This window comes from Stegostoma tigrinum, chromosome 11 (assembly GCF_030684315.1).
Source record: "Stegostoma tigrinum isolate sSteTig4 chromosome 11, sSteTig4.hap1, whole genome shotgun sequence".
NCBI lineage: Eukaryota > Metazoa > Chordata > Chondrichthyes > Orectolobiformes > Stegostomatidae > Stegostoma > Stegostoma tigrinum.
This window is the reverse complement of record NC_081364.1, coordinates 9076440-9148528: the sequence shown is the minus strand read 5'-3', so window position 1 is coordinate 9148528 and position 72089 is coordinate 9076440. Positions and strand designations below refer to the sequence as shown.

Here is a 72089-nt window from a genome sequence, read left to right as displayed (position 1 = left end):
TATCAGGAGCAGAGGATGCTTCATAAATATCCCCTTTCTCTAAGGTTGGCGAGCCCAGCTCATCAGAGCAAATTACAAGGTTTGAGCATTTGCAGCAATCTTCATCCAGAAATACTGAGTGGATGAACCATCTCACCCTCCTCCTGAGGTCTGCAGCATTTTAAGCCAATTCGATTTCCCATACGACGAAACAGCTGAAGACACTGGATACCGCAAAGGCTAAGGGTCCTGAAAACATTCCAGCAATTGTATTGAAGCCAAGTGCTCTAGTTTTTGAACCCATATGCCACGCTCAGTCAAATACTATCTTGATGTCAACCCTCGCCTCACCCCTAGAGTTCAGCATATGTTTCCATTTTTTGACCAAGGCTGTATTGAGGTCAAAGTCAGTAGTCACATGACACCAGGTTGTAGTCCAACAGGTTTATTTGAAATCACAAGCTTTTAGAGAACTAACTCATCGTCGGTGAAGTGTGCAAGAAGGGTACACAGATATAGAATTTATCGGCTGAGAGATCAAGGACAGAGAGATCAAAAGATCGTACAATTGGTATCAGTGGAGTATCGAATGATAAGCCTCTGCAGGTGAACAAGAGTATTAGATAGTGTGAGTAAAGTGTCAACAGCCGGATAACAAGCAACGGGATAATCTATGATCCAAATAATTGAGGCAGAGAGATAATCACAAAAAAATTATAAAAGGGGTGTGCTGGAGACAAATGAAATGACTGGAATAACGTGATTCGACACTCTAGTCACACCAGTTGTATGATCTTTCGATCTCTCTGCCCATAATCTGTGACTGCATACTCTTCTCTCACATTTCACCTGATGAAGGGGCTCTGTCCCTAAAGCTTCTGATGTCAAATAAATTGTTGGACAATAACCTGGTGTAGTGTGACTCCTGACTTTGTCCACCCCTATCCAACATCGGCACATCATAATGAGGTCAGGCATTGAGCAATCCTTTTGGAAACAATACTCATCAAAATCAGCTGATTTCCGGTAAAATTCAACATAAAAGAAGTCTGTAGTTTGGGACATAATTCATTGGCATTGATAGACAGTTGTCAGCCCTTTGTTATCTTTGCAGTCACAGGCGATCACAGTTAAGTCTGTTTGAAGGAGGTCATAAGAGGTCAGACAGCACCCATGGAGAGACAGCAAGCTAATGTTTTGAGTCTAGATGACTCTCGAGCTCTGATGAAGTCATCTAGACTCGAAATGTTAGCTTGCTCTCTCTCCATGGATGCTGCCCAACCCGCTGTGATCTTCAGCATTTATTGTTTTCAGTACAGATTCTAGCATCTGCAGTAAATTTGCTCTTACATGTCTGTTTGAAGTTCCTTTGACATTTTAAGTGTTACATTCTATTTCACTCTCTCTCCCTCTCTCGACAGCCATTTAATTTACAACCACAGCAAGTTTTGGCCATATCAGCCCTCTTTTAAAAGTGTACATTTCAGAATTACATGTTAAAAATATGCACAGTACTTTGAGGTTCTGACCCCACATTATAAGAACAGCTAATAGACTTCATGTTGTAAGAATACGTACTATTTAAATATCCTGTTGGACTGCGCTTGCCGCAATAAATTGTTCCTGTAACTAGTCAATACTATACCCCTTGAGTTAGGAGATAATAGCAACTGAGCAAGGCCAAGAATTCAGGAATGTTTGAGTCAGTCATATCTGGTAGCACTTATGCGACACATTATGTACTGTCTATTTCTTCTTCCAATTTTATCCCCACTTTTCTTCAAAGCACTAATGAAATGCTGGTTCTGATAGGCTGAAACTAGTGTCTAGTACTTTACCAATTTCTCATTCTTCAGTATCCTCTTAATCTTAAAACAGTCATGTTTAATTACTGACCTGCTTACAGATGAGGCATGTGACATAGGCTCATACCAAAGGCCTTTTGAAAGTCACCATGGTGCAACAGCTGCCATTCTTTGCATTGTTTTGAAGTGAATCAGACAAACAGTCAATCCCTCACACATCAAGGAGTTCTCTTCCTTTTTCAATTTAACCACCCTCCCTTCCAAAGCCATTGAGTTTGTCTGGTAGTTGAGGTTCAACAGGTCTGACTCACTATTCAGTGCATGTCCTAAAACTGGAACCAGGCCATTGAAATCAGGAAGCACAGCACTTGGTTTCACACAAACAGATATGTCACTCTGGGCTTTCCTTCCCTCGACATCTGTGTGTGTGTGTGTGTGTGTGTGTGTGTGTGTGTGTTTGTGTGTGTGTGTGTAAAACAACTTTTTTAGTCAAGGGTAATGTTGCTCACCATAGAGTTATAGAGTCATACAGAAAAGGTACAGACCCTGCAGCCCAGCTTGTCCATGCCAACCAGGTTTCATAAACTGAATTAGTTCCATTTTTCTGCATTTAGCTCATATTCTTCCAAACTCTTCCTACCCATGTACCGTCCAAATGCCTTTTAAATGTTGTAATTGTACATGCCTCTGTCAGCTCGTTCCATATATGGAACTTGAGCTACGGACTCCACTAATCTGTGGAAAAGGCTTTAGCTATTTACCTTTTCTATAACCATCATGATATATAAACCTCTATGAATGCATGCCACAGCCTCCTATGCTCTGGGGAAAAAGTACCAGGCTATCTTGTCTCGCCTTACAACTGAAGCCTTCTCTCTCGGTAACATTCTTGTAAATCTTTTTTGCATTCTTTCCAGTTTAATAATACCCTTCATATAGGAGGGCGACCAGAATTGTACTCAGTGTGGACTTAGCAATGTTTCATGCAACCACAACACAACGTTCCAACTTCTGTACTCAATGCTCTGATCAATAAAGACAAGAGAGCCTTCTTCATCACCCTGTCTACCCGTAATGCCACTTTCAAGGAACTATGGTCTCTCTGTGTACCACTAACTGTGTAAGTCCTAACCAGTTTTGTCTTAACAAAATATAACACCGCACATTTATCTGCAACAAGCTCCCTTTGCCATTCCTTGGCCCTCTGATCCAGTTGATCTCATTGCACACTTATATAACACTGTTCACAATACAACCAATTTTTGAGTAATCCACAAAATTACTAACCATGCTTCCTATATTCTCATCCAAACTGTTTGTATAAATGATGAGTAACAGTGGACCCAGCACACTTCCTTGCAGCATACTACTGGTCATAGGCCTCCAGTTTGAACAACAACCTTGTACCACCACCCTCTCCAGTCTAGTATAACAGGTTAGACCCAGATTAAGTTCTCACCCGCTCGAATATAAAATATTCATCATATTCCATGAAAAGTACATTGACAGGGACTGAATTGTGCACCTTGTAATTTTTTATGACATCATGTCACAATTGCACCTCCTCCATGAAAACACCATACATCGGAGGCCCCCAAGGATTCTGCCCCCTACTCTACGCCCTGTACACCCACAACTGAGTTGCCAAATTCCGAACAAATGTCACCTTCAAGTTTGTTGATGACACTGTTGTGGTTCGACAGATATCAAACAATGATGAGTTAGAATACAGGAAGGAGATAGAGGGCTTGGTGACGTGGTGCAATGATAACAACCTCTCTCTCAATGTCAGCAAAACTAGAGAGCTGAACATTGACTTCAGAAAGAGAGGAGGAGAATATGCCCCAATCTACATCAACGGAGCAGGGGTGCGTGGGGCAGAGGTTGAGTGAGTCTAGACCATCATGTTCCTAGGAGTGACGATAACCAACAACTTGTCCTGGACTTCCTATGTAGGTGCAGTGGTTAAGTAGGCACATCAATGCCTCTTCTTCTTCATGCAGGCTTGGAAATTTGGCATGTTCATAAGGACCCACTCCAACTTTACAGATGCACCATAGAAAGTGTACTGTCCATGTGCACAGTGGCCTGGTATGTTAACTGCTCTGCCCAAGACCATAAGAAACTACAGAACGATATGTGCACAGCCCAGACTATCACAGAAGCCAACCTCCGATCCCTGGATTCCATTTACACATCTTGTTGCCACAGAGAGGCTACCAACATCATCAAAGAGCCATTTCACCCCAGTAATACTCTCCTATAACCTCTTCTATCAGGCAGAAGATAGAGAGGCTTGAATACATGCACCTGCAGGTCCAAGAGCAGCTTCTTCCCTGCCGTTATTCGATGAATGGGCTGTCTACCTTCAAACAATACTGCTGTTGTTAATGTGATCTCGGCTAGCACACGGTGTAACGTGTACCTTACTCTGTCCCAGCTTTTGTCATCCAATTATCTGTATGTCGTTGCTTACTATGATCTGCCCCACGAATCTCCAGATACAACGCATCATCCTCCGACACTTGCGCCATCTACAATCCGACCCCACCACCCAAGACATTTTTCCATCCCCACCCTTGTCTGCCTTCCGGAGAGATCACTCTCTCCGTGACTCCCTTGTCCGCTCCACACTCCCCTCCAACCCCACCACACCCGGCAACTTCCCCTGCAACCGCAGGAAATGCTACACTTACCCCCGCACCTCCTCCCTCACCCCATCCCAGGCCCCAAGATGACTTTCCATATTAAGCAGAGGTTCACCTGCACAATTGCCAATGTAGTATACTGTATCCACTGTACCCGGTGTGGCTTCCTCTACATTGGGGAAACCAAGCGGAGGCTTGGGGACCGCTTTGCAGAACACCTCCACTTGGTTCGCAATAAACAACAGCACCTCCCAATTGTGAACCATTTCAACTCCCCCTCCCATTCTTTAGATGACATGTTCATCATGGGACTCCTGCAGTGCCACAACGATGCCACCCGAAGGTGGCAGGAACAGCAACTCATATTCTGCTTGGGAACCCTGCAGCCCAACGGTATCAATGTGGACTTCACAAGCTTCAAAATCTCCTCCTCCCCCACTGCATCCCAAAACCAGCCCAGCTCGTCCCCGCCTCCCTAACCTGTTCTTCCTCTCACCTATCCCCTCCTCCCACCTCTAGCCGCACCTCCATTGCCCACCTACCAACCTCACCCTGCCCCCTTGACCTGTCCGTCCTCCCCAGGCTGACCTATCCCCTCCCTACCTCCCCACCCATACACTCCTCTCCACCTATCTTCTCCTTTATCCATCTTTAGTCCGCCTCCCCCTCTCTCCCTATTTATTTCAGAATCCTCTCCCCATCCCCCTCTCTGATGAAGGGTCTAGACCCAAAACATCAGCTTTTGTGCTCCTGAGATGCTGCTTGGCCTGCTGTGTTCATCCAGCTTCACACTGTGTTATCCATGATCTGCCTGTATTGCTTACAAACTAAGCTTTTCACAGTGCTTTGATACATGTGACAATAATTCAATTCAATCAATATAGTTCTGGTGAAACACATCCACATTTCCTTCATTGATTTTTAGAATGACTTTTGACTTAATATGTCATGTATGGAGAAGTTAGGAACAACATCAACTAAATCTGTTTAACCTGGGAGAACATTTGAAGGCTTCATTTCCCTGTATTAAACAAGGATGGTCTCAAAAGATGACACACAGGTGGTGAATTGAAGAGAACGTAGGAGATAACTGAAAACATGGATATCAATTCTCATTGTGAAGGTGCAAGAAGCAAGACTTCGAGAAAATTACAATATTCTCTGAGGCAGCGCAAACTGGAGCTAAAAAAAGCCCTCTTCACTGCTGTTACACATTCATGAGAACAGTGAATGTGCCACGGTAATTTTCTAGACGGGCTCCGGAAATAAGGGGATTTTGATGTGTGGACAGAATTTTGCAGAGTGTGTTTGCATCCCACGTTTAGTAGTAGAAGTGATCGAACTGAAACTAATAAAATTATTGTGTGGCTTGACCGGCCAGACGTTAAGAAAATATTTCCCCTGTAGGGAATTTACAACAGGATGGATAGGATTCTAAATCTTTCTCCCAAACAAAACAGAAATTTATTCTTATTTCTTTCATTCAAGCTTACTTTATGTGCTGCTCACAATTCAGTCTTCTCCACATTAGAGAAACCAAATGAAAAGATTTCATGACTGAATGCTATTATTTGGTTCACAACGTGGATACCAATCTTCCAGTAACTTGCCATTTTAATTTAACATCTCACTTGCATTTTGATCTCTAAAGGAAGGATGTAATGAAACTTGAAGGGCGCAAAAAAGATTTACAAGAATGTAGCCAGGGTTTGAGCTATAAGAAGATGCTGAGTAAGTTGGGACAACAAGGTGTGGAGCCAGATGAACACAGGAGACCAGGTGATATCAGAGTAGTAGGAAAGCTGATGTTTTAGGTAGGAACCTTCTTCAAAAGGGGTCTGTGAAATAAATAGAGAGCGGGGGAGGCGATGATAGAATGTGGATAGAGGAGCAGGTAGGTGGGAGGGAAGACAAACAGGTCAAGGAGGCGGGGATGAGGCGAGAAGGTGGGAAATGGGGTAGTGGTTGGTCAGTGAGGTGGGAGGAGTGGATAGTTGCAAGTTTAGATGAACAGTCAAGGAAGTCGGGATGAGATGGGCTGGACTTGGGATGAGGTTGGGGGTGGGGGGATTTTGAAGCTTGTAAAGTCCACATCAAGACCGCTGGCTGCAGGGTTTCTCCAGCCTTTGGGTGGCATTGTTGTGGCAGTGGAGGAGGCTTAGGATGGAAATATCATCCAGGGAGTGGGAGTGGGAGTTGATGTGGTTCTTTACAAGAGGTGTTTCGTTTCTCCAAAACCGAGTGTAGGCGCTCCACAAAGTGGTCTCCAAGCCTCCCCTTCGTTTCAGCGATGTACAGGTGGCCACATTGGGAACAGCCAATACAATATACCACATTAGCGGATTTGCAGGTGAACATCTGTTTAATGTGGAAGGTTTACTCAGGGTACCATTTATTGTTTCTTTCCTATTATCCTTTGGAAAGTGAGAATGCATCTTATTTTAACTTTGCTCCAGGCAATGTGCTGAAGAAGCTCCCAAAGTTATGTTAGGTAGGGGGCTCCAGAACTTTGACCCAGCCACAATGAAGGAATGACACAGTGTGGAGCTGGAGGAACACAGCAGGCCAGGCAACTTCAGAGGAGCAGGAAAGTTGGCATTTTGGGTCAGGAACCTTCTTCAGAAAAATTACCCTTCTTTTCTGAAAAAGACTCCCGACCCAAAACATCAACTTTCCTGCTCCTCTAATGCTGCCAACCTGCTGTGTTCCTCCAGCTCCACGCTGTGTTATCTCTGACTCCAGCATCAGCAGTTCTTACTATCTCACAATGAATGAATGATTTCTGAGGAAGGGTCACCAGACTTGAAACGTTAATTCTGATTTTTTTCTTCACAGATACTAACAGACCTGTTGAGCTTTTCCAACAACTTCTGTTTTTGTTCATGAAGGAATGGTGATTCATTTCCAAATGAGGACAGGATCATCAGACACCATTTCTGCTCCTCTAGCAAGATGCTACCATTAGACACATATTCCCCTCCCCTCCCTTGTCCGCGTTCTGCAGGGGCTGTTCCCTCCGGGACACCCTGGTCCACACTTTCTTTACCCCCAATACCTCCCCACAGCCCTACGACACCTTCCCCAGTAACCAGCAAAAGTGCAACACCTGCCCATTTACCTCCTCCCTCCCCATTATCCAAGGGCTCAAACATACCATCCAGGTGAAGCAACACTTCAGCTGCACTTCCCAGGATCTAGTCTACTGCATTCGCTGCTCACAATTTGGTCTCCCCTACACTGGGGAAACGAAGCATAGACTTGGCAATCACTTCACAGAACATCTAAGTTCTGCTCACACAAAAGACCCTGAACTGCCTGTTGCCTGCCACTTTAACACACCACCCTGTTCCCTGGCCAATATCGCTTTCTCTGGCTTGCTGCAGTGTTCCAGTGAAGCCCAACACAAGCTGGAGGAACAACACCTCTTTTTTAGCTTGGGGACCCTACAGCCCTCCAAACTCAATATTGAATTCAATAATTTTACGGCCAAAACTCTCCCATGTCCCAGTTCTCTACCCCACACACCAGGCCTTGTTACCACATAGCCTGCCATTACACACCCACTGTTGTTGGCCACTAACAGTCCCCATTAACAACTATTCACCCTCCCAGCCGGATTGTTAGCAACTCCTTTGTCCAAGAGTAAGTCTCTTAAATGAGATACAAATGCTAGAAGCCAAACCAAGTTAACAGCGCCGCCTCGTGCTCCCACGAGGAACTCGACCGGTTCATCCACTTCACCAACACCTTCCACCCCAACCTTAAGTTCACCTGAACCATCTCTGATACTTCTCTCTCCTTCCTGGGCCTCTCTCTTTCCATCTCTCCAGGGTATAGTGCTGGAAGATTGGAAAGAGGCAAACGTCATTCCCTTGTCCAAAAAAGGGAACAGGGATAACCCTGGAAATTACTGACCAGTTAGTTTTACATCACTGGTGGACAAATTATTGGGAAGGGCTCTGACAGATGGGATTTATGATCACTTGGAAAGGCACAGTTTAATTCGAGATAGTCAGCATGGATTTTTGAGGGGTAGCTCATGCCTCACAAACCTTATTGAATTCTTTGAAGAGGTGACCAAAGACCAAAGGCGTTTGATAAGGTTTCCCCTGGTAGGCTCATGCAGAAACCTGTCTGTCTCCTCTCCACCTGTCTTCTCCTCTATCCATCTTTGACCTGCCTCCCCCTCTCTCCCTATATTTCAGAACGCCCTTCCCCTCCCCAATTTCTGAAGAAGGGTCTAAGCCCAAAACATCAGCTTTCCTGCTCTTCTGATGCTGCTGTGTTCATCCAGCTCTACACCTTGTTATCTCCAATACCACAACATACTACTTGTCTCAAATTGCCAGTTCTACACTGAAAGGCTGCTATTTATTGGGTGTGTATTTAATAGAATCCCTACAGTATGGATTCAAGTCCATATCAACCACTCTGAAGCACAACCGATTAGAGCCACCTTGCTAACCTCACTGTAACTGTACATTTCCCACAGCTAATTCACCTAAACTGTACATCTTTGGACTGTGGGAGGAAACACACACAGACAAGGGAGAATGTGCAAACTCCACACACACAGTCGCCCAAGTTTGGAATCAAACCTGGGTCCCTGGTGCTGTGAGGCAGCCGTGCTAACCACTGAACCGCCATGCCACGCAGATAAGGCATGTTAAACTAAGGCCCCATCTGCAGGCTCTCATTGGATTTATACAAGGGCCTTGTGTTCACAATGCTGGATGCGGATTTAAATCCTTCTTTTTCAAGTTGCAAAACGGAATTTGATAGATGTGGCAATCTATAAGCTCAGTGCTTGATAGTTGTAAAACTCGCTAGTTGTAAAATCTCACACCCTGAAACAAGCAAGTGATTAAAAACCCACACCCTAATCCACTGATGTTTTCTTACTGATGTTAAACTGGAATTATTTTCAATTTATTCTCTCAAGGGTTGTGAGCATTGCTGGCTAGGCTAACATTTGTTGCCAAATTAATTGCCCTTAAGAATATCATGGCGAGCTGCTCCTGAACAATTGCAGGTCATGTGGCTAAGGTTCACCCACAGTGCTGTTGTATTCATACTACCATGAATGTGAGTTGGAACATTGTCGCAACAAAAAGAACACAGAGCAATTAGAAAGCACTTTTAATGTAGTAAAATGTTCAAAGGTGCTTCACAGGAGTGTTATCAAACAAGATCTGACAGTGCCATATAAAGCAAAATTAGGTCAGATACATTTTAAGGAGCATTTTAAAAGAAAAGAGAGATGAAGAGATTTGAGGAGGGACTTCTAGATCTTAGTTAGAACAGCCGAAGACATTGGCTGCCAGTGGTGAGCTAAGGAAATTGGAACGTGTGGGCTTAAAGAAAGAGGTCTTGAAAGGTATCAGGCTAGTGGAGGGGTTGAGGGTGGAGTAACACTAGACACAAATTTAAACGCACATATAAAAGTTTTACAATTGCATGTTGCCAAATCTACAGGCATGAACAGTGTACCGAGCCTGATATGGGTTAGCACAATTTTGGATGAACTAGGGTCTATGAGGGGTGGAGGTTGGGACCCAGCCATAGGAGCATATGCTAATCGAGACTGGAGGTAATAAAAGCATATGTAAGGATTTCAACATCAGATGGGTTGAAGCAAGGGTGAAAGCGTGAAAAATTATGGAGTTAGAAATGGGTAATTTTGATGAGAAAGGGGATATGGAGCTAGTAGCAACTTAGGAATTAAAAAGTGTTTGTGGTCAAACAGACACTACCTCAAAATGAGCCTCAAACATTTAAACTGGATTCCATGAGCAAATTGCTGGCCTTTACATTACTAAATCAATCCCTTTTTTCCCCAGGGCATACTGTAGATACTGTTTCACAGTGAACAATCTGCGGAATCCAACTTAAGTCAGTACCTATATATTTGGTGAGAGGCTGGTTTCACGTTACATAACACAGTTCATATTAAAACCAAAGACAACGTGCCCACATGAAAGCAGATCTTTTTGGCAACTGAGAACAAATAATAAATTTCCGCTTTTGGGACTAATCTTGGTACGAGGCTTCTGATACTCTGACATAGTTGCAGTGGATTACTTCCTTTGAGCATGGTTCAGTTCATGTAGATGTTGTGTAGTGGCAGAAAGCATTGTCAAAGCTCTTCTGTTTTCAATGAGAGTAAAAGTAATATTTGGGTATAATAGGATAAGGAAGGCTTTTGTGATGTAGTGATAGTATTCTTAGGTCTGAGTTGAAGCCCCACTTGGCTCAGAAGCTTTAAAAAAAAACTTTTGTTTAGATGATGGTCACTGGTGTATAATGTTGACATTTAACATAATGGTTTTAAACGTCAAACAAAAAAAAACATGAAGAACTGCACCTGCCGGAAATCAGAAATAAAAACAGAAATTGCTGAAGTACGACTCGATCCGAAACACTGTCTTTCTCTCCATAGATGGTACCAGACTTGCTGAGTTTCTCCAACAATTTCTGATCTTGTTTTGGCTTTAAACATCATCTTTGTATATCTGTAGGATTAGTCATGTAATTGCGGTGAGTTAACCAATTGTTAACTTCATAGCTATTCCACTGAGCATAAACATTAGATAGGAGTCCAAAATCATAGTCAAATAATTGTTCATAACTTTTTCATCATTTTCTTTATTTTTCTGAAATTTATCCCCATATTCTTTTCAGAAGCCCTCCTCAGCCCTACTACGTTTAAGTCAGGAGGTGACAATGCAATGATGGGACTGGTCATCATCAGGCAATATAATACAGCCATACTCCTTTATTTTCTTCACTACTATAGCAACAGAAAATGTACCAGGGAAAACTTAGTTCAACACCAGGTTCAATTAGCAGCACTCACACTTCAAGCTCCAATGTATCTATTGTAATTAAAGCTACTTCCACCGACACTAGTCAACTACAAGCAGGAGAGGTGATGGTCAAGCGGTTTTATCTGTAGATTACACATGTGTTATCATTAGGGGGCATAATTTTAAGGTCATTGGAGGAAGGTATAGGGGAGATGTCAGAGATAGGTTCTTTACACAGAGTGGTGGGTGTGTGGAATGCACTGCCAGCAATGGTAAAATGAAGGGCTTGCAGGTTAGTTTGATCTTAGAATAGGATAATATGTTGGCACAACATCATGGGCCAAAGGGCCTGTACTGTGATGTTCTGTTCTATGTTCTATGGCTAATCCAGAGAATCAAGTAATATTTTGGGTTTGACCTGTAATACAAAGCAGAAGTCGACACCTCTGATAATTAAAATCAAAACCCTCAGAGGAGCTCACCTCACCTTCATGATCTGTTAAAAGAAAATATGAAATAAAATGAACCTCTGACAGTTACTCTGATTAATAGGTACCAATTTATTTATCTAACTCTAACAGTTAACAAGTTAACAAAACTACTAACAAACCAAACAATTCCCCCTTAACTACTGACTATTCCCAAATAAAATCAAAATTCTAATGGTATGCTGTTCTAATACATAAAAGTTCCACTTATATAAACAAAATTAATAAAAAGAAAATTAAAATTTAATCTCTAGGAATTATAGTCAGATTAAGTCTTCCAGAATGCTCTTTGCCTTCTCCACTGTCTTCCAGTGAGGAACGGGTTCCTCTGTTGAATTCTTGTGTCAGGAATTATAGCTAAGAGTGCCATAGTACCATTATTTAGGCAGTGCTTAGTCTGAGAGCTTAGAGATTTCTGAGAGCCAGAGCGTTTCTCTTCAGATGTCAGTTCGGTCCCAGAAGGATTTTCAAATATCCCTTTCTTTTATACCCTTGATGACCTATCAATTTTTTAATAATAGGATTGGTTGTAGGTTGTCAAAACCATCAAATTTATATGTAATTGGTTTTAGTCTCAGTGCTTAGTTTAAATTAATTGGTTGATGTTCAAACCAATTGCCTTGTTAACAAAACAAGACTGCAACTTTTTTTTTCCCCCCCCTAACCATTCGGTCTTTGATACAAATGTTTCAATTTCGAGAAAACTCTGTGCATCTGCAAATTTTTTAAAAAATCTCCAAGCCTAGAAAAGTGCATCATCTTTTAAAGGGACCATGTACGCTTCCCCCCCTTTCATTTTACAAACAAATTCAATGTCCTGCCTTCTAGTCCAAAAGTACTGTGTTTGGCAACACCTGGATGCAAATCCTACTGGTGAAATTTGAAATCAGTATAAAATAATTAAGATCTAATGAAGGAGGAATTGTCAGAAAAACCCCAACTGGTTTTCTAATTCTCTTCACGGAAGGAAATTACCATCTTTACCTAATCTGGTCAACATGTGACTCCAGGCTCACAGCAATCCCTCTGGACAATAAATACCTGGCAAGACAGTGATGGCTACAATTCCATGAATGAATTAACAGCATGTCAGGTGCTGAAGGGCAGGAATATTTAAGTGCAAAACTAAATGGACATAAGCAAGAGTGAGTCCAATGGACCTGGTTATGTAAGGGGAAGAATGGAAAATTTGGCAAATCAAAGACAATGGCTATGGTGTAGGAATGTGGTTAAAAAATGTAGGTAGAACTTGGTGAAAGAATGAGCTTGTACATTTTAAAGACCATTTCAGGGCACCTCAGATGAGGTGCTTTTGAAATCAAATCCTACACTCCCGATGTCACTGCACATTAAAGAGCATCCTGTCTCAGGTGCCTAAAGGTTTCAGAGTTGAGAACTGGCCTGTTCAGTCACGTGAAGACCTCTGGCCATCTTTGAATCAAGGGTCAGCTGACAATAACTTCTGAAGCACAGTTGTTATTATAATCTCATGTTTCTAACTAGACCCCCATACTCCACCTTCTCAGGCTAGATCCAGATTCTGAAGGGCTGACCATACCTTCAGCTGCCAAGGTCCTAAGATCTTCTCAAATTTTCCTTAAACACCTCAGCCTGCCTTCTTTTTTTTAAAGCTCCTTCAAGATGCTCCCCAAACCATACCATTTCTCCCATGCTTTGCATCTGCTTATGTATCTGTGTCAGGTCTTGATGAATAACTCTCCTGTGAAGTGCCTTGGGAGGCTTTGCTCTGCAATAGATGCGGGTTGTTACAGTAAATAATTATACATTGTGTTGGTGTTCCATTTAATTTTAGGCTGCAGCTTGGTATGAGGGGTTTTTGGGAGCTGCAACACCTAGCACAGTAAAACCAAGGTGAGCACAAAGCAAAGGAACTGGAAAGGAGAATGATTGTCAGTTGATATCTTAACACACCTTGTGATATTGCCACAACTTCCTTCTGCAAGATAGCACTAGTTTATTTAGTGCTAGAAAAACGTTACGAGTGAGATTAACTATTACAAGGGTTGAGACAAATTGTAAACCTGTTCAAACACAGAACTGTGATTATATCTACAAGCGATATTTCAGTAGGTTTTATAACCTCAATGAGCAATATTGACACATCTGGTGCTATTTCTAAAGAATGAGGACAGAATTTTACAGTATGCAAAAAGACAATTTGGCCTAATGTATTTATGGTCCTGTTTCTGCTCCATGAATCCCCTCAATATTTCTCATTACTTCTTCATTAGATTTATTAATGACGATCTAATATTGATGTTTGGTTTGGACTCCACACAAATGGAAACATCTGTACATCTGTTCTGTAAACTCCATAACATAGCTTCATTAACCTGTCACTACATTTACTCATTTATATCCACGTACCTCTGGATCCCATTGTTGCTTTTAAGTTCATGGTTTCGAAAGAGTAAGTGGACACCTTAACCTGTTTAGCAAAATGTATAAATTTGTACTTAGTCTAACATGCCTGTACTCAACCTCTGCAACGGAGACAACAGAACCAGTGCTGAAAGAAGTTTAACAGTGACACATCCAATGACCCAGTAAAAATGCCTCATACAACCAGCTCCTCACCACAGGGCCATCAACCCTCAGCAACACCAAGGTGCAGGATTCCAACAGCCTCTGGTCCACCCTCAAAGCTTGCAAAAACTTGGTCAGTCACTTAACCAGGAAACAACAAGACTGGTTTGATGAGAATGATCAGGAGATGCAAGAAGTGACAAGCTGGAAGTGCATGGCATTTCTGAGTGTAAAACAACAACCACACTTGGAAGATAAAATCCAGACCTACAGGCAACTGAAGGTCCAATAACAAACCCAAGGACATAAAGAACAGGTGGTGGGTTGAGAAAGCACTGGAGGCTCAATAAATGGCCAACAACCATGGCGTGCAGGGTTTCTTCTATGTTGTCAAGACCACTTACAGACAAAACACCCAAGGCCCTACCCATCTGCTGACCAAGGGCAGACTGATTATTGTCAGACATCAAACAATGCTGGGGTCGTGGGCACTTCAGAGACCTCCTTATCTAAGGCTCTATCATCGATGATAGCATCCTTGACCACGTCCCACAGCAGGGTACATGTGACAAGCTCAGCAACACCCCATCACTGCACAAAATAGAGAAGGCCTCACACCAGCTTAAGAACAAGACGACTGCTGATGGTATCCCTGCTAATGTATTGAAATGTGGAGGCAAAGAGCTCCTGCTGCAGTTATATGCCTTTGTCTGCTTTACCTGGAGATGGACAGCATCACGGGAGAGCTCTGAGCTGCCACAGTCATGAATATTCTCAAAAAAAGGGAACAAGTCCAACCGCAGTAACTAAATGGAAATCTCCCTGCCGTCTACCACTGGAAAATTCACCGCCAAGGTCGTCCTCAACCATCTCCTCGCAGAATCACGGTATGTCTTCTGGCCAGAGGGCATAACGGACATGATTTTCACCATGCGACAGCTGCAGAAGAAATGTATATAAAAGAACCTACTCTTGTACATGGCCTTCATTGACCATACAAAAGCCTTTGACAGCATCAACTGGGAAGCATTACAAGGGCACCCTTTTCCACTTTAGCAGCACCACAAAGTTTGTCACCATCCTTCACCTACTCCACACTGACATGACAGCTGTGGCAATGACAAATAGTTCCATCACTGACCCATTACACATGTAGACTGGTGTCATGCAGGGCTATGTCATCACCCACTGTTCTAGATTTACTTTGCTAATGCTTCACCTAATCACCAACAACCTCCCTGCAGGGGAGGGTCTGACCCTGACCATCCACAAGACGAAGGCCTTCCACCAAACTGACCTGGCACTGTGGACTGAACCCACGATCATCAAGTCCACAGGGAGGTCTTCGAGAACGTTGGCCACTTCCAAAACCTTGGGAGTATCCTGTCAACCAAAGCAGTTATTAATGAAGACATCCAGTATTGCCTCCAGTGTGCTAGCACAGCCTTTGGCCGCCTGAGAAGGGTGTTCAAGGGCAACATCAACAGATCCAACACGGAGATCATAGTTTACAGAGCTGTGGTGGTTCTGGCCCTCCTATATGGCAGAGACATGGACTGTTTACAGCAGACACCTCAAGCTGCTGGAGCAGTACCACAAATGCTGCCTGCAAATCTGTTGGGAAGACAGACACACTATCACCAGTGTCCCTGGCTAGGCTAACATCGCCAGCATCAGGATCCTGACCACCAACAACCTGGGCACATCGTCTGCATGACTGACACTAGACCCACCAAGCAGGCACTCTACTCCAAGGTCTAAAACAGCTGGCAAACACCAGGTGGGTCTAGAAAATGTTTCAGGGATACCCTTAAGGCCTCCCTGGCGATGTGCAACATTCCCACCAACACCAGGGAATCACTGGTGCAAAACTGTACAAAGTGGGATCTCAAGACTTGCTATCGGGAAAAAGTGGAAGCCAGGCAAAATCAGTGGACAGAGTGTACTGCCACACCTATGCCTGACCCATCCATTCCCATGACCACCTACTGCCCTGAATGTGGCAGAGTCTGTGGAAGCCGCATTGGATTGTACAACCTCCAACAGGCTCACCTTGGAAATGGAAGAGTGGCATCCTCATGTGCAAGGAACTGCCAATGATGATCATGACACAATTGCTATGCATTGGTGTTTTAAAACATTATACTTTACACCAAAGAACATCTAAATAGAAATCCTTTTCACTATATGATGTGCTTATATCCTTAAAACTCTTTCCATGTCTGCAGTTTGAGATTTTAAAGTGCTTGCTAAATAACTCTCCTTCTCCAAAATCATCCCCGATTTATATTATAATTTGCATTCATTAGAAATGAGAAATTGTTCTTTTGAGCACTAAGTACAAATTGATGCTGAGGAGAGGTTAAGTTTGTATAAATTCAGATGTTGGAAATCCAAACATATTAGTGTTTCCTCTGTTAACATCATTATAAATGACACATTATATTTTTAAGCTTATATAAATGACAGTTATTGTCGAGCTAAGATTGATAGAGGGGCTTAAATTATATCAAATACAACGAATAAACAAAAGCAAAACACTGCCCATGTTGAAAAATCAGAACAGGTTGGTGTTTGTTCTGTTAATATCAAACACCATGTAAACGGATACTGTTTTGAGAAGTGGTTCAGATGATGCATTAAAACAATATGTAAACAAACATAAAAGCAAAATACTGCAGATATTGGTGTTAAATTAACATCACTATAAATTAAAAATAATCTGAAATGTTCTGAAGGGTCACCAAGCTTGAAACAATAACACTTTTTTCACCACAAATGTTAGCAGTCCTGCTCACTTTCTCCATCAATTTCTGATTTTGTTTGTTTCAGATCTGCAGCACCCATAGTTCTTTGTTTTAAATTAGAAATTATGTCCTGTAAAAGTGAAGATTAGAAAATTGAGACCTGAGATACATTCTGATAGCGTCTCCTCTTATCTCGAGTATGGGGGAGGGAAAGAAAAAAAAATCGGTCGATTTAAAGAAACGTTAACAACAATGATGTCGATGTTTTTCCGGATTAGCCAATGGTCATCGAGGTCGTTTCACAATCAACCAATCAGAATGCAGTTGCTCGGCTGGCGGGTTGTATTGGGAGGGACGCCCCGCCCCCTCGGTCGGTGGAAACCAATGGGAGAGGAGGGGTGGTGGAACTTTTCCCTTCCCCCACCAGCATAGGGCCTCTGCGGCTGTTGTTCGCGGGAAGACGGCCGCCATTTTTTAACGTCAGAGAACAAAGAAGGAGCTGTTGATACAGAGAGGAAGGAGAGAAAATAAAAAGCTCAATTCGGGTAAGCAAACGATCTTTATGAAAGCACCACATCGAACATATTTATAAATATCCCGGGTAAATACAAACCTTATCCTAAATAATCCAATTTTGTGTAACAAAATTGATTTATTATTTCCTCTAGTATCCTTGAGCTGAAGTTGCTTAGCGATTTGGGGAAAAAAGGGAGAGAATGTCTCTGTCTCTATGTCCATTTGGATGTTATGTTTCTTCATTCACTTTCCTAGTTAAAATGTTGAGACTGGTTCACGTTTGTTTGTTCAGTTCATAATTCATTCGAGCCTCATTTCCTGCTTGTGTGACCGTGCCATTGTCTTAATTGGCCAGAGGTTTCCCCTTTGATGTGTTTTTGTCTGTTGAATTTTTAAAATAAAAAAACCTAAATTTTTGTACTTTAAAAATTTACAAAATTATGAATATCTAGTTTGAGATTGTGCAGATCCAGTAAATTTGGATTTGACTAGATTTTCTTGCCAGTTTATATTTGCTGGAAATATCATCTCCGATGAGTCTGATGTTGTCCATTAGGAAGGTAAAGCTGTTGACAATTTCCTTTGAAAGCTATCTTGAAGGATCGATGATAAACTAATATATTGTTAAATATGTTGTGGTTTTGAAGCAGGCTCTGCATTTGCTCATCAGAATAGGAAAACATGTATTTAATTAAGATCTTTATTGTGATAGAATGTATTTAAATCTACAGTAACTAATACTGGGTTGATTTTAGACCTAACTTACTCATTTTCATATTATCTTAAGGTATGATTAGATATGATAATCCTAGCTGTCCCAGCCAGTTTGGACAGAACTTGTTTTTGTCACAATTTAGATTTAGTGTTTCATTGCTAATGAATAATGCAACTCTCTTACAGAACTTAGTGTTTGTGACAGAAACTCCATTGCAGGAACAGGGCCCTATTATTCACCCAGTCTTGGAATTGCTTGCTGAGCAAGTTTCTTTATTCATTGCCTGTTGCATATTTGCTTGGGAACTTGCGTGGTTCCACGGTTAGCAATCAAATTATTTTATGCTAGTCCTTTAAAGATTTGCTAAATGCTCATTTTTACCAGTGGTTATTAAAGCATACCAGAGTTGTTTCTGCATTATGTAGTTTTAATTTAGACCAATCTTGTCTTGACATCTTCCTAATGATGTGTAAAAAAAATTCATGTGATCATTGAGGTTTGTACACAATGTTCAAATGAATAACCAAGGTAATTTAGTGACACGCAAACATGGTGGTCATGAACTGACATTGTAGATTGTAAGATCATAGTCAGGATTTCAGCAAGGTCAGAAGTTTTCTGCCTGAGTGGGAGTCACAACCTATTGTGAACGTTCTTGCTTTTCTTTTTTTTTAGAAAAGAAATAATTTTGTCATTTTTTTCTATTAATAAATCTCTCTCATAATTCATCTGATTTGAGAGAATCTAGTTCCTGGTAGCTTAGGCCCAGTTTATCTATGCTTCTAAACTGTTGAATGATTCTGCAAAAAATTGTGGGTTATAAGACCCACAGTATATGTCATGTTAATGCAGCAAGTAGAAACCCTATTTAAAATTCCGAAGCAGTCTTGTGCAGAGCACTGTTCCTTCACCTGCCAAAAGCAATAAAAAGGGTCACAGAGATAGTAGGAACTGCCGATGCTGGAGAATCTGAGATAAGTGTGAAGTTGGAGGAACACAGCGGGCCAAGCAGCATCAGAGGAGCAGGCAAGCTTGACGTTTCGGGTCCCTGCCTTCTCAAAGGCAGTTAGGAAATGTGAGCACCCAGCAATGGTTAAATTCCATGAAAGAATTAAATAGTTCCTGTTTGTCAAGGCAGTAGCTGATTAGAGTAATTCATTGTCTGTGTGCACACTTTGAAGACCAAAATGCAAATATAAAAGCAAATGGTTTATAGGTAAGCATCTATCTCTGTTAGAAAGCCTGCCAATGTTATTGGCATCTCAAATGTCTTTCCAGCCTAGTGGCAGCTATGGTGATATTTGAGTGCATTGATGAATTTAAAAAAAATTGTATGGAAATCTTCATAAGTACAGTAAATTTTTTTTTAATCCTGCGGTGCCTTGGTTAATTACATTTCCAAGACTGGTCTAGTATGGGAACAAAGATATATTTTGTTCTTAAGACTTGTAGGTCTGATCTCCCAGCTTTTCAGTTGTATGGTTAATGTGTTCTTTTAGTCCTTAGTGTTTAAGCCAACTTGAGATGTTCTCCTGTATGAAATCTGACATACTAACTGCGGCTGAATAGCTATGGAGCAGAAAATCTATCTCACCTTTGTTGCAGTAGGTATGATCTATCTACTGTGGAATTACATTGGAAGTTACTGCGGAAGATTTAAAGACATCTTTTGCAGGGGAGGGATTTAGGTAAATTGACAGGTGAAGGGGTAATATTTAACCTCTAGCATGTTATGCTGTATCATATTTTAGGGAACCTGAATTGTTAAATAATCGGTTGATTTGATGAATTTTCGAAAAAAGAACTTGTATGCTGGACATTGCAGAGCATTTCACATCCAATTTCTAAGTTGTAGCAGAAAGCAGTTGACTTGGAAGCTTTTACATCACCCTGAGCTGGTGAAGTTGGATGGCTGCTCAAGTTAATATCTCATCAAAAATACAACATCTCTGACAACACAGTAATTGCTTTCAATGACCTCCAGTTAATGAATCTGAAAGACTAAAGCTAATGCCTTTGTTGCCACCGCAAAATCCCGGTCCTCATCACTGTTTCAATTTGTGCGCATCCATTTTGTTTTAGAATCATTGGTAAGGCCAGAATTTACTGCTCATCTCATTGCCAGTTGCGAGTCAACCATATAGGTCTTCGACAGACTTCCTTTTCTGCAGGGAAATTGAGTCAGTGAATTAATGGATTTTTGTAACAATCAACATTAACATTGTTGCCTTTAGCCCAGCACTATATTCCAGTTTTGCTCATTCAAAATTCTGCTACTCATATTTTATCCTGTTTTACTTATGATTGAGTCCTTAACATTTTATGAAGTTGCTCCTGACTAACTCTTAGTTCAGATCATAGGGAATGGGAACAGAAGTAGTCCGTTAGGCCCCTTGAGCTTCTTCTGTCATTCATTATAATTATGGCTAATCTGACATTACTCACACCCCTTTTTCTGCCCTTTCCCCATAACCTTTGATTTCCTGACTGATCAGGAATCTCCCTATCATACTCCATACAAATTTCCTTGACCCAGAATCAGTTCTGTTTTAAAAAGTCCCTTTATTGAAAGCAATATTGGGACTCTACCCATGGCAACTCTGTGGCAAGGAGTTCCAAAGCTCCTTCTGAGACTGTGCCTTCTGATCCCAGACATTCCCAAGAGGGGAAACATCCTCTTACCATTTTCCCTGTCAGGCCCCTTTAGAATCCTATGTTTGTGAGATCATGTCTCATTCATCTAATTTCCAGTGAGTAGAGTTCTAACCTATTTGCTTTTGCTTATAAGGCAGGCCTTCCATGCTAATGCTGGTAAACCATCCCTGAACTACCTCCAATACAATGATGTTTACCCTTAAATAAGGGGCCCAAAACTGCCCTAAGTAGTCGAGAAGTGATGTCATCAGCACCTATTTATATTTGCAGTAAGATTTCCCTACCATTATACGTGAACCCCTTGAAATAAGGGCCAACATTCCATTAGCCTTCCTGATTATCTACTGTTTCTGTGTTCTAGCTTTCTATTTTGTGCACAGATACATCCAAGTCTTTGTCTTGCAGCTTTCTAGTTTTTCTTTCTCCATTTAAATATTATTCTGCTGTTTTGCTCTTTGTGTCCCTTCCAAGGTGAACAACTTTGCATTTACAACATTGAGCTCCCATTTGCCACTTTTTTAAACCTCTTATCTAACCTATTAGTATCTCTTCAGTGCATTCACTTCCTTTCTCCAAGGCATTTATATATATTGAAAATGGTTGTAATGCCAGTGCTGATCCCTTTGAAACCCTACTGGTTACTATCTGCCAATTTGTTCAAACAAACCCTTTTTCCCCGTCACTCACGTTTTCCTACTCGTGAGCCTTATCCGTGCCTATATGTTACCCTCAACTCCTGAATTTTGAAGTCCTCATTCTTTGGTTGAAATATTTTTGAATTCCTTCACCATTCTATCTCTTCAATTTCCTCCTTGAGAACCTAGCATACCCCTGCTGTCTTTTTCCTCACTCCTCCCCGGCCTCCCCAAAAAGCTTACCATTTCTTTTACTTAGTTCATGGGCAGTCATATTTTAATTTGTCTGGTCTCTTATCAACTGTAATTCCATAAGCACCGCCATCTCTCCTCCACCAGGTCTTCTCTAAAGTGATCTCTTAACAAGCTTTCAACCATCCTTAACATCTCTCTGTTGGTTTGGAATGCGTCTGTATTTGATTGTGTCTGTAGGGTCTATGGCTTTTTTTTTTGCCTAAAATTATTTGTTAAATTTCTTAGCCATGTATTTTAAACCCCAAACTTCGTTCATGTCTCTCGTAAAATATTAGGATGGTTTTGTTCAAAATGCACTTGTGGGCATTATACAGCAATAGAAACAAGAGATCTTTTGGGATCAATACTGGGGTCACAGTTCTTTATGATGTATGTTTTGCAGATGGTGCAATAATAGATAGTAAGGCAAGTAGTTAAGATAATGCACAGAGTTTGCAGAGTTACATTGAGTGGGCAAAAGCTTAGCAGATGGAATATAATGTGGGAAAACAAGAGGTTATGCACTTTGTCAGGAGGAATAGAGGAGCTGAATATTATTAAAATACAGAAAAAATGTTTTCCCTTGAGTGGCTGGTATAGGAAGTTATAATCTCAATAAAATAAGAAGTTTCTTGTTTCGACAGAGGAGGAACTTTTTCGAGGGTAATAAGTCTGTAGAATTCTTTATTGTTGAGGCTGGTTTATTAAGCATATTTAGAGCTGAGCTGGTTTTAATCAGTAAGGGGAACTTTTAACCAGTCAGTCGGGGAAAGGTAGAAGATTGGAGTTCAGGATTTTTCAGATCAGCCATGATTTCATTTAATGGCAGAGTAGACTCAATATGCTGACTGGCCCATTCTTGCTCAAATGTTTTCTGGTATAATGATGGTGATTTCAATGATCTGTCTGCTCCAGTTTATAATTGTCATCTGTTTCAGGTACTCGCATGGAAATTTTTGAATTTCCCTTTGTGGCTGATTGTAATTCTAGCAATATTTTAGCCAGTAATCTGCATGTTAAAATATCTTAACCATTTTTTCTAATTTTATTAGATTCTTGTCCTTTTTGATGACGAGATTCCATCAAAATTGAGATGCAGCTGAATGTAAATTAAGTTTTAAGTTTGTCTCTTCCTTTCCCCCAGCCTGCTTGAAAAATGAGTTGTTTATTAGTATTATTCTGAGCAATGAACATGTTAGTAACTAGTTAACATGGGGCTTTGGATTTCGAGAGCAGTGAAGGAAAGTTTGGCTTTTCTCTGCATTTTTAAATTAACTCAGTCTACATTGAATCCTGTGTGCCAGAGTTCCACAAAATTGCACGTGCTCCTCAGATGCTGCTTGGCCTGCTGTGTTCATCCAGCTCCACATGTTATCTCGGATTCTCCACCATCTGCAGTTCCCATTATCTCCATGTTTTATTGGTTGCTTTTGATTTATCTTTAAACTGGAGGCTCTTGCATATGGATGCCCAAACCTCATGTTGGAGATGATGTGGAAATAATAAAAGTTCTTTGGTGTGAACATGAGATCTTTGAAATCAGTGGTCTTATTTTTCCAACTTGTGTGGTTCAATTTAGTACAGTGAAATTGTGCTTAGCTCAAACATGTGCATTTCCATTGTTAACAGTAAATGTATTGGGACTGAGACAACTACACAGCCTGAAATGCCAGAATTTAAACTTGGCAGCCAGACTGATGGTCTTGCCTTTTTGAAAGAAAACTTGAACAAAATAATCCAGTGGTGTCCTTCGTGAACTTGATTGTCTGAAGGTTACCCATTCAAATTAAGTTAGACAGTACCTTGATCTGACTACATACATGAATGTTGAGTACATTAATTCATACACAATGTAAACTTTCAATGAAATGCATAGTCATGTTGACCAAATTGCAACTGATCTGGATCCCATTATTTAGCATATATCAGTTGTCCAGAAAATTTCTGTATATGATTCTCATTTGTTTTGGTTTATCAGCTGGCATCTGTAAAATGAGATTTTAAGTAGTTTCTGGTGCTTCTCTTAATAACTTCAGTTGTTTATGAAGAAGCCAATAACTTGTTGGGACAAGTTCATTATTATTCATTATTAAAACTATTAAAATTATTATTACCTATGATATTAATTTACAATTGAACCTTTTTTTTCTAATCAACCTGGTCAGGAATGTTTTTACACGCCTCTGGAGCAGGTGAGACTTGAACTTGTGCATCTTGGTTCATGAGTAGTGACACTACCACCGAGTCTCAAGTGGGCCCCTTCCAAATGTACTCCTGATGTTGCAAAATTTGGGAGCATCTTAAAAACAACTTCCATGCCTACTTCAAATCTAGCTTTTAGAAACTAAGGTATTTTGCAGCAAGAAGATCGACATTTGCCTGAAACAAAAGTGCAATTTGCATATTTCATCTGCAGTGGATTTTATTTAGCCTGAGCTGCTGTGTGAGATTTTTGGTTGTGCTTTTATGCTGTGCTGGAATTGATGCAGAAAACAATGCCTTCTTTCAAATTTTAATTTTTTTCAAGCTAATTTGATAAATTGAGGCCAAACTTTCTTTTTGGATACACTTTTGGTAACTTGGTTGAAATCTCGAAGCCAGTTTGAGAGTGGCTTTTCTTAAGGTATTTTGTTATCTTTCACTGATATTCAAAGTAACAAAATTCTTTAGTTGCAACATAAAGGGACAAGTTATTGCATTTTACACACAAGAGGTGAGATATATTCGTGAATCCACTTTTAAACTCTTCAGAGAATTAATGATTAGTGACCTCATTTTTATGTTGAGATAGTTAGACCTGTGTTGCTGGAGTCTGAGATAACAAGGTATGGGGCTGGAGGAACACAGCAGACCAGGCAGCATCGGAGGAGCAGAAAAGCTACACCTCACCACCTCTCGCTCACCTTCCTGCAAGAGTGCAATCCCCTATTCCCAATTCCTCTGCCACATCTGCTCCCAAGATGAGGCGTTCCACTCCTGGACATCCCAGATGTTTTCGTTTTTGAAGGACCGCAATTTCCCTTCCACAGTGGTCAAAGTCGCCCTCGACCACATCCTTTGCATTTCCTGCACCTCAGCCCTCACATCCCCTCCCTGCAATAACAGCAAAGATAGAATTCCCCTTGTCCTCGCACATCACCCCTTCAACCTCCGGATTCAACACCTCATTCTCCTCCCCTTGCAATCTGACCCTGCTATGAAAGATATATTTCCCTCCCCACCTTTATCTGCCTTCCGGAGGGACCGCTGTCTCCACAACGCCCTTGTCCACTCCCTACTAGCCCCACCACCCCGGCACCTTTCCTTGCAACTGCAGGAGGTGCTACACCTCCCCCCTTACTTCCATCCCAGGCCCCCCAAAAAAATCCTTCCACACTAGCGGATGTGCAGGTGAACATCTGTTTAATGTGGTATATTGTATCTTCTGTTCCCGATGTGGTCACCTCTACGTCAGGGAGACCAAGTCGTGGCGCGGAGGCTGCTTTGTGGAGCTCCTATGCTCGATTCGCAACAAACGACAACATCTCCCAGTTGCGAACCACTTCACCTCCCCCTCCCATTCCCTGGATGATGTTTCGTCCTGGGCTGCCTCCAGTGTCACAACAATGCCACCTGGAAACTGGAGGAACAGCACCTCATTCTTCTGCCTTGGAAGCCTTCAACCCAACAGTCCCAATGTGGACTTACTAGCTTCAAAGTCTCCTCACCCCAAGACCAGCACCCCCCTCATCCCTGTCTGTCTTCTCTCCCACCTATCCACTCCTCCCACCTCACTGACCAACCCCCACCCCCACCGCACTTCCTACCTATGCTCACCTTTACTAGCTTCATTCCCACCTTCTTGCTCTCCCATCTATCAGCTCAACTATCCACCTTCTATCAGTGATTTTTCTCCCCTTCCCCCCACCATGTCAGAGCCCCTTCCTCTTCCCTCACTTCTGAAGAAGGGTCTAGACTTGAAGCATCAGCTTTCCCGCTCCACTGATGCTACCTGGCCTGCTGTGTTCCTTCGGCTCCACACCTTGTTATCTCACTTTTGTGTGTATTTCTGTTCCTAGAGGAAATTCCAACAATTTCAGCTTTTGGCATGAATTCTCTGTGGTGATTACATTGGCCACTTTTAACCTTTTACGTTATTTTATTTATGAGGCCAGCATAGAACTTAGAAAAGTACAGCACAGTACAGGCCCTTCGGCCCACGATGTTGTGCCGTGGAATAATCCTAATCCAAAACTGAAATAACCTAACCTACATTCCCCTCAATTCACTGCTGTCCATGTGCATGTCCAGCAGTCGCTTAAATGTCACTAGTGACTCTGCTTCCACGACTACCACTGGCAAAGTATTCCATGCACTCACCAGCAAGACATTTCTTACTTTTATTAACCTACCGTCGTAAAAATCCTAGTAAAATATCGTATGGTACACATTTTTTAAAATAGAGGTACCAGTAGTTGTTTATTTCCATGTTGTTATACAAACATATTTTCAAGTTAGAACATAGAACAGTACAGCACAGAACAGGCCCTTCAGCCCACAATGTTGTGCCGACCATTGATCCTCATGGATGCACCCTCAAATTTCTGTGACCATATGCATGTCCAGCAGTCTCTTAAATGACCCCAATGACCTTGCTTCCACAACTGCTGCTGGCAACGCATTCCATGCTCTCACAACTCTCTGCGTAAAGAACCTGCCTCTGACATCCCCTCTATACTTTCCACCAACCAGCTTAAAACTATGACCCCTCGTGCTAGCCATTTCTGCCCTGGGAAATAGTCTCTGGCTATCGACTCTATCTATGCCTCTCATTATCTTGTATACCTCAATTAGGTCCCCTCTCCTCCTCCTTTTCTCCAATGAAAAGAGACCGAGCTCAGTCAACCTCTCTTCATAAGATAAGCCCTCCAGTCCAGGCAGCATCCTGGTAAACCTCCTCTGAACCCTTCAGAATTTTTCACGAAACAAGTTTGAATCATAACAGGAGGCAATAGGCTTTGTGTATTTTGCATTTTGTGCATTTCGTAACAGTAACTGGCATCAACACTGCGATTAACTGCTGTGGTTCTAAATATACTACACCATCTCAAAGGAAATTGGGGATGGTAAAACATGCTGACTTTGCCAGTGACATTTATCCCATGAACATTAGCTTGAAAAGAGTAGAGAATGTTCCAGAATTGCACAGCTGGTAACTGCTGGATCTTGTTTTGTTACAGGGCCATTCACTTTGAAAACTAATTAGATTAAAATAGAGTTAAACATTTTCCTGGACTGTAACACACAGTTGCCAATATTTTTAATATTGACGGCAATTAAATTAATTCTGTAATCGTATGTATTCATCTGATCACATAGTCACTTAGAAATTTTAACGGTTCCTACATCCAATGATAACACATGCTGACAACTTCCATTACATAGGCAATTGTAAGTGCTTTAATTGGACTTTAAGCAAGAATGTAAATTGCTTCTGTTTATGGAGTCATCTGTAAAGTGAAATTGTCAGAATTGGTCTTTGGTCACTTCTAATCTGTAAGCTACTTTTTCAGCACTTGCAAAGTTCCATTTTGTTTTTTTAAATTCAGTTTAGTTTGCAAACGAATGATAACTACATTTAGTTAGGGAAATGTTGTGAGGGTAGGAAAAATAAGCAATTATTGGTAGGAATGTCTCAGCATTTGTTTTAAAAAATAATTAAATAAGCAAATGTGTACAACTGTTGAATCTGAGAAAAGATGCTGAGAAAAGTGCTTGCACATTAGTCTGTTATTGGCATCTATGCCAATCTAGATTAGCATGGACACTTCCAATATTAAGTTTGACTTATTGTGCCAATTTGTTTCTAAATTGAATTTTCAGTTCTTTTTTGAAATTTTGGGACGCTTTATTTGCTTTATTACTTGAACAACTGGGAATGTTGCTGAAGGATTGCATTGTATTTGTTCACTAGGGCATTGCAGTCAAACTGTGTGACCCACCAAGTGTACCACTGTATTTGTTACATCACCAATTAGATTCTGTATCTATTGAGTTCACTGTTGATTTGTCAAGTATGGAGGTTTTGTTTCTTCGAACTTCATAAACCAGTACCTTGTGTACATGAGTGTGGAAGTTAAAACAGTTCTTCATCCAAGTGAACTGACATTCAGTTTGGGCAAATTTGTATGATTGGAGCACATTGAGTTTCAACATTTGAGTTAGATAAAATGACTAATTTTTTTATAGCAAACCAGTGTAAACTTCAGTCGGATATTCATGCTGGTTTATCAAATTCTGTATGGAATATTCTTGTAAAGGAAGCTAATAGGCAAATTATTTTTGTTTTTATAGTTCATATTTTAAATTTCTTAGTCCGTCTGTAAGCCTTTTGAAATAAAATTTTATTCTCCTTTGCATTACCAGCTAGCAGCAAAGTTAATTAGTGCTTTTTTAGAGAATAAAACTACTTCTGATTCATCACGTGACTGAAGTTATAATCTCCTGTATGCTTACAAAGGGGCATACAAAACATAAGCCATACCGTTTGGCCTTTCAAATCACGACTGATCTACCTTTTAAATCAGTTTTTGCCCATGATTCCAAGGTTTCATTAGTACTCAGTGATTGAGCTCCCACACCTTTCTGCAATAGTGTTCCAAACAATCTTCGTCTTCTGAATGGGGAAAAAAAGTTATCCTCATTTGGGCCCAAATTGCCAGTCTCTAGTTCTATATATCTGTACTACATTCCCTAATATTGACTCCAAAGCCAAGGAAAACGTCCATCACATCTGAATGAGATTATCTTTTGTTCTTTCAAACTCTTAAGAGAATGCAGACCCAGTTTCTTCAATGTCTGCCCAAAGGCAATCCTGCCCACCCAGGAATTTGTTTTGTGAACTTGTGTTACGCTTCCTCCGTGGTATGTGTATCCTTTGCTTAAGGAGGCCATAACTTGCAAAATACTCCAAGTGCACTCTCTTGATCTCTGCACAATTGCAGCAAGACATCTTTACTCCAGCACTCAGATCTCATTGTGTTGAAGGCTGACTATTTTTTGCCATCCTGTTTGCTTACTGTGCTTTTTCTTTTATTGGCTCATGAGCAAGGATATCAAGGCCCCTTTGGACATCATTTCCAAATCTCTCCCTATCCAACACTCGCTGTCTTTTTAGCGAAATAGGTAACCTCTCATTTATGTTACACCTGTCGTAATCTTAACTGTTCACTTGGACTCTCCAAACCTCTGCGAAGCTTCCTTTCATCATCCTCTCAAGTCTTCATGTTGTAGATTTCAGCAAGTTTGCAAATGTTATGTTTGGTTCCCTGCATTCAGATCAGTTATGTGAATTCTGAAAAGCTGAGGCCTAACACTGATTATTGTGGTTTTCCGCCAGTTACAGCCTGTTAGCTTTCTCGACTCCGTAAACTAATTTTCAATCCATGATGGTAGATGAAATGCGGTTAGTGTGTTGTAATTTTGTTTACTGACCTCTTGTGTGGGATCTTTTTAATTAAAACCTTCTGGAAATCCAAACGCACCACGTCCATTGATTCTTGTTTATGTATGCTTACAAGTGGCAAATTAAATTTCATTTCCCTCTTATAAATCCGTGTTGACTCAGCTCAATCATGTGTTTATTTTCAAGATATAATTATCACGCCCTTTCTACCATATTCCTTACTGCATCAAACTGGCCTGCTGTTCTGTTTTCTCTCCCCTTTTTTTCCCCTTTTTTAAATAGAAGGGTTACATTTGCTACTTTCCAATATGCAGGAATGTTTCCAGAATATAGTTTTTATTTGGTGATTTACTGTATCTTCCTCTGAAGACGGACACCAAGTAATCGCTTTGCCTCTCTACTACATCCTATTCTCCTATCTGCGCATGTAATGAACCCTCACTTGTCCTTGCTAATCTTTTGTATTCACATACCTAAAGATACCTTGACTGAATGCCTTTGTTACTAGCTGAGATTCAGAGCCCTTTGAGCCAGCTCTGCCGTTCTTCACGATCATGGCTGATCGTTCAACTCAGAAGCCTAATCCTTTCTCTCCCCATAACCTTTCACCCCATTCATCCCAAATGCTATATCTAGTTGCCTCTTGAATACATCTTGTGTCTTGGCATCAACTACTTCCTGTGGGAATGAATTGCACAGGCTCATCACTCTTTAGGTGACAAAGTGTCTCCTCATCCCCGTCCCAAATTGTCTACCCCGAATCCTCATACTGTGATCCCTGATTCTGGACACCATCGGGAACATCCTGCCTACATCAACTCTGTCCAGTCCTGTCAGAATGTCACAAGTCACCGAGATCTCCCCCCACCCTCATTCACCTGACCTCTAGTGAAAACAATACCAATACCAACCTTAGTTAATCTCTCCTCATACGTCAGATTCACCATCCCTGAAATCAGCCTGGTAAACCACTGCTGCACACTCTCAAAACCAAGACCATCCTTCCCCCAAAAAAAAAGACCAAAACTGCATGCAGTGTTGTAGATGTGGCCTCACCAAGGCCCTATATAGCTGCAACCCATCTCTGCTCCTGTACTTAACCTGTCGCAATGAAGGCCAACATACCATTTGCCTTCTTTACACCTGCTGCACCAGCATGCTTACCTTCAGCGACTGGTGCACAAGAACACCCAGCACACACCCAATATATACAGCCCTTTAGGTAGTAATCTGCCGTTTTGTTATTGCTTCCAAAGTGAATAACCTTGCATTTATCCAAATTATACTGCATCTGCTGTTGATTTGCCCACTCGCCTACCCTGTTGAGACCATGCTGAAGGATCTCTGCATCCTCGTCGCAGTTCACCCTCCCACCCAACTTGGTATCATCTGCAAACTTGGAGATGTTGCATTTTGTTCCCTCAGCCAAATCATTTAATACCTTTTGTGAATGGCTGGGGTCCCAGCACCAATCTCTGTGGCATCCCATTAGTTACTGCCTGCCAATTTGAAAAGGGCCCATTAATTCCTACTATTTGTTTCTACTCTGCTAACCCATCTTTTAATCGATCTCAGAACACATCCTCTAATCCCACGCACTTGAATCTTGCACGTTAATCTCATAAATGGGACTTTGCCAAATGCTTTCTGAAAGTCCAAATATATTATGCAGGCTGGCTACCCCTTGTCAACTCTACTAGTTACGTCGTCATAGAATTCCAGTAGATTTGTCAAACATGATTTCCCTTAATTCACGTTCGTTTTTCCTTTTTCAAAGAAAATATCAGTTTCTGGTCACCCTATCCTGTATTCTGAATTGCTCCATATCTTGGGCTTATTTCTTTTTCTGGTAACTCAAATGAGTTACTTCCTTTGATCTGTGAAATTTTCTACTATTGTTAGCCACGGTTGATATACCTTTTTCTTGTTTAAGTTTTGACTATATTTGCAATGGACCATGTAATAATCTTTAAATATGAGCCATTTCCTGTCTACCATCCAATCTTTCGATGTAGTCCCCAATCTGCCAAAGCCAACTTTCTCTTTTACCTTTTGTAGTTTTCTTTTGTTTAGAAACTGATACTAATTAACTTTCAAACTCGATACAAAAATCGTACAATCGTATTTTAGTCACTATTCCCAAAAGGCTCCTCTGTAGCAAGATCCTGAGTTAGCTCTCTCTCTTTATATAATGTTAAATGTAGTTAACCTAAATCAATAATTAATTCGTTTATTATATGGTCATGAAACCGTCTTGTACACTGTCTAGGAATTCATCCTGGAAAACACTATTGCTAACTAGTTTGTATGTAAATGAAGTTATTGCCCATGTTGCTTGCAGCTCAGCTTTAAGAAAGTTTAGGTGTGAAGGCACTGCTATTTAATGGAAACTGTGTACTGGAGTTCTGATGCTAGGTGCACGGAGATAACCCAATTGAGTATATTTATTGTGGATTTTTGCAAATGAGCAACCTAAATCGATACAGTGATAGCAAGAACGGCAGATACTGGAGTCAGATAAGTGTGGAGCTGGAGGCACACCAGTCGGGCAGCATCAGAGGAACAGGAAAGTTGATGTTTCGGGTTGGGACTGGAACAGTCAACCAATGTGGTTGATTTCCACCTGCCTTCTGAAGTGGCCTTAGCTAGCCATTCACTTCAAGGGAAATTAGGAACGGGTAACAAATGCTGAACTTGCCAGCCATCCCAACATGCTGTAGAACAGTTAAAGAAAACAGTGATTGCCAAAAGCCTCTTTGAAAAAGCTGAAAGGGACAGATATTTAATGTATTGTGGAATGAATGTAAGTTAAGCCTTAGTACCTGACTCAGCTTTAATTTGACCCTCATATCATTTGGATCATTTAATTTGTATGTAGCCTTTCATAAATGTGTGACGTCTCCATTTATTTTAAAGGCTATTTGTCAGTCCTTTGGGGTACTACTTTAAAGCATACAGAGTAACAGCAGTTGTGCAAGTTCAATACCTTGACATGAAAGTCTCACCTAAGCCTTGTCCCCTGCTTGAGCTGAGAAGACTGTTGGGCATGTGTGTGAGGACTTGGGGTATGTTGAGGGCTGTTAAGGCTGGTGCATGCATGAATTGGGTGAGAAGAGTCAGGCCACGTTGGAGGAGGATAGAGTTGAATCAGATTGGATCTATTGCGGCGGGGGTTGGTTTGGATGGGGATTTGAGTTGGGGATCATTTTATTTGTTACCTAGGAGCTGGAGTAGATATTAATATCTGTAATGTTTGCTAGGTGTTCATTAAACCAGGTCAGCTGGACATCTCAAAAGTCTCTGATTCTTAACTCGAGTTGTGGACTTTCTTAGAGTATCAGATGCTAGGTGACTTATTTATTGGAAGTTTCAACTTCCTGGGCAATTCACAGATTGAAACCTTTGCATGATCTTTAAGCACAACTCCTGTTTCTGCTGCTAATAAATGTTTTCCTAATGGAAAACCTGGGCCAATGTTCAGTTAGCAGTTTAGATCCAAATTAGGCTTTGTTAAACTCATCCAAACAGGTAATTAGAGGTTTTTTGATTAATGTAAGTCTTTTGAAACTGTGCCTTTAAAGATGTACTTGAATATTAAATTATGCTAATTGTGTAATGCAACCTAATATTTGCTTCCCATTGATGGACGCTGTGTATTTAGAATAGATTTCACAAGCATAAATCCAAGTGAATTTTTCAGCAATTTGTGCATGTATGTAACTTGCAACTTCCCACCCCAACCATAATTTCTGAAATTTTATGGCCAACTTGAAGAATCAGCAGCATTTTTGAATTTTAGCTTTTTGTGGTGATATATGCCATTACACATTGTGAATAATAGCGCCATTCACCTAGTGCTGCTGTAAGGGGGCATCGTTTGTTACCTATGTTCCACTTCAAAGTGGTTGTTCTCTTTTCTATTCTGCCTCCTCTGTCATTCACTCTTGATGTTCTCCATACCAATTTTTAAAACAGACAGTTAAAATGAAGTACATGTCAGCTGAGCTTGGTGTTTAATTTGTACTATTTGAATTCGTTAGTATGGAGTTGAAATTTTGACATTTGTTCAGTTTACTGTTATGGATTTTGCAGCAATGCTTTTTAAGCTTGATTAGAAATTACAATTTAAGAATGCTTACAAGTTGCTGATTATGCTCCACAGTAGTGGTTCTAATTCATTGTATCTTCTCTGTTCCCCGTCCTTTTGTTTATTCATCAACGTGGCTTCTCAAAATATTGATAATCACTAAATCCATTCCACAATCTTTTGATCCTTTTGAATTAAACAGAGTTGCTTGCTGTGTAAATATTACATTTTGGTGTACTTGTGTCTACAGCAGACCAAATGGGGCTTTCACATAAGTGGAACTGCAAATATTTGTGGGGCTTGCAATGGAAAATAAAATATGTTGTGTGATTGCCTAGTTTTTTTTAAAAAATCTGGTAATTTTTACATCACTGACCTAATTCTGGGGTTTTGATCAGTATAATCTGCTTAATCCCAGGGAATAGTATGAGATCCACATTATAAATAAGTGCATAACCTAGGTGTTCAATGTTTGTATTTGTTAATATCTCCCAGTAGTTGTTTTAAAAAAAAGTCATTTGTTCACTTGTAGAAACTTGTGCCCATTCCTTTTTAAGACTTAATAAAACAAAGCCTTTTAATGTCCAGTTATCCTTCAGAACGATTAATGTACAAGCATTACAAATGTGGATTCAACTGCTTAGTTAGTACAGCGATGCTACCAGGACTGTCCATGCCGACCAGATATCCTAAATTAATCTAACCATGTTTGCCAGCATTTGGCCATATCCCTCTAAACCCTTCTTGGCAGCTCATTCATTCATCCTCTGCGTGAAAAAAATTGCCCTTGGTTCCTTTTAAATCTTTCCCCTTTCACCTTAAACCTATCCTGGAGAAAAGACCTCGGTCATTCACCATATCCACGCCCCTCATGATTTTATAAACTTCTATCAGGTCACTTCTAAGTCTCTGATGGTCCAGGGAAAATAGCCCTAGCCTGTTCAGCTGCCCCCTATAGTTCATACCCTCCAACCCTGGCAACATCCTTGTAAATCTTTTCTGAACCCTTTCAAGTTCCACAACATGCTCCCTACAGCAGGGAGACCAGTATTGTAGGTAGTCTTCAAAGAGTGGTCTAACCAATCGCCTGTACAGCTGCAACATGACCTCCAATTCCTGTACTCAATGCACTTTCCTGTCTACCTGTCACTCCACTTTCACGGAACAATGAACCTGCACTCCAAGGCTTCTTTATTCAGCAGCACTCCAGGACCTTAACATTTTAATTGTATAAGTCCTGCCCTGATTTGCCTTACCAAAATGCAGCAACCTACATTTATCTAATTGAAACTTATCTGACGCTCATTAGCCCAGCTGATGAAAGTTCCGTTGTATTCTGAGATTACCACCTTTGCTGTCCATTACAACACCATAATTGATGTAAAAACATGCTAAGTAGTAGAACTATAATGCAGGGGTATACATATCACTGATATAATTTTATTTACAGCAGAAATCACTTAAATAATGCAACTTTGCCTTAAATAAAACTTGCTGGCAGAGAGCCTTCTCACTTGCACCCTCAACTAATTACTTGGACTTAGTGGAGATTGTGACAATACAGTAAATGTCTAGTTACTTAGATATCTAATTTCTGTCGGTTTATCAAGAGTGCTAGTTAAAACAAAATTTGTTGTATTGTCTATATCTTAAGCAATTGCAAATCTTCTAATTTTTATGCAGCCTGCGATTGAATGACGCAAAGAACAAATCTGGAAACTTCATCTGTGCGTTGTGGTTTCTCTGTGGGAAATGGGTATATCCAAAACCGCTGGTGGATCAGTTAAAAGTATTGGATCTCACCACTTTTTCAAAACTGAAATTCATAGTTATCTCAGAATTCAAACTGTGGATTTTGCCAATGTCTGATTTCTAGAGTGGTAATTAAGCATGTAGTTAAGAATCTAGTTTGTTTCAGCAGGGTGAATTGGAACAAACTGAAATTACATGTCTTAAAAATGCTTCTCTGTAGCAAATATTCTTCACTGACTAAGATATGAAGCATTTCCATTTCAGGATATCTTGACTATCAAAAAGAAGAAGCTGATTTGTATAAATATTAAGAGTAAAAAGACACATCAGCATCAGAAAGGGATATTTATCTTGTTATCAGAGTACTCTTATGCTCATTGAACTAGATTTTTCTTAATGCCTAGGTTTTCGATTTAATTCTTGGTTGTTTGCCAGTTAATTGATTTCTAGTTATGTCAAAAATGTAGCTGTGAAGAGTTAAAACAGTCATGGTTGACAGTTAAATATTGAGGTTTGGACATTTATAAATGTCAGTTATAACTAACCACATGAAAGATTGTGAAAATGACGCAGGCTGTCTGTACCTGAGACAGCTATTTTTTACCATTTCCAAGCAATGGAAAGTTATATTTCTTGTAGCTAAACAAAAATACTGTACTATGCATTAGTGTAAATGATAGTTGATAAGTGGTAGATTATCAACAGACAGTGACCTAAAGACAGTGTTACCAGGTAAATATTCCAGAAGCCAATGCTGTGGGGACATTGGTTCATGTAGTGACCAAAGTATGAATTTGATGTCCATTAACAAGTCTGGAATGTTAAGGTGATCATTAGTGATGATCAATGTGACAACTATTATAAATTTATTATGAAAACCCTATCTGCTTCACTAACGTCCTTGAGGAAAGGAACTCTGCAATCCTTGCCACATCTGGTGAAATGTGTCTTTGAATTCACTGTAAGGTGGTAAGTCTAAAATACTGTCTAACTTTCGAAGTCATTTCAATTAGTGCAATTAGGGGTGATAGCAAATGCTGACCTAGCTGGCAACATTCCCAAGAAAGAATAAGATGATGATTTTTGGAGAAAGCAACAAATCAGGCATAATGAAGAAACTTGTGGAATAAATGTGATACATGTTTGCAATGGAAAGGTGGCCTTGTAACTTATTTTTTGATGGTCCCAATTCCATTAACTGAAGATATATTTACTGGTAGATGTACATTAAAAATGATTTGCAAAATTGATTCAAGGTGTAGAGCGGGAATTTCTGAAGAAGAGTCTAGGCCCGAAACATCAACCTTCCTGCTTCTCTGCTGTATTCATCCAGCTCTACACCTTGTTATCTCGGATTCTCCAGCATCTGCAGTTCCTGCTATCTCTGCAAAATTGATTCTGCATGTTTTGTTGAATTGATTTGCATTAATCATTTGCAGTCGCTTTCAGAAGCCAGAATTTTGTACTTTGTTTTTGTCAATGATCTATTTTTAGTGGATTTCATAAATATTATCCATGAGTTAGGTAGGGCCTGCTTTTTGCTACTTCACTTTCTTTTCCTGTTTAAACCTTACTGTTCAAGTTTTCTTGTTGGTGAAATGAAATTGGTTTAACCTTCTCCAGAATGATTAGTTGGAGACCAGAGGTGTCTGAAAGATCTTTTAACAGTTGTGCCTCCACTGCATGGAGAGAGCTTTTTTAAAACTTCTGTTACTGGTTTGTCTGAAGTTCTAGATTAACTCTTCACAGCCAACAGCACATTCATTTATTAAAACACATGCATATATAAAAATAGTATGCAATTCAGCATACATCTGGAAAGAAGAGGAACCTCCTGTCATTGCATGAATAAATCTGACAGATGGTGAGCAGGTGATAAACATTGATCTGAGTTCCCCAAAGCTTGTTTACGTTTCAAATGCCTTATTGACAGTTCAGAATGGTTCTGATTAGTCATTGGTCCACTTTTCTATTAGCGTCGTGTTATTGTATCTTGCAGTGGAGGTAAATAGTAAATTGTAGATCTAAAAGAAATGCAATATTAAACTCAAAAATAATTCAAGATTCAGCGTTTTGTCATAAAATGTCCCATCAATATTTTAAATGGAAAATTCATTTTTAGTTTTGGTTTACTCGTATTTTCAATTGGTAAATACTGAAGCACATTTTTATAGCTATTTAAAAATACCCATTATGTTAAATCAATTGCAGCTTTCCAAATAAGTTTCAGAATTTCCAACTGATGTTTAAATCTACTCTTCACATTTAATTTATACATTGCATCATTTTATTCCTTGACTGACAACTTTTTTTCCTGCTCCAGCACTTGACTTCCATATGTGCTGCGTATGTTACATAATCACTGAGTGAAAAATTCAGAACTCCTATGCTTGAAATTGTTAGATAGTAATATCTAATATAGAAATAAGATTCTGTAAATGTAACATAAAATTCAGTAAGTGTTCAAAATACTCAGCTGGTTTAAATTGAATATGACTCCTATTTATAACAGTCAAGTATGGCTCTTCCTCAATGTTTACTTTGGGTTTTCTGCTGGCTAAGCACTCATTCCATTGTGGCTAGGAGTTGTGAATGACACCTCGTGGAATCTCCTTTTGTGGTACATTCCAAAGAAATTGCCTGGGAAATTGAATTTTTTGATGGACCATTCCTGTATATCTGAAACCCTCGACTTAAATTGGGATATCTGAGGGTTCCAGTGAAATTGAGTAAAATAGCTATTCAGGAAAGGTCAGACTATTAAATGCATAGCTTAACTTATTCAACACATTTTTATCTCTCTTCTCTCTCTCCCCCCCCCCCCCCCCCCCCCCTGATCTCTCATATCACCACTACACCTCCCCAGATCCTGACCTGTCAAGCCACCTGCTTGTCCTGATCAAATTCTCTCTCTTCACGTGCCACCCTGACCGAATGTAAACAGAGCATCACTTACCTTGCACCCTCACTCCCTAACCCCAGACTCATCAACATCTTGTCCCTGAAACCTTGCATCCTCCCCATTTTACACCGTACTTATTTAAATCCCTGCTCACCTAGCACTCTACCCACTCAACATTCTTATGTCATACTCTTCTTAAGTTTGATAGAAGCCGTTAAAGTGGCTGTCAGGATCTTTGAGTTTTAGAATTTGGCTCCTGCCTGCTATGAAAACTGGCGTCAGTTTGCTTTCCTCTGACAGTTCTGTAGTACAAAAGAACTGTCAGAATGGAAGTTCCACTCTGTATTTCTTAAGGAGCCCTGATTGCAATTATCTAAGAAGTGCAGAACTCCCTTTTTCATAAAGGAAAACCAAGATTACCAATCATAAAAATCTGATCTTTTACTTCCCTCTTCACTGATGCTATCAGACCTATCAAGTATTTCCAGCAGTTGTTATTAGCAGCAACTAATAGTTGTGGTCTAAGTCAAATAGATTCATGGCTAATTTTTAGGTATCACAGAATTTCTTGCTTGAAAAGATAAAAACCATTGTCTCTGTAAATTACATTCAGAGCTTTCAAATGAGTGCCCAAGTTTCATACTTTTATCTCCAAATATTCTATTTTGAAATATCAAAATTTAATTCTCAAGCTTATTCAAGGTTTCATTGTGTGGTGCATCGTTACAATGTTTCCTCGTAACCTTGAACCTCGTGCCAATTGTACAAAACATAACTTTAGAATGCAGTTTCTTGTTTGTCTGGAATTTTGAGGTTTTCAGATATCGTACTTGAGACTTAATGGAAACAATGTAGCGAGTGTGTGCTCACTTTGCATTCATGTACTATTTTCATTTTGGTTTCTCTCTGCATAATAGTGTATTTAATATATTTCAAATCTGAATTTAAAAAAAAGCTCCGTTTCAAATCACATCATTATTGCAGGATTGGAAGATGAAGGGTAAACCTAACATAAGGTGTTTTAGCATTGCTGTTAGGAACTTTTGGCTGTTAAATGATCGTGACAGATTTGCAAAGGTGAAATAAGTTTTTCTTTGTTTTCTCTTTTTTGTTTTATTGTGAGTTATCACATTTGAAACATAAATATCATTTTATAAATGTTCTTGTGGCAACTTATTACTTCAGAGGTGCCCATATTAGTTTGGTACTGGAGTCTTCTGTGCTGCACCGCAAGGTTTCACATAATTTAAAGAATACTTTAAGTATTCATTATTTGTAAAATTGTTAGTTTTATGGAATGTCATGTTACATTTTGAAGCCATCAACTGTAAACATTTGGCATCTATATAAATAGTTCTAATATAAGCTTTGACTTCTAAATGCCTTGGCACTGCAAATAAAATTTTATGCAAACTTTAGGTTGCTGTATATTTGTTGATATTCATGCAGCATGGCATAATTTCCTGTACATGTATACATAGTCCTTTAAAGTGAATGTAATATGCACTTTTTCATATCTTGCTTAAGTCCCTACTACTGCATAATTATCCTCACTTTTCATCCCATTCAGTGGCTCTTCTTGCAATAGTAACAGCGTGCTAGCTTTATGGATTAAATGAGTGTCCCTTGTTGATTGTGCTTTAAGATAACTTGGGAGGTACAATTAGAAGGGGGAGGAAAAACAGCCAGGTAGGTTGCTTAGATTTCATGTCTGTGAAAGGAAACGTACTAGAGGGCAACTTGTGCTATTTAAATTGTCGTCAAGTTGCAGTAATGTTTAGAGGGCATCAGATGAAGGATCAGTGATAAACTAATATTGTGGCCCCCCCACGTGAAAACTTGTGGACGTCTGGCACCATCATGTAATACTTTGTAGGATGTTGGGTTTACTTCTGTCCTTTATTAATAAAAAGACATGCCAGTACAAAAATCCTTAAATACTCTTTCAGATTTTATGGCCCTTCGTGAAATTTATCAAAGCAAGATTGAGATTAGTGAGAAAACCTGAAGAGACAGTAGTTATGTAAATATATTATTTGACAAAATTAGAGTGTGGAAGATAAAGAACTTAAAAGGCTGAGGTTTGACTGGTAATGTCTCGCTAAGTACTACTTGATGCAGAAGTGTAATCTGCATTTGTTAGTTATACCACGTGTGTGGACATCAAGCAGTGGTTAAGATTTTAGTCTCGAATCTTCCTTGAAAAGACCTGCTAAATCTTTGGAATGAGTTAGATTTTGCATCTGTAGGAAGTTAACTAACCACGTACAACTAAAACCTACCAAGTATGTGAAACTTTGAAATGTTTCTGACAATGTGCAAATATGTTTACATAATATTAAAGTAAAATGTTGCATTCTTGCAATCCCCAGCAAATGCTTCTGACAAGCTGCATATATTCTTTGGCAACAGTGGGGCCATTTGGTCATCCTTGTACCCATTAATCTCATTGACAAGGAATGTACGCGGTTGCATTAGTGTCATCATTGAAGCATGGGTGTAATACGACTTGTTTTCTTGCTGCGAGGGTGTTTTTCTCTACAGTTAGAGCTTTAGCCTTTGGCATTCATTGTAATTAGTATTCAGCAAATAGATTCATTAGCTTGTGACTCAGCAGATGGCATCAACTGTTTGTGCCTAGAATGAAATTTATGCAATCTTTTGTCTTGTTGAGCTGAAGCTGAATTGTAAAAGCATTTATTGCATTTTGTCCAAGTGGAGTATTAGCTCTTTGCCCTTAATGCTGTCCCCACCTTGCCAAAACGAGACCTGTGCTTGAAGTTAAATAATTGAAAACCGAATAAAGTCAAAGGCACTGCATTCAGTATGCAGTAGCTGAATTTTTGCTTGTTGAAGCACGCCAGTTAATCCTGAGACTTTGTGCTCGTTAAATTGTAATCCTTGAGGAGGGCTCTCTTTGAACCCTATGTAAAGCCTAGAAACAACTGATTTTTGTTGTGTTCAGTGTTTTGCTACTGTAATTTTACCTGAAACAATGTGAATCTGCATAGTGCTGGTTGTTTTAAAATTGCAGAATTTGTTCTGCAAAAAATGATGGCACAAGTGCATGTCTCCTGACTTGACACCTAGATGATAGTAATTTAAAACCAATGTTTGATTATTCTAAATATACAACTATAAAGATTGTGTATCAAAATCTGACAGTATAGGCATTTTCTTTTTACAATTTATTTTTGTTTTACTTTTCTGCAGTTGTTATAAATTATTTTGTAACCATCCAGCAGATACAGCAGTGAAACACTAGATTAACAGATTGCAAAAATGTTAGTTTGGTTCTTTTAACACCATTGAGTTCCCCTGCTTTTACTACACAGTTCACTTTCAATGTGCTTGTTGATCTCGCTTTCTCTTCGGTATATAAGAAAACGTGAGTGATTTTTCTCCTCTTTAATAACTGTTTTAATCATTTATTAATTTGTTTTAAAAATAAACTTGAGATTATTTCCTTTTTAGGGATAGCTTTGTTCTGTGTGAATTGTGCAATTGCATTTTATGTTGTACTTTGATCCTTTATGGCTAAGGGACTACTGTGAAATAGCTAGAAACCAGCTGAGGGCAGCATTGTTCTGCATTTTTCCCCAGCCCAGCTCCTTCCCTGTTTGACACGCTGCCATTCCCTCCCCACTGAAAGTAAGTCGTTGTCAATTGGTCACACTTTGTGACGTAGGCGGAATATAATTGGATCAGCTATTTTTGTGTGTGATCTCACAGCTTAGTATTTTATTACTCTTCCCAGTGTGTCAGTATAGTTGAGTTGCTGCTCAAGAAATTGTTTACTGGAATGTTTGACATACTTCAAGACGTGATTCGGTTCTCGAGTGGAGAAAACCTAAACTTTGGGAATTTAATTGTTATTGCAGGATCTTGGCAGTGAGTTGACCACCCGAGGGAGAAGAATCTCCACCTGGTTATAGTCACAGTCATCATACAGCCTGCAGTACTTGTTTGTCTAATGTGCTTTAAGGATGAGCCCAGCACTAGGAGCAATGGAAGTGGAGAACTATGCAAAGGGAGTCCTCCTAGAGCCATTTGTTCACCAGGTTGGAGGACATTCGTGTGTCCTCCGCTTTAATGACAAGACCATTTGTAAACCCCTCATTCAACGGGAACATCAGTTTTATGAAACACTGCCACCTGAGATGTGCCAGTTTACACCAAAGTATAAAGGTAAGTACAAAATCTTCTCTTTTTTTAGTCTGAAAATGCGTACATGTTCTGTGTTTTTGTTTTCTTTCCTCCTTGTTCTTGTAAAAAGTCTCACTGGTGTTGGATTACTATGGGAGGGTGGGGAGAAGAATATTTGTCTCTTGTTTTTGTTTCAAATTTATCAGATGAAAGCCGTGGTTGCCAACTAGATCGCAGTGTAGTTGCGTGCCGCTTGAGTAGCCTGTATTCTGCTATGCTTTAGTGGGTCTGCTGATGGAGGTAAGTTCACCCAAGAAGAGTAAAATGTAAAATATTTGTCAAGCTTTTTTTCAGGCTTTAATCTTGAACATGAATTAGATTTTAATAAGTATAGTTTCTAAAGACTTGCCAATGTGCAAAATTGTATGTTTTTGTTAAAGTGTAAATGAAACCGCTGGAGCTTTTCTCTCTCTAACGATTTCAGTAGGCTTTAGCAGGCTTTTTAAAGTTGAGGTAAGAGCTGGAAAAGCAGCATTCAGAGCCTGACGCCCTACACCTAGAGGGAACGGGATCGACTGGAACAACTAGCTCCACCAGGGTGTGAGAGTCAGCCAGTTCTGTTGTAGACTGTAGTTGGGAAAGTTCGTAGTACAGTAAGTGACAACATTTGGACATTGCAATCTCACATGCATTTTTTATTTAAGAGGGAAGAAAGTAATGTACACAAATTGTTGAGGAAATATGTTAACAGACTTAGTTTCTATCAGTATTTAAGCAATTTTTTTTTGTAAAATGAATAGGTTAACTACTTCAGTACTGGGTTATGGGCATAGTTTTTAAATTCCTTTAATTTATGGCAGTCTTATAACATTCATTTGGAATGCCTTAATGTGAAACATTAAATTGTATATTTTGAGAAGAATAAGCTTTTAATCTTGCATTGTAATTTTTTAGATAGAATTTTGTAAAATGAAATTTTGGAAGAGACTAATTTAGGTTAATATGTGAAGCATGTGTTTGATGTAAATTTAGAATTCTTTTCAGGGATTTGTTGTCTTGTGCTTTGGGGAAGGTTGGGGCTCATGTCTCTTCTTCGTCCCCTCATGTTTTTTTTTCCAGGATAAATCCCTAGCCCTTGTCCTAGCTTCCCTCGGTTAACCCTGTCTGTCTGAAGGACAACCTGGGTTCTGCCACCCCCCTGGTTAGATCCATTCTTGATGTTTACTCCATGGCCAGCTGCTCAGTGTACGAATCTGAACTACGGGTTCCTTCATCCAGAATGCTCTGTCTGGCAGTCGTGCAGCATGACAAAAGACCCTTTCAGACTGCTGTTGGATTGTTGAGAAAAAAGACGAAGTTAGGATTGAAGCAGCAGTCAACCAACAGCTGAACTAAATTCTTTGTAAACTCATTAAACCAAAGCAAAGACTGGCCTCAGATATACTTACAGACCTCTTCAATGAATTTGCGAAGCAGCAAGCACAGGTCATTGACTGCGTTGTGAGTGAGGGGGAAATGCACTACATTTGCAATGAATTGCAGAACAGTAAATGGAATTATGAATTGATGTTTTTTACATAATTAGCAAAAAAATTTGGAATGTAATACTTAAATGATGTAATTATTTGTATGTACAGCTTATGGGAGATTATGTGCTGGCTTGTGTGTCTCATTGCAGTTTATCTTGATTTTAACAAAGCTTTACAGGATTCTGTATTTCACTGTGTCAGAATGTTGCAACAAGCTTTGTATTCACTATTCTGCATCAGCCTTTTTTAACCATTTGGCTTTATGAATTGCATTGCTGTGCTCTGTTTCATAATTGGAGAATTATGGTGCATTGGCCTCCAAGATTTGAATGAAGTGGTGTTTTCCATGTTGCTCTATTGGATACATTTTCTCAATAAATTGCACAAAAAAGCTTCAGTTCCAATAAACAACTTCCTCAAGTCTATTTGTCTCACTTGTTTTATTGACTCCTATTTTGTTATATGCTGATGTATGTACAGTGTTTGAGCTGGGGAGGGTTGCTTTGTATAAATTGGAAGTTTATATTTTTTTTCCAGATTATAGAGGTGTCTTTGTCTAGTTTTTTTTTGATTTGTTAGGTTGAAAGCCGGCACAACTGCATAAAAACTGAAGGCTTGGGTAAGCAAACAGGCTGTTTTTGTTGTCACTGTTACTCTCTGTGCAATCAAGTGACTAATTTAGTTGCTAAGGTTTTTGTGTCTGCTTTCTATCTGTCTGACAATTATTTCGTTTTCTGTTCTTCTTGTAGGAGTCGTTTCTGTAAGTTTTGAGGAAGATGAAGAAGGAAATCTATGCTTAATTGCCTACCCATTATCAGGGGACCAAGCTGATTTGGAAAATGTAGATAACTCCGAATGTGAACCTAAAAATAAGCTAATAAAATGGAGTAATAAGAAACCTGTGTTACTAGAAAATGACAATTACGGAAAAGAACGGGTCAGACAAAATAGGAAAGAAGAGAAAATGAAAAGGTTGGTCTCAAGTCGTGGGCTAGTTGTATAATGTCTTAATCTCTTAGTATATCTATAGCACGGTAGAATACTTTGTCCTTTTTGCATTTATTAGTTTAAAGTTATCACAGCCTTTTGGACCTTTTTGTTTTCAATATTGTTTTCTAAATAAATAATACCATCCTCCATTCTTATCCCAAAATGTCTGGCGTTTTTAACCCACATATTGTTCGCTCACTTATTTCTACTGTCATTAAAAGGTTTTAGTTTGTTCCAATCTGCCATCTAAGTAGTAATTGTAATTTGACTCATTATTAATGAAAAGTATACATCTTTTTAATTTTAACTACAAAACTGTGCCCATGTATTTAAAATTAGTAGGGAGATACAGACTTTGTACAGTTTTTTTGTGGTGTAGCGATAGTGTAATTTTTCTTTAAAATTAAATCACCTTGTAAGTATGGCATGAAATTCTCAGAACACAATGAAGTTAAAAATTAAACTGTTAATTCTGTTTTTATAGCCATAAACTTGATGAGGAGTTTGAATCTAAGAAGTCAGAGATATTGTATTATAGTATTGAGAAGAAGTCTGGGAAAGTAAAACATAACCCCTGGAGCATGAAGTGTCACCAGCAACAACTGAAACATATGAAGGATAATGCCAAGCACAGAAACCAATACAGTATCCTTTTCTTGACTGTAGTGTTTAAACATGTTTTCCCTGTCTCTCCCAATGTCCCCAATCCAAATTTTATGTGATCTTCAAATGTGCATTTGCAAACCATTTGTGAAAGTGTGCATTAACGTTATATAAATGATTTGTGTCCGAGGGTGCATTGATGTCTTTGAAAATTTATTTTTAGTGATTGAGGTAGTTGGAAAGGCCGAGAGGTCTGCTTGCAATTACTTGTCTTTCAGTCCTGTTGCCTTTCGTGGTTCATGTGATTTGACCTGGGTGAACCACCTGAATGAGCCCAGACTGACTTTAGTAATTGCAAGCTTCCACAAGGAGAGTGAGCATGACTTATTTTGATTGTCATATGACCCAGTCATGCTGTGGCCTTTGGCAGCATAAAACACTTGTGTTGCTTTTGAAGAGCAAGATTTTCCCCATCCATGAGATTTTATTTTTCGGCTTCAAGGCTTGCGTTTCTATTCAGAAGAGAACCATACAGTGCAGGAACAGGCCTGTTTGCTCTCCAAGCCTGCACTGCCGCATTTTGCCCTTGGATTCTTAAACTGTCTTCCCTTACAGGATCTGTATCCCTCTATTCCCTTCCTAAGCATGTGTTCTTCCAAGTGCTTCTTGAGAGCTGCTGTTGTGTCTGCTTCCACCACTGCCTCTGGCAGTGCGTTCCAGACACACTCAGTGCTTTATGTGAAAGATTTGCCTCGCACGTCTCTTTTTAAAACATGCCCCTCCCACCTGCCTCACATCTTGAACCTGAGTCCTTTAGTAATTGACCCCTTTGCCCTGGGGGAAAATCTCAAACTTTCCACACTATCTATTCCATTCAAAACATAAACTTCTGTCAGACTGCCTCTCAACCTCCTGCGTTCCAGTGAAAACAAACCCAGAGTGTCCAACATTTCCTCATAGTTAAAATCCCCCATACCAGGCAGCATCCTGGTAAACCTTTTCTGTACCCTTTCTAAAGCATCCACGTCCTCTTGTAGTGTGGTGGCCAGAACTGTACACAGTATTCCAAGTGTGGCCCAACTAAAATTTGGTAAAGCTGCAGAATAACTCGCCTACTCTTGTACTCAGTGTAGCTTCCAATCAAGGCAAGCATTCTATAAGCCTTTTTACTACTTCTACCTACCTGCACTACCACCTTCAATGATCTGTGGACCTGCAAGCCCAGGTCCTTCTGCATAATCATACTGTATATTCACTGCATAATTTCCACCTGTACTTAACCTTCTGAAATGCATCACCTCACATTTGACCAGATTAAACTCCATCTGCCATTTTTCTGCCCATGTCTCCAACTGATCTGTATCCTACTGTGTCCTTGACACTTCTTCTCACTATCTGCAACTGCTCCAACTTGTGTATCACTGCAAACTTACTAATTAGACAAGCTACATTTTCCTCCAGCTCATTCATTTTTACACCAGGGTCCCAGCACTGATCCCTGTGGAACACCAGTAGTTACAGCCCTCCATTCTGAAAAGCATCCTTCCACCACTACCTTCTGCCTCCTATGACTAAGCCAGTTCTGTATCCATCTTAACAGCTCACCCCGATACCACGTGACTGCACCTTTTGTACCAGCCTACCATGAGGGACCTTGTCAAAGGCTTTACTGAAGTCCATGAACATAACATCAATTGTTTTCCCTTTATCAATCATCTTCATCACCTCAAAAACTCAATTGCGTTAGTGAGGCGTGACCCCCCCCCCCCCCCCCCCCCCCCCCCCTCACCAGGGGGGCTAGTAAGTCCATTGGTTTCTAAATGTGTCAAGTCATTGTTCCAAATTCCTGTGAATTCTTTAATGCTACAATCAGAATTTATTTTACTGGAGAATTTAACATGCCGTTATGAAGTCCCTTGTGTTCTGGACTTGAAAATGGGAACACGCCAACATGGGGATGATGCATCTGAGGAAAAGAAGGCTAATCAAATCCGTAAATGTCAGCAAAGCACTTCAGCCATTATTGGTGTTCGAGTCTGTGGGATGCAGGTGTGTATGCTAATAATTGTCATAGGTTTATTCTAAGTGGAAAGTAATTATACCTTTTTTTTAAATAGTGTGTAGGCCCTTATTTTTTTGCCTCATTCCATGTATGTGCAAACTTAAGAGGCTAAACTGTGTGTGCTTTGAAAGAATCTGGTGACTGTGGAAAGAAGTCTAGCAAGGAACATTAGTGAGGGGATGGAGGAATGCTGCATTTGGTGTCTTCCAAACAGCTACATTGAATGCAGCACGTGTAAAATTTGGAGGTTGAGAAATTGGTGCTGGAGTGGACAGACCTTTGTTTTTGATTAACAAAGTGTGGGGCTGGATGAACACAGCAGGCCCAGCAGCATCTCAGGAGCACAAAAGCTGACATTTTGGGCCTAGACCCTCCTTCAGAATTTTCTGATGAAGGATCTAGGCCCGGAATGTCAGCTTTTGTGCTCCTGAGATGCTGCTGGGCCTGCTGTGTTCATCCAGCCCCACACCTTGTTATCTTGGATTCTCCAGCATCTGCAGTTTCCATTTATCTGAGACCTTTCTTTGAGCTTGCTCTGCTATTCAGTAATGTTGCAGTTGAACTTCAATCTCAACTCAAATTTCTGCCCAATCCCTAATTTAACTAGACTGCAACTTTAATTGCTTTAAACAAATTGTACAGCTCCGTTTCAATTATTGCCAAATTTAGTGGTCTTAACAAAAGTGGCATCCTGTTGTATTCAATGTTGAATATTCATGTTCAGCATTCTGGATCTTTTTATTTAGTAGCCACCTTGCCACTTTTTAAGTAACATATATATTTCAGTAGTCCAGGTTAATAGAACTGTTGAGAAATTTCTGTCAGGCAGGAAATTGCATTTTTGTTCAATATGGCACTTTGGAAATCTGAGGTATTTGTATATATTTGCCCCGAAACACACTGTCAAGAGTTGGCTATGCACAAGTTTGAAGAGATAGAAAGCAACATCCCACAGTTCTGCTTTCTGTAAAAGCTGGATTCTTCACTTGTTCCTTGGCAGATGCTGGTTTGATATACGTGATGACTAACAAATTTGATGCAATTTTTAAAAAAATGTGGACCAGCTTTATATGATGTCATGGGAAAACTGTATATTGATATTAATGTTATATTTTCTCTCCAGGTATATCAAGTAGACTCTGGCCAGCTCATGTTCATGAATAAATACCATGGGAGGAAGCTTTCTGTACAAGGGTTTAAAGAAGCACTTTACCAATTTTTAAATAATGGAAAGTATTTACGCAGAGACCTTTTTGAACCTGTTCTTAAGAAACTGTCTGAACTAAAATCTGTCCTGGAGAAACAGGAATCATACCGTTTTTACTCCAGTTCCCTGCTTATAATTTATGACGGCAAAGAGTCAGCTACAGATTCAGATTCTGAATATTCTGAAGACCTTTCTGAAGAGTCAGCGGATGAATCTGCAGGAGCATATGCTTACTCAAACTCCAGCAGCAGTATGGTTGATGTCCGCGTGATTGACTTTGCTCACACAACATGCAAGTATTTTGGTGAAGACAGCGTAGTCCATGAAGGACAGGACACTGGCTATATCTTTGGACTTCAAAATTTAATAACTATTATTAAAGAAATAAGAGATAACAACAATGAATAAATTAGAAAAGCATAACGCTATTGTGAATGGGTTTTATTTGTAGTCAGCTTATCGACTGACCAATCTCAAGGTCTTGACATTTGTGGACCTGGTGGTAGACATTCATCGGCAGGAGACTGAACAGAATGGGCATTTCCTCAGTTGGTGCTGGAAAAAGGCACTTACAGATATCTATTTATTTTAAATATTTCACAAACATTCCATATGATTCAACATGTCAAATACCTCTGTATTTCTGTGCGTATCTGTTCATAAATAAAATCTTGTTTTGTGGTAAAGAGTTTCTCATGCCTTTGTTTTCATTTGCATTTTTTAGAATTGTAATTTATTAGTCAGTACTGCTGCTGACGGGTGCATTAACAACCTTGGTATCTGAACTGATCTGAGAGAATCCCCCTCCGTCCTTATGTTTCCCCAAACCGTTTTACTTATTGATTGCAATGAATGTCATTGTAATCCATTTTTTTTGTGTCACCAGATCAGCGTCTCTGGGCATGCTGACAACCATCTCTCAGTAACCAGTTAGTGCAGCTATGATATAACCTGTGTTTTTGTGATTGCAGCTGTTTGTGTCAGTTCTATTGTGGGACAGCGCAGTGGTTACCACTGCTGCCTCAGTACCGGGTGCAGTTCTAACCTTGGTGACTCTGGAGTTTGCACATTTTCCATGTGTCTCAGTTGCCTCAGTGCTCTGGTTTCCTCCCAAGGGCATGTAGATTGAGTGACTGTGGGTTAAGGGGAGGGGGTTTGGATCAGGGTGTGGTGCTTTTTGGATGGTCACTGCACACTCAATGGGCTGAATGGCCTCATTTTGCATTGCAGGGATTGTATGATTCTGTCCAAGGCTGTCGTGTAGCTAGTGACAGACGCAAAGTTGACAGGAAAGCCTGAACTTTTTTTTTTCCCCTCAAAGAGGAGTTAATGTTTTGGGGAAAACTGGATGGATGGTTTTGTTTCTACAACAGGAACCTGCAATCTAGCTTCCTATTCAATTCAATAACTTAGAGGTGAATAATCAAATTTTTTTTTTCCCCATTAGCTCCTAAGACTTTTACAAATGGCTTGAAATGTAATTCTGTTTTAAAAATTGTTGCTCATTTGATGTCCTAATTCACACCAAATCCTGTCCATCCATAATGTTGGTTCCACATTCATCTACGATACCCATACATGATCTTGACTTAGACTTTGTGTAAATGTCGCAGATGGACCCAGAATCCACTGTTGAAATAAAACAAAATAATATGCACACTTCCCAGGCTGCTGAGGTATTTTCTCCAATTTAGTTTTGTTGCAGGCCATTAGCTTTGGCTAAGAGGTGTGGAGCCAAGGTTACCACTGATGGGTGGCTCATAAAACAAAAATTTTATACCCATCTACCATACCTGAATCTGTGAACACAGTTGTTTCCCAGCATGTTTATGTAGAATTGAGTCTCAAAAATCCAGTTTTGTTTTCTAGGAGAGTTATTGGGAACGTGTTCCAAATTTGCAAGCTTGGTTTAGCATTCTAGACAAGATTCATGTAGGCTGATATTGCAGTGCAAGACTGAGGAAGCACTGTGCTGTTGGAATCGTGGTCTTTTAAAACAGGCCATTAATCTGCCCATGTCAGGTGGACATCAAAGATACCCTGATGACCTTTTTGAAGAAAGATGAAGATTTGTTCCAGTACAGTAATCAGGATTGTTCCTTTAATCAATGTCACTAACATTAAGTAAGCAAATATCCTTATTCTATGAGGAACCATAGGCATCTAGGTCTGTTGAAGAGAAATGTAGCTATGGGGTACCACCCCACATGTAACACAGGGCAAAATGAGGCAGGGTGCAATGTATAATCTCAGCTGATTCAAGGATTTTTAACCAAGTCTTCAAGCCATTTCTGCGAGGCACTAACCACCCCACTAAACATATTAGTTCATGCCATTTGCTGTTTGGGGCTATGACGTTTGACTGCATACATAATGATATGTGGAAAGTAACTTAGCCAACTGTGGCAAGACACACATTTGCATAAATTAACTTACACCGACACTTAAGGAGTGTTAGTGTTATATTTTGAAACAGTTGTTGAAACAAAGCCTCATCTTTATAAGTGAGCTTGTAAGATCCCATGACAGTGGAAAGACAGTCACACTTAAGTAGTTCCAGACAAGTCTGAGTCCTGACTAATACTTATTTCTCAACTGATGTAACTAACCCAGATTATCTGACTATTATCTCATTACTGTTTGTGAGATCTTGCCCTGTTTCCTATCTGGTTACTGTATTTTGCTTCTTTGGATGTCCTGGGGTAGATTCTTTTTAAATAAGTTCTAGTCATCCTAATTTTAAAAGGAGGTTGCATGATAGTGGCTGCTAGTCTGTAAGTTTGAAATACGTTGTCTAAGTTAGGTGCTGATTCTTGAAGCTAAGAAGTGCTTTTGAACAGAGATCGTAAGAACTGCCGATGCTGTAGAATCTGAGAAAACACAGTGTAGAGCTGGATGAACACAGCAGGCTGAGCAGGAAAGCTGACATTTTGGGTGGAGACCCTTCCTAGAAATGGGGGAGAGAAAGGGGATTCTGAAATAAATAGGGAAGGAGGAGGCAGATAGAAGATGCATAAAGGAGAAGATGATAAGTGGAGGGGAGATAGAGCGGTCGAAGAGGTGGGGTTGGTGCCAGTGAAGGTGAATGTGGGTGGGGAGTCAGGGAGGGGATAGGTCGGAACAGGGACGACAGACGAGTCAAGGAGGTGGGATCTGGTTGGTGGGTAAGAGATGGGCGTGGGGCTTGAGGTGGGAGGAATGATTAGGGAGGCGGGGATGAGCTGGGCTGGTTTTGGGATGCGATCGGGGAAGAGGAGATTCTGAAGCTTGTGAAGTCCACATTGATACCCTTGGGCTGCAGGGTTCCCAAGCGAAATATGAGATGCTGTTCCTGCAGCTTTCGGCTGGCATCATTGTGGCAATGCAGGAGGCCCAGGATGGACATGTCATCCAAGGTGTGGGAGGAGGTGTTGAAATGGTTCATGCTCCTCCCACCTCACTGATCAATCCCCAACACTGTCTACCTGCATTCACCTATCACCATCCCACCTACCTTCCCTTCCGTCTATTTATTTCAGAGCTCCCTTCCCACTTCCCCCATTTTTGAAGAAGGGTCCTGACCAGAAACGTGAGCTTTCTTGCTCCTCAGCAATGTTCCTCCAGCTCCATGCTGTGTTATCTCTAATTCAAATTTGATGTGTGATTAGGGACCGGAGTGTGTGACGTATTGATACAGACAGTTACATTTGAGGAACCTTGGCTTCCATATGTGTCAAATGCTGTCGAGTTTCATACAAGTGTGGGTGTGTGTGGCCTTCAAGAAGGATGAATGAATTGACCACAACACCATAGTATAAGGAAGCTATTCAAGTTGGGGGTAGGAAATAGGAAATTAGTAGTGGAAGGGAACGTTATGAATAGGGGCAATCCCTTCCCTGGGGCTGGAGAGGAACTCGTAATGGGCAGGGTGGGAACTAGTTGTCATCATCCTTGTTGAGACTAATGACATTAGTACCACTAGAAAAGGTCTACTGAAAGAATTTGGAAACTTAGTTCTACATTTTAATTTAGTTCCTTTCAATCTCTGAATTACTACCTGAACCATAGGCAAACAGCATAGGTTAAATATTAAGTCAAGAAATTAAATGAGTGGCTCAAAGATTGGTGTGAGTGGAATGAGTTCCAGTTGGGTGAGCTGTACTTAAACTATGCTGGGACCAATGTCCTGACCAATTGAGTACCTTAGCTGGAGAGAGGGCTTTAAGCTAATTAAAAGTGGGAAAAGGGTTTAGAAAGGGTATATGTAAGCTCACAAAGCCAACGAATATCCCAGTATTGCAAGGCAACTTTTTAGGTAATGATGCTCAGAGTATACAAATGTGGAAAAGTGGCAAATAGAGTCAAAGGGGAGAGAAAGGAATAAATGGCAAAATGAATGTCACATTACTTGGGTGTCCATGGAATTTGGAATAAGCTAAGTGAATTAATGGAATAAATAGAGACTAATGGGTGTGAGGTAATAGCCAATGCACAGACAGAGGTACAAAGGATATCAAGAGACAAAAAACTGCAAATCCTGGAATCCAAGGTAGACAAACAGGATGCTGGAAGAACACAGCAAACCAGATGGGTCCTGAAAAAGTGTAAAAGTTGACGTCATCTTTCTTCCAGATGCTGCCTGGCTTGCTGTGTTCTTTCCAGCCTTCTGGTTGCTTACCTTTACAAAGATATGAAAGCTGGGCACTAAATAATCTGGAGCATATGACTGAAAGGACAAGCAGAAAGAAAATGTGGGGTAGGTTTGTTGGTGCAGGATGGAATAAGTGCAATAGTAAGAAATGATCTTGGGTTGGCAGAAGTAGAATCCATATGTGTGGAGAAAAATGGGAAAGATGATGCTGGTGGAAGTAGCTTATAAGCTCCCTAAAGGCTGCATAAGAGGTAAAATAAATCATGAGGTAGAGGACATGGAAAGAAAAAAGTCAGCGTTATTAGTCTTGGGTGACTTAAATCTTCACATAAATTGGAAGAGACAGCTATGAGAGAGAATTCATAGTATATACAAGACAGTTTTTTAAGAACAATATGTTATAAGATATAGATATAGAACATTACAGCACAGTACAGGCCCTTCCGCCCTTGATGTTGTGCCGACCTGTCATACCGATCCGAAGCCCATCTAACCTACACTATTCCATGTACATCCATATGCTTATCCAATGATGACTTAAATGTACCTAAAGTTGGCAAATCTACTACTGTTGCAGGCAAAGCATTCCATTCCCTTACTACTCTGAGTAAAGAAACTACCTCTGACATCTGTCCTATATCTTTCACCCCTCAATTTAAAGCTATGCCCCCTCGTGCTCGCCGTCACCATCCTAGGAAAAAGTCTCTCCCTATCCACCCTATCTAACCCTCTGATTATTTTATATGTCTCAATTAAGTCACCTCTCAACCTTCTTCTCTCTAATGAAAACAGCCTCTAGTCCCTCAGCCTTTCCTCGTAAGACCTTCCCTCCATACCAGGCAATGTCCTAGTAAATCTCCTCTGCACCCTTTTCAAAGCTTCCACATCCTCCTTATAATGCGGTGACCAGAACTGCACACAATACTCCAAGTGCGGCCGCACCAGAGTTTTGTACAGCTGCAGCATAACCTCTTGGTTCCGGAACTCGATCCCTCTATTAATAAAAGCTAAAACACTGTATGCCTTCTTAACAGCCCTGTCAACCTGGGTGGCAACTTTCAAGGATCTGTGTACATGGACACCAAGATCTCTCTGCTCATCTACAGCACTAAGAATCTTACCATTAGCCCAGTACTTTGCCTTCCGGTTACTCCTACCAAAGTGCATCACCTCACACTTGTCCGCATTAAACTCCACTTGCCACCTCTCAGCCCAGCTCTGCAGCTTATCTATGTATCTCTGCAACCTACAGCATCCTTCATCACTATCCACAACTCTACCGACCTTAGTGTCGTCTGCAAATTTACTAACCCATCCTTCTATGCCCTCATCCAGGTCATTTATAAAAATGCCAAACAGCAGTGGACCCAACACCGACCCTTGTGGTACACCACTAGTTACTGGTCTCCAGGATGAACATTTCCCATCAACTACCACTCTGTCTTCTCTCAGCAAGCCAATTTCCGATCCAAACTGCTATACCTCCCACAATTCCATTCCTCCGCATTTTGTACAAGTAGGGATCAGGCTATTTTGGATATGTTGATGTATAATAAGGAGAGGTTAATAAGTGATCTCAGAGTAAAAGATCTCTTGGGAAACAAACGCCATAAAGATAGATGTTAGCGTTCAGTTTCTGAGTGAGAAACTTAGGTCAGAAACAACTGTGTTAAACATGAGGGCAATTAGAAAGGAATGCGAGCAAAGCTAGCTGCAGTGGATGGGGAAAGTAATGCTAGACCACAATTACTTAAAATATATATTTATTTATATATATTAATATTTATTTAGAAATGGTTTGTTTAATCAATACATATTAATGAAGGATGTGAATGTGCTATAACCAAGTTTGCAGATAATCCAAACAGGTGGGAAGGCAAGTGCTGTGGATGCCACAGAACCTGGGAGGGATAAAGGCAAGTTGTGAGTAGGGAAAAATTTGGCAGATGGAATAAAATGTGGGAAAATATGAGGTGATGCACTTTGGCATGAAGAATAGGAGAGCTGAATTTAATTTAAATGTAGAAAGGATACAAAGAAAAACTGCAGCACAGATGAATTTGAGAGTTATTCTGCATAGATCACAAAAAAAAGCATCCATAAATGTTCAGCAGGTGGTGGAAAACATAAATGGAGTGTTGGCCTTTATTTCAAGGGGAGTGGCATATAAAAGTAAGGGGATCTTGCAAAAACTATGCCAAGTGATAGTTAGATCATGCCTAGAAAATTGTTTGCTGTTTCGGTCCACTTGCTTATGGATATGATCAAGTTAAGTGTGTTCAGTTACTTGATGACTTTGGCTGAGTCAATTTATGCTATTCATCAATGTTTATCGATCACATGGGAAGTCGAGAGAACTACGTTGTATCTATTTTAAAGCAACAAGCTTAACTGATAAGGTGATAACAAAGTGTGGAGCTGGATGAACACAGCAAGCCAAGCAGCATCTTAGGAGCACAAAAGCTGAAGTTTCGGGCCTAGACCCTCCATCAGAACAGGGAGATGGGGAGAGGGTTCTGAAATAAATAGCGAGAGAGGGGGAGGTGGATCGAAGGTGGATAGAGGAGAAGATAGGTGGAGAGGAGACAGACATGTTAAATAGGGGGATGGAGCCAGTAGAGTTGAGTGTAGGTGGGGAGGGGATAGGTCTGTCCGGGAAGGACGGACAGGTCGAGGGGGCGGGATGAGGAGGTTAGTAGGTAGGAAATGGAGTTGCAGCTTGAGGTGGTAGGCCGGGATAGGTGAGAGGAAGAACAGATTAGGGAGGCGGGGACGAGCTGGGCTGGTTTTTGGATATAGCAGGGGAAGGGAGATTTTGAAGTTGTGAAATCCACATTGATAATGAGATGTTATTGGGATAACATCCCATTGATTTCTATACTTCTTTAAATTAATGTCTTTTATCTGCCTTACGCATAGGTATGCAGGCACTGCCCTAAAGCTTAACAAAGTGTGAGGCTGGATGAACACAGCAGGCCAAGCAGCATCTCAGGAGCACAAAAGCTGACATTTCAGGCATAGACCCTTCATCAGAGAGGAGGATGAGGAGGGGGTTCTAAAATATATAGGGAGAGAGGGGGAGGCAGACCGAAGATGGGTGGAGTGGAGAGTAGAGGTGGGGAGGGGTTAGGTCAGTCCGGGGAGGATGGACAGGTCAAGGAGGCAGGCATCAACCTCATCTCACCTCCTTGACCTGTCCATCCTCCCTGGACTGACCTATCCCCTCCCCACCTCCCCACCTATACTCTACTCTCCACCTATCTTCTCCTCTCTCCATCTTCGGTCCGCCCACCCACCTCACCCTAGTTATTTCAGAACCCTCTCCCAACCCCCTCTCTGATGAAGGGTCGAGGCCCGAAATGTCAGCTTTGTGCTCCTGAGATGCTGCTTGACCTGGTGTGTTCATCCAGCTTCACACTTTGTTATCTTGGATTCTCCAGCATCTGCAGTTCCCATTATCACTGCCCTAAAGCTTCCTGCCCAGCTAGGAATTCAGTGTAAGACTTTGTAACTCCTTATCTTCCCACACATCGGTATGCAGACACTGCCTTAAGCTTCCTGACTGAATAAAATTAGAGTAAAACTGTCTCAAATGAGGTTAAGTGAGGAACATTTGTAAGGGTGTGAGACTTCTGAAGTATGTAACTTCTGTCGCTGACAAAGGGGCTAGGGCACTGACTTTGTTCCAGTCAGACACATCGGTAACTTGAAATCACAATCTGTCCCAATGAGAAACTTGAAATTGCCTCCTGCCATTAGCAGCCACTTCACGAACAATCAGTACTATATCCTGGTCTTTTATGTCCTTGATGTAATAATTGTTTTGCATCCTGTCTTTGTCTGTTGTTAAAATTTTTTTCATGTATCATGTCATTGTGAGATGTGAAATTGTTTTATGTATGATGTACTGAGTAAAGTATAAAAAGCGGGGACTGTCCGCTGCTCGGGGAGAATTACTTACGAGACTCTGCACTCTGTGCCGGGTTGAGTACAGTGATTTTCCACAGATTGTACTTGCTTTGTAATAAAGGATTTGTGTTTTTCTAAACAGATCAGTGTCTTGTTATTGCATCAAGTCCGTGAGGGTCTCCGAAAACGAACCTGACATTACCATTGGGCTGCAGGGTTCCCAAGGTGAGCTGCTGTCCCGGCGACCTTCGGGTGGCACCGGTGTGGCACTGCAGGAGGCCCAGGATGGACATGTTGTCTAAGGAATGGGAGGGGGAGTTGAAATGGTTCGCAACTGGGAGGTGCAGTTGTTTATTGCGAACCGAGCGTAGGTGTTCTGCAAAGCAGTCTCCAAGCCTCCGTTTGGTTTCCCCGATGTAGAGGAGGCCACAACGGGTACAGCGGATGCAGTATACCACATTGACAGATGTGCAGGTGAACATCTGTTTGATGTGGGAAGTCTTCTTGGGGCCTGGGATGGGGGTGAGGGAGGAGGTTTGGGGGCAAATGTAGCACTTCCTGCGGTTGCAGGGGAAAGTGCCAGGTGTGATAGGGTTGGAGGAGAGTGTGGAGCGGACAAGGGAGCCATGGAGAGTGTGGTCCCTGCATACAAGGGTGGGGATGGGAAAATGTCTTTGGTGGTGGGGTCAATTGCAAATGCCCGAAGTGTCGGAGGATGATGCATTGTATCCGGAGGTTGGTGGGGTGGTATGTGAGGACGAGGGGTATTCTCTTTTGGCAGTTATTGCGGGGACAGGGTGTGAGGGATGAGTTGCAGGAAATGTGGGAGGCACGGTCGAGGGCATTCTCAACCACTGTGGGTGGGATGTTGTGGCCCTTGAAAAACGAGGATATCTAAGATGCACGGGAGTGGAATGCCTCATCCTGGGAGCAGATGCAGCGGAGACAAAGGATTTGGGAATAGGGTATGGATTTTTTGCAGGAAGGTGGGTGGGAGGAGGTGTATTCTAGGTAGCTGTGGGAGTCAGTGGGCTTGAAATGGATATTGGTTTCTAGGTGGTTGCCTGAGATGGAGACAGAGAGGTCCACAAAGGTGAGGGATGTGTTGGAGATGGTCCAGGTGAACTACAAGTTGGGGTGGAAGGTGTTGGTGAAATGGATGAACTGTTCGAGCTCCTCATGGGAGCATGAGGCGGCGCCGATACAGTCATCCATGTAATGGAGGAAGAGGTGGGGTTTAGGGCCTGTGTGGATACGAAAGAGAGATTGTTCCACATATCCTCCAAAGAGGCAGGCATAGCTTGGGCCCGTGCAGGTTCCCATGGCCACCCCCTTTGTCTGTAGGAAGTGGGAGGAATCGAAAGAGAAATTGTTGAGGGTGAGGACGAGTTCAGCTAGGCGGATGAGGGTGTCATTGGAGGGGGACTGGTTGGGCCTGTGGGACAGATAGAAGCAGAGGGCCTTTAGGCCATTTGCATGGGGAATGCAGGTGTAAAGGAACTGGGTGTCCATGGTGAAAAAGGAGTGCTGGTGACCAGGGAATTGGAAGTTCTGGAGGAGGTGGAGGGCATGGGTGGTGTCATGGATGTAGGAAGGGAGTTCCTGGACCAAAGGGGAGAAAATGGAGACCAGATAGGTGGAGATGAGATTGGTGGGGCAGGAGCAGGTGGAGACAATGGGTCGTCCAGGGCAGGCAGGTTTGTGCACTTTGGGAAGGAGATAGAAGCGGGTGGTGTGGCGTTGGGGAACAATGAGTTTGGAGGCTGTGGGTGGAAGATCACCTGAGGTGAGAAGGTTGTGGATGGTTTGGGAGATGATGGTTTGGTGCTCGGGGGTGGGGTCATGATCCAGGGAGTGGTAGGCGGAGATGTCGGAAAGTTGGCGTCTGGCGTCAGCAATGTCGAGGTCAGTGTGTCATACTACAACCGTGCCCCCCCCTTGTCCGCGCGTTTTATGGTGAGGTTGGGAATGGAGCAGAGGGAGCGGAGGGCTGCACGTTCTGTGGGGCAGAGGTTGGAGTGGGTGAGAGGCGTGGACAGGTTGATAAGGTGATGCTGTTTGTTATGCACATTAATGACTTGAATATGAATTTAGATGGTTTAATTAATAAGCTTGCAGATGATGTGAAAATTAGGGGTGTTGTTGATAGTGAGGAGAATGTTCTTCGGCCATATTCTGATTTGATCAGCTGGTAAATTGGGCAGAGCAATGACAGATAGAATTTAATTCCAAAAAGTGTGAGGTGATGCATTTTAGGAGATCTGATGAAGGAAGGATAAACACAATGAATTGTAGGTCCCTAGCGAGTACTGAGGAACAAATGGACCTTGGTGTACAAGTCAATAGATCTCTGAAGGTGTCAGCACAGGTAGACAGGGCAGTGAAGCAGTCACACAAGATGCTTGCTTTCATTAGTAAGAGCATAGAATGTAAGAGCAAGGAAATTTTGTTCCAACTTTATATAACATTGGTTAGGCCACAGGTGGAATATTGTCTGCGGCTCTTGTCACCACACTACGATGAAAGACAGGATCACACTGGAGAGGGTGCAGTGGAAATTCACTAGAATGCTGCCTAGGTTTGATTTCATAAAAACAGAGAAGATTAATGATTAGTTCTGAGGTATGCAAAATTATGGGAAGCATACACAGTAGATCCTGAGAATCCCTTTCCCATGTCAGATGTATCTCAGACTAGAGGCCATAAGATTAAGGTGTGGGGTAAGTGGTTTAGAGAGCTGAGAAAAGGTTTTTCACCCGGAGGGTGGGAGATAAATGGAACGTGCTACTTGAGAGGGTGGCGGAGATAGATACTGTTACAAGACTTAAGAAGCATCTGGATGTGCATTTAAAATGCCATGGCATATTAGGCTGTGGACCAAGTGCAGATATATAGGATTAATGCAGTTTGATATCTATTGGTCGGTATTGACATGGTCGGTCATAGGGCCTGTTTCTGTGATGTATGACCCTCTACTCTATGACTCAAACAAGATCACTATCCCAAACGATCTGATCGTGTGTCTCTGTTTTTGAGATTTTGATGTCAACAAAATTAACTGCTACATTTCCCAACATTATAAACAGTGACTGCACTTCTAAAGTACTCCTTTGACTTTAAGGCCATTTAAGAGAGATGAAAGTCTTTCTTTAGTCTGGTAAATGATGGAAGACAAAAAAGACCAATTAACATTGCAATGGTGGAACCTGATTACTCCCGTATAGGCAATCCCCGGGCCATGAATAGGTTCTGTTCCTGGGTGCGTCCAAGTTGATTTGTATGCGAGTGTGTCAGAACACTATAATATAAAAGGGATAGTAGGAACTGCCGATGCTGGAGTCTGAGATAACAAGGTGTGGAGCTGGATGAACACAGCAGGCCAGGCAGCATCAGAGGAGCAGGAAAGCTGACATTTCGAGTCTGGACCCTTCAGAAATTTCTGCAGGGTCCAGACCTGAAACGTCAGCTTTCCTACTCCTCTGATGCAGCCTAGCCTTACTATAATATAAAATATCCGTTTGTAAGTGTGAGCAAATAATCGTATGCTGCATCCTTAAAATTAACAGTAATATGGAATCTCCTTCGTAAGTAGGAGAGTTCATAAATCGGGGACCACCCGGATATGGAGATATCGCTTTGTCCCAGTGGACGTGATTTTCGAACATGTACACTTGACAGACCAGGTATTCCTACCTGTGGGTCATTCAGTATTAGAATCCCGAAACGCGCAACTGCCAGGAAACTGGTATTTTTTATCTTTTTCTGATCGACTGCACTTCAGTGAATTGATCACAAAGTCCAGGAAATATGCTTTACTGCCGACAGAAATGACCACAGTGTGACTCATTCTGTTTATGGTGTTGCAATCTTGTTTATTAAGCCACCTGCCTCTGTAATGAGTGTCTCTCCACTTGCTGAGTCCGCAGAACACAAATCGCAGAAATATTGTAACAGTTTGAAGAAAAGTACTTGGAATCTGCAAAATTTTAAGAATTCTGACAACAGTCAACTGGGAAAAATAAGTTGACAATATTTTTTCTGTTTCTTTTCCTCTTTATTGCTCCCTGAACTTCTCTCTGATCTACAGTTTGTGACATATGATAGCAGAAAGCAGTCATCTTGCTCAACTTTATGACTAAATTGCAACATTTGCCAGGAGCAATGCACAAGTGTGTTCTTGTAATCTACTTTTTCCTGGTTTAAGAAGTCTAAAATTCCTGTTATTGGCTTTTAAATTCAGCACTTAAGTGAATATGCTTTCTGATTTTAGTGCTGGTTTTTGGTGACGTAGGGTAATTGGGCATTCAATAATGACAATAGCTTATATTTGTACACTGCCTTTAACACTGTAAAACATCCCATTGCATTTCACACCAGTGTTAGGAAACAAATTGTGATACTGATCCGCACTGATTATTAGACCATAAGACCATAAGACATAGGAGTGGAAGTAAGGCCATTCAGCCCATCAAGTCTGCTCCGCCATTTAAATCATGGCTGATGGGCTTTTCAACTCCACTTCACTGCACTCTCCCCGTAGCCCTTGATTCCTTGTAAGATCAAGAAGTTATCGATCTCTGCCTTGAAGACAGCTAACATCCCGGCCTCCACTGCACTCCGTGGCAATGAATTCCACAAGCCAACTCTGGCTGAAGAAATGTCTCCTCATTTCCATTTTAAATTTACCCCCTCTAATTCTAAGGCTGTGCCCACGGGTCCTAGTCTCCCCGCCTAACGGAAACAACTTCCCAGTGTCCACTCTTTCTAAGCCATACATTATCTTGTAAGTTTCTATTAGATCTCCCCTCAACTTTCTAAACTCTAATGAATACAATCCTAGAATCCTTAGCTGTTCATCATGTGTTAAACTACCATTCCAGGGATCATCCATGTGAATCTCTGCTGGACATGCTCCAGGGCCAGTATGTCCTTCCTGAGGAGTGAGGCCCAAAGTTGGACACAGTATTCTAAATGGAGCCTAACTAGAGTGTTAATAATTCTCAGAAGCACATCACTGCTTTTATATACCAACCCTCTTGAGCTAAATGACAACGTTACATTTGCTTTCTTAATCACGGACTTAACCTGCAAGTTAACCCTTAGAGAATCCTGGACCAACAGTCCCAGATCCCTTTGTCCTTCTGCTTTATGAATTTTCTCACCATTTAGAAAATAGTCCATGCCTGTATTCTTTTTTCCAAAGTGAAAAACCTCGCATTTGCTCACTTTGAATTTCATCAGCCATTTCCCAGACTACTCTCGTAAACTGTCTAAATCTTCCAGCAGCCTCCCCACCTCCTCAGTACTACCTGCCTGTCCACCTATCTTTGTATCATTGGCAAACTTCACCAGAATGCCCCCAGTCCCTTCATCCAGATCATTAATATATAAAGTGAACAGTTGCGGCCCCAACACTGAACCCTGTGGGACACCACTCGTCACCAGTTGCCATTCCAAAAAAGACCCATTTATCCCAACTCTCTGCCTTCTGTCAGACAGCCAATCCTCAATCTAACCAGTAGCTCACCTCGAACACCATGGGCTCTCACCTTGCTCAGCAGCCTCCCATGAGGCACGTTGTCAAGGGTCTTTTGGAAGTCCAGATAGATAACATCCACTGGGTTTCCCTGGTCTAACATACTTGTAACCTCTTCAAACAATTCTAACAGGTTGGTCAGGCACGACCTCCCCTTACTAAATCCATGCTGACTTGTTCTAATCTGACCCTGCACTTCCAGGAATTTAGGAATCTCATCCTTGACAATGGATTCTAGAATTTTACCAACACCGGAGGTTAGGCTAATCGGCCTATAATTTTCCATCTTTTGCCTTGATCCTTTCTTAAACAAGTGGTTACAATGGCAATTTTCCAATCATCTGGGACTTTCCCAGACTCTAGTGACTTTTGAAAGATCACATCCAAAGCCTCTGCTATTTCCTTAACCACCTCCCTCAGAACTCTAGGATGTCGCCCATCGGGGCCAGGAGATTTATCAATTTTTAGACCTTTTAGCTTTTCTAGTACTTTCTCTTTTGTAATGCCTACCATACTCAACTCTGCCCCCTGAATCTCCCTAATTGTTGGCATGCTACTCATGTCTTCCACTGTGAAGACTGACGCAAAGTACTTATTAAGTTAGAACATAGAACATAGAACATAGAACAGTACAGCACAGAACAGGCCTTTCAGCCCACAATGTTGTGCCAACCATTGATCCTCATGTATGCACTCTCAAATTTCTGTGACCATATGCATGTCCAGCAGTCTCTTAAATGACCCCAATGACCTTGTTCTTCAGCTATTTCCTTATCTCCCATCACTAGCCTTCTAGCATCAATTTGGAGCGGCCCAATGTCTACTTTTGCCTCTTGTTTGTTTCTTATGTATTGAAAGAAGCTTTTACTATCATTTCTAATATTACTAGCTAGCCTACCTTCATATTTGATCCTGTCCTTCCTTATTGCTCTCTTTGTTATCCTCTGTCTGTTTTTACAGCCTTCCCAATCTTCTGATTCCCCAGTGCTCTTGGCCACTTTATAGGCTGTCTCTTTTTCTTTGATACATTTCCTGACTTCTTTTGTCAGCCATGGCTGTCTAATCCCACCCCGGATAATCTTTCTTTTCTTTAGGATGAACCTCTGTACTGTGTCCTCAATTACACCCAGAAACTCCTGCCATTGTTGCTCCACTGTCTTCCCTGCTAGGCTCTGCTTCCAGTTGATTTTTGTCAATTCCGCTCTCATGCCCCTGTAATTACCTTTATTTAACTGTAACACCATTACATCCGATTTTGCCTTCTCTCTTTCAAACTGCAGACTGAACTCTACCATGTTATGTTCGCTGCCTCCTAAGTGTTCCCTTACTTTAAGATCTTTTATAATGTCTGACTCATTACATAGCACTAAGTCCAGAATAGCCTGCTCCCTTGTGGGCTCCATCACAAGCTGTTCCAAAAAGCCATCCTGCAAACATTCCATGAATTCCCTTTCTTTGGATACACCGGCAACATTATTCCCCCAGTCCACCTGCATATTGAAGACCCCACGATCATCATGACCTTGCCTTTCTGACATGCCCTATCTATTTCTCGGTGCATCTTGCGCCCCTGGTCCTGACCACTGTTAGGAGGTCTGTACATAACTCCCATTATGGTCTTTTTGCCTTTGTGGTTCCTCAACTCCACCCACACAGACTTCACATTCTCTGACCCTATGTCATTCAGTGCCGTAGATTTAATTTCATTCTTAACTAACAAGGCAACCCCGCCCCCTCTGCCCACCTCCCTGTCTTTTCGATATGTTGTGAATCCTTGGATGTTTAACTGTCATTCCTGAACCCCCTACAACCATGTCTCTGTGATGCCTACCACATCATAATCATTCAAGAGGATTTGTGCTGTTAATTCATCTACTTTGTTGCAAATACTACGAGCATTTAGGTAAAGTGCCTTAATGCTAACTTTCTTATCATTATTAGAAATATTGGAAATCCTAAGATGTCTTAAGTTATCCCTCCTTTTCGCTGTATTCCTAGTCTGCCTCGAGCTTAAACCCACCTGTACACATGCTATCCTGTTGCTTATCTTTCCATTTAACTCCACACTCCCAGTCAATTTCACTTTCCCTTCCCCCGACTCAGAAGTTTAAAGTCCTACTGACCACCCTATTTATCCTTTTCGCTAGAACACTGGTTCCAGCTCGGTTCAGGTGGAGACCGTCCCAATGGTACAGATCCCCCCGGATCCAAAACTGATGCCACTGCCCCATGAAATGGAATCCCTCTTTCCCACACCAATCCCTTAGCCACGTGTTTACTTCCCTAAATTTCTTTTCCCTGTGCCAGTTGGCACGTGGCTCAGGCAGTAATCCAGAGGTTATGATCCTTGAGGACCTGTCCTTCAATTTCTTTCCTATCGCTTCATAATCCCTGAACAGGTCCTCTACCCTAGCTTTGCCTATGTTATTAGTCCCAATATGGGCCACAACAACTGGATCCTCCCCCTCCCGCTTCAATACCCTTTCAACCCGGTCGGAGATGTCCCGCACCCTGGCACCGGGCAGGCAACACGCCATATGGGACTCCCGATCCCGATTAAGGCAGATGACCAACAATTTGGTTAAAGAGGTAGGTTTTACATCTTAAAGGAAGAATGGGATGGAGATGTTAGAGGAGGGACTTCCAGAGTTTAGAGCCTACGCGAGGAAAAGTAAAACCATTAAAATTAGGGAGGCACAAGAAAAACAGAATTGGAAGAGTGACGAGGTCTTGGAGGATTCTAGTGCTGGAGAGATTAGAGTGAAGTGAAGGGTTGAGGCCACAGAATATTTGAAAACATTGTTCAGAGTATTAAAATTGAGACATGTCAAAGTTCAGGAGGTTTTGGGTGACTATTTTGACATTACCTTCCCATCCTTAATGACTTTGTGTTGAAATGCTTTTGAGAGAAATGTTTTCCAGGTGCGAAGGATATTTGTTGCAGAGTTTAAAAGCATCTTTCCCAAATCCTTTCTCTTGAGACCCTAATGTTTTGTTGATTGCAATGAGAGGCTGATTTCACTCCCAAATAATTGATTAGTAGTAATTGATTAAGCAATTCTGGTGAAGCAGAATGAAATTCTTAATAGAAATGGAGCCTACTCATTAAATAAATGTGCACAGGTTTTAGTATTGACAGGGAATTTGCTTATGGAGGGGGTAGAGATGAGATTTACTAGAATGAATCCAAGCATGAGGGATTAAAGTTATATGAAAAACAGGCAAGATAAGTTGGAGGTTGTTCTCCTTACAGCAGCGGTGACTCAATTAAAATCACGCTCACCTTTCAAGACTGAAGCCTGTGATGCAAGTCCTGCTGCAGAGAAAGAATTCAAACTCTTTGTTGGCACTTTGGCGCTAGTACTCTGGGAACACTCCGGTTTTGAAGATGAAATTAGTTAATTCCCAGTCTAATATTTTTGTCTATTTTGATACAAAGCTAATAAGATCACGGTTTCCCATGTGCCCTCTTATCACTCTCTTAGCCTACTTCATTACCTAAATTTAGATCAAGTGTTGAGTTCCTTCTTATTTGACAAGCAATCCAGAACACATTACAGTTTAACTGTTTTCAGTAGGACGCTGCAGCGAAAATGCAAGGCAAAAGTAGAAATGAAGGGAAGTTGTGGGATTGGATACCTGTGCATTAAAAAAACTTTTCTCTGCAGTGCTGAGTATTGTTCAAAACACAGGCTAATTTTCCAAAATACCACATGGTTATAAATCATTGACTTCCTTCCAATTCACTCGCAACTGAATGAAATTAGCTGGAGACCACATCTGTTTGACACAATATTGGTTTCAGCTGGCTGTGTGCTGAGCACAAGTTCACAGAAGTACAGGATCATGTCTCCACTGGCATTTTGATCAACCATTATGACTTAGTGATAATGGGAACTGCAGATGCTGGAGAATCCAAGATAATAAAAGGTGAGGCTGGATGAACACAGCAGGCCCAGCAGCATCTCAGGAGCACAAAAGCTGACATTTCGGGCCTAGACCCTTCATCAGAGAGGGGAATGGGGTGAGGGTTCTGGAATAAATAGGGAGAGAGGAGGAGGCGGACCGAAGATAGAGAGAGAGATTCCCTGAGGTTGGTCTGGAGGGAGGAGGGTAACTTCTTCAGGTTAGGCATCCCTGGAAGAGGCTTCACAGTGAGGTTAAAATTGTATCAGTGATAATGGGAACTGCAGATGCTGGAGAATCCAAGATAATAAAATGTGAGACTGGATGAACACAGCAGGCCACGCAGCATCTCAGGAGCACAAAAGCTGACGTTTCGGGCCTAGACCCTTCATCAGAGAGGGGGATGGAGTGAGGATTATGACTTAGTGCCATTTGCCTTCCTTTTCCTCGTGACCCTGCTCACTGTTTCACTTCAAATAATCATCTGGTGCCCTCTTGAAATCCTTGATTGACCCTGCCTCCACCATACTTTGCTGTCACTGGACTAAAAGCTCAGGACCCCAGACTAATGTTCTGGAGACATGGGTTAGAATTACAACATGACAGATTTGAATTCAGGTTATAGGATAATGCAGACAGGCTGTTCAAATGAACAGAACAGTGACACATGGAATTTAATCGAGGAAAATGTGAAGTGATGCATTTTGGGAGGACGAACAGCTAAGAGAGGACATGATGAATGGTACATCCCTGGGTGGTTCTGAGATTTGTCAAAGATCTCCAGCTAATTTCATTTGCTAGTAAATTGGAAGCAAGTCAATTATTTATAACCATGTGGCATTTTGGGAAATTAGCCATTAATGTAGCTACCTTGATAGCCCAGGGGGTATAATATTGATTTATAGAAGAGTTGAAGGACTGAAATTCAATTCCAAAGTCTGCTGAGTTGGCTGATGTCAGTCATTGCTGGAATCAAAGCACTACACTCCCACAACTAGGGAGGGGACAGAAAACAGTCGTTTAGGTTCCTGCTCTTTATCACTATCTGATTGTTCAAACAGGATTTCTGACTTCATAAGGAGAAGGTTAAGCACAGAAACAAGAAAGTTAGACTAAACCATAATAAACCACTGGTTACTTCCCAGCCTGGATTGTGTCCACCTTAGAATCCATGACAAGGTCTTGGAGGGAGTGCACAGAAGGTTCATTAGAATGGTACTAGAGTTAAAAGACTTTATTTATGTGAAGAAACAGCAGGAATTGAAGTATTCTAGTTTAGGGAGGAATTTGTTTGACGTGCTCAACAGCATGAAGATTTTTAATAAGATCTAGAACATAGATAGAACATAGAAAAGTACAGCACAGTACAGGCCCTTCAGCCCACGATGTTGTGCTGTGGAATAATCCTAAGCCAAAGATAAAATAACCTAACCTACATACTCTCAATTCACTGTCCATGTGCATGTCCAGCAGTCGGTTAAATGTCACTAATGACTCTGCTTCCACGACTACCACTGGTAAACTATTCCATGCACTCACAACTCTCTGGGTGAAGAACCTCCCTCTGACGTCTCCTCTATGCCTTCCTCCTAACACCTTAAAACTATGACCCCTCGTGGCAGTCAATCCTGCCCTGGGGAAAAGTCTCTGGCTATCGACTCTATCCATACCTCTCATTACCTTGTACACCTCGATCAGGTCATCTCTCTTCCTCCTTCTCTCCAGAGAGAAAAGTCTGAGCTCAGTCACCCTCTCCTCGTAAGACAAGCCCTCCAGTCCAGGCAGCATCCTGGTAAACCTCCTTTGCACCCTCTCCAAAGCCTCCACATCTTTCCTATAATAGGGCAACCAGAACTGGACACAATATTCCAAGTGTGGTCTCAACAGGGTTTTGTAGAGCTGCAGCATAACCTCACGGCTCTTAAACTCGATCCCCCTGTTAATGAAAGCCAAAACACCATATGCTTTCTTAACAACCTTATCCACCTGGGTGGCAACTTTGAGGGAGCTATGCACTTGAACACCAAGATCCCGCTGTTCTTCCACACTGACGAGAATCCTGCCTTTAATCCTATATTCAGCATTTAAGTTCGACCTTCCAAAATGCATCACTTCGCATTTATCCAGGTTGAACTCCATCTGCGATTTCTCAGCCCAGCTCTGCATTCTGTCAATGTCTCGCTGAAGCCTGCAATAGCCCTCGATACTATCAACGGCACCTCCAACCTTTGTGTCATCAGCAAACATACTAACCCACCCCTCAACCTCCTCATCCAAGTCATTTATAAAAACTACAAAGAGCAGAGGCCCAAGAACAGAGCCCTGCGGGACACCACTCAGCACTGACCTCCAGGCAGAATACTTACCATCTACAACCACTCTCTGCCTCCTGTCAGCCAACCAGTTTGGAATCCAGACAGCCAAATCACCCTGTATCCCATACCTCCTGACTTTATGAATGAGCCTGCCGTGGGGAACCTTATCAAATGCCTTGCTGAAGTCCATGTACACCACATTCACTGCTCGACCCTCGTTAACCTGTCTCGAGACTTGCTCAAAGAACTCAATAAGATTTGTAAGGCATGACCTGCTCCTCACAAAGCCATGCTGACTCCCATTAATCATGCTATGCTTTTCCAAATAGTCATAAATCCTATCCCTCAGAATTCTTTCCAAAACCTTGCTGACCACAGACGTAAGACTGATTGGTCTGTAATTTCCAGGGATTTCCCTATTTCCTTTCTTGAAAAGAGGAACAACATTTGCCTCCCTCCAATCTTCTGGTACCACTCCCATGGAGAGTGAGGAAGCAAAGATCTTTGCCAGCAGCTTAGCAATCTCCTTTCTCACTTCCCGGAGCAACCTAGGATAAATCTGGTCTGGCCCCGGGGACTTATCAATTTTAATGTTTGCCAAAATTTCCAGTACATCAACTTCCTCAATCTTGATCTGTTCAAGATAGCAAAGTGTGGAGCTGGATGAACACAGCAGGCCAAACAGCATCTCAGGAGCACAAAAGCTGATGTTTCGGGCCTAGACCCTTCATCTGGGCCCAAAACGTCAGCTTTTGTGCTCCTGAGATGCTGCTTGGCCTGCTGTGTTCATCCAGCTCCACACTTTGTTATCTTGGATTCTCTAGCATCTGCAGTTCCCATTATCATTGATCTGTTCAAGCCTGTTTTCCTGCTCCTCAAAATTCTCATTCACAACAAGGTCCCTTTCCTTAGTGAAAACCAAAGCAAAAAACTCATTTAGGGCTTCCCCTATCTGCTCAGACTCCACGCACAAGTTCCCTACGCTATCCCTGATCAGCCCTATCCTCTCCCTGATCATTCTCTTATTCCTCACATATGAGTAAAATGCCTTCGAGTTCTCCCTAATCCTTCTTGCCAAGCCTTTCTCGTGCCCCCTCCTGGCCCGCCTCAGTCCACTTTTGAGCTCCTTCCGAGCAAGCCTGTAATCCTCTAACGCTGTGCTAGACCCTTGCTTCCTCCACCTTATGTACGCTGCCTTTTTTTTGACAAGAAGCATCTCTGTACCCGTCATCGAAGGCTCCTTAATCTTACCACTTCTTACCTGTCTCAGAGGAACAAATTTATACATCACTCGCAACAACTGCTCCTTAAACAGCCTCCACATGTCTGCTGTGCCCTTTCTGTGGAACAATTGCTCCCAATCTGTACTTCCCAACTCCTGCCTGATAGCGTCATAATTTCCTTTTCCCCAGTTAAATATCTTGCCCTGTTAACTGCTCCTTTCGCTTTCCATGGCTATGGCAAATGTGAGGCTGTTGTGGTCACTGTCACCAAAGTGTTCTCCCACCACGAGATCTGACACCTGTCCTGGCTCATTGCCGAGCACCAAATCCAAAATGGCCTCCCCCCTCGTCGGCCTGTCCACATACTGAGTAAGGAAACCCTCCTGAACACACCTGACAAAAACGGCTCCGTCCAAATTGTGTTAAAGCACATTTGCTCTGTAGGTTCAGGTCAATTATTAATGAGAATAATTAAAGTTATATTGTGCTATTTTCAGATAGTGTATTGCTCAATCATTATCTGATTAAGTCAGGCCTTTAAACTTTGCTTTCTAAAACTTGCCATCTTGGTGGACGTTATAAACTGGAGGCTGACTTTTAAGACTATTCAACAATTTTACATGCCTGGAGTTTCAAACTTGTTGAGTTTTTTTTTACCCCACTTAAATTTCTTTTAACTTTTAAAAAAAAAGAAGTTCCTATTGCTATTTTTTAAAATTATCTGGTTGAGCTAAATAGCTTGTTCCTCTAGTTTAGATTCCATGTAATTCCAGGTTATGAAGCTTCCTCACTTCTGTGGATCAGTAGTAAAGATGGATATAGGAATGTAAGTTCTTGTTGTAGTATTAGTTACCTTTCTTCCCAACCAAAATCCAAGTTGTTCTTTGATCATTGATTCTCAATTTATCCAGTTTTTCTCTTCTTTTCTGAATGTTAGTGTTTTCCTCGAATCTGACCCTTGGTCCTTCACCAGTACAAACCATCACAGCACAGTAAGTTATTCTGTACAAGGAAACATCTGGTTTTACTTCTGATGACAGAATGTAAATGTTCTCCCTGGTTTGACCATTTTAACTTTGTGATTCTAATATCACACTGCAAATACCCTAGGATTATTTTAACAACTATCAGCTCTCTGTAAGGTCACCTGTCTCTGTCCTGCCTCAGGTCATCTGCTGCTGAAATCTTCCTTGACATCTTCCTCGCCATGAGTTCTGCTACCCCAAACCTCCCCTGGTCAACATTTCAGCTTTCAGCCCCCCGAAGTTAAATTTATCCAAGTTTATTAGATAAGTGTATTGACTTGTATCAAGTCAATGCTGTGCTTGTGTTCATTCACTGGATCCTATTGAGTCGTTGCCCTGATTTAAAAGTTCTCATTTTTATATTCGGATCCTTCTGTGGTCTTTCCTAATCTAGCTCCCATATTTCCTCCAGTCCTACAACCTTTCAAGATCTCAGCACTGCTCAGATTATGGGATTTGCACAGCCTGATTTCCTTCCTTCACCCAGAGTTCTGGAACTCCGACTCCCAATTTATCCATCTCTTGGCCACTCCTCCTTTCAAATGTCCTTTAAAATCTTCTGTTTTGACCAAACATTTAGCCATCTCTCCTAAAACCTGAAGTGGTTCAATGCCAAGCTCCAATTGATGATGCTCCTGTGAAGGCATCTTGAGTTAACTTGCCACATTAAAGGTATTAAATTCATGCACATTACTGTTGTTGCATTTGCTGTTCTTAGAGGAGAAGTTAAATCTACTTGCAAGTTCTGTGAGCCATATAACATCAGAATGAAACTGTTAGGCCAAATGGCCTATTGGCTGTCCTGTAAATACAGTAACTTTGCAGAAATGCATTCAGTTGTCCAGAGTGGCCTTCTCTCCGCAAGCCTAGCTATGTATTTTCGATCTTCTTAGAAGACGCAGAGGTAGGCTAAAGGGGCAAATTTGTGGAGATGCAGGTATAGCTAGAAACATAGAACTGGAATGCTAACATATGTTTCTGAGTCTCTCAAAGTTCATACTTCAGGTAAAATGTTACTCCAAATGAGGCTCAAAGGACACCAAAACAC

General features: G+C 41.2%; 1 protein-coding gene across 1 annotated transcript; it reads left to right on the top strand.

Annotated features, from left to right (window-relative positions):
• Positions 1-17430: 17430 nt before the first annotated feature.
• Positions 17431-49183, top strand: LOC125460296 (inositol hexakisphosphate kinase 2). The gene is made up of 6 exons (XM_048547615.2): positions 17431-17565; positions 41842-42148; positions 44385-44607; positions 45110-45270; positions 47102-47277; positions 48414-49183. The coding sequence occupies exons 2-6, from the start codon at positions 41947-41949 to the stop codon at positions 48903-48905; spliced, it is 1254 nt and encodes a 417-aa protein (XP_048403572.1). The 5' UTR covers positions 17431-17565; positions 41842-41946; the 3' UTR covers positions 48906-49183.
• The last annotated feature ends 22906 nt before the right edge of the window (positions 49184-72089 follow it).

Coding starts and splice junctions, on each gene's coding strand:
- LOC125460296 (XM_048547615.2), top strand. CDS start 41,947: ATGAGCCCAGCACTAGGAGCAATGGAAGTGGAGAACTATGCAAAGGGA. Junction 45,271..47,101: donor CAAGCACAGAAACCAATACA/GTATCCTTTTCT, acceptor TGCTACAATCAG/AATTTATTTTACTGGAGAAT. Junction 47,278..48,413: donor TTCGAGTCTGTGGGATGCAG/GTGTGTATGCTA, acceptor TTTTCTCTCCAG/GTATATCAAGTAGACTCTGG.